Source organism: Saccostrea cucullata, unplaced genomic scaffold, assembly GCF_032062105.1.
Source record: "Saccostrea cucullata isolate Sc308-1 unplaced genomic scaffold, CSIRO_AGI_Scuc_v1 ctg3931, whole genome shotgun sequence".
NCBI lineage: Eukaryota > Metazoa > Mollusca > Bivalvia > Ostreida > Ostreidae > Saccostrea > Saccostrea cuccullata.
Genome location: NW_026938622.1, coordinates 99 through 72,187, shown reverse-complemented (window position 1 = coordinate 72,187; position 72,089 = coordinate 99). Strand labels below are relative to the sequence as shown.

Sequence of the window (72,089 nt, the reverse complement as noted above, 5' to 3'; positions counted from 1 at the left end):
CTCCAGGTATGGCCCAAGGCACTCTACAAGACTTGGAAATTTTGCAAGCAAGTAATTAAAGTGCCCGCCCAAGCACGAAAAACAAAAACAAAAAAACTAATTCGGGGGTTGGGGGTGGGGGGGGGGGGGTGTGGGGTGGGGGTCCAATGAAAATATAATATTAATTAGGGAACTCCGATCCTCATTCAGGAGGGATAACTGTTTAATTCATAATTTAATTCAAAAACTCTCAGAGTGAAGCTTGAAAATTAATCTTTTCATGTAACAATTTTCATTCTATACCTCTCAATGTGTTTCAAGGTTCTTTGAAGTTCTTAAAAACGTATTACAAAAATTGAAATTTGTTATCCTATAAAAGTATCTTAAAATTACATATTTCCAGAAATTGAGGTTCTTTCCATCTTACCATAGATACCAATGTTTATTAATATTAAATGAAATTAGAATTGATCTATGGTGTTTTGCAATGATAGGAAAAGCTACTGTGCATTGTAAAATGATCGAAATAAACAAAAGAAACTAGAGTACCTTATATGTATAATAAAAATTTCTTTAAAAGCCTGGATACCTATAAGTCTTATTTCTAAAATATGTTTGTTGATCAAAGTTGAATTGGAAAATGCATAGTAGGTGATTTCATTCGCATTTCCTGAAAATTTAATTCTTTGAGATTTACTTATTTTTCTTCTATAATATGATTAATTTTAAAGACAAAGTTTGAAGAATAACCGTGGGTAAAAAAAATGTCTTTGAGAATTCATAAATATTTTTTGTGAGCATTTTAATTAGTCAATGCCTGATTTTCAGACCCGAGGATCGAAGTACCTTAATACTTTCCCGTGGAAAGATTTTTCTGCATTGTTAAAAAAAAGTTTGGCGTGCCCTTTCAATGAACATTTGCAACAGTGAAAGATTACTGTTGGAAAAGTGGGAGCCTCCCATTCCCCCGACATTAAATGCCTGCATGGATTGGACGATGTAGCCAATTTCTTTAATTATTTGATTTTTGCAGTATACTTTTATACGACCAAGCTGTATGTATGAATGTACGTAGCATTTTCCTTGTCTTCGTTGTTAATTTGTGTAGAACATTTCTTAAAAAGGTCATCCGGCTTTGCTTTTCTTATTTATTTACAGTACACACGAAAACATTTATGGAGTAGACATCCCCTGTTGACTGGTCACCTCAGCCGTGATCCCTCTATATTTACATCCACTTAATATTTTCTCCTTTATTTCTTAAGAAAACCCATTGCGTTAATCAGTGCATGAACTAAACCAGGCATGCCACCTGTACAGATTTCTTGATCAGTGGCTGTTCCATCAATAAAACGTACAAAGACGTCGGCATCATTAATACAATAATTAATCTTTTTAATCCTACTTTAAATGATTATTCAATAACAGATATAAATATGAACAATAAGATGTCTTTCTTTGATTGTTAGTACGGGAATGAATGTCGCAGCAATTGCAGAAAAAATTTACATAATATTTTTACAAAAAAATTTATATGTATTTTTTCTGCAACAGCTGCATTCATTCCTACGGTGGCTGGTATAGGACATGGTATGAAATTTTTTTTTATTAATTCGTGGCCACGAAATAAAATTCGTGGGAACGAAATAAAAATTCGTGGCCACGAAATAAAATTCGTGGGAACGAAATAAAATTCGTGGCCATGAAATAAAAGATAAAGAATCTAGTATATTGACAGATCGGGTTCGTAATTTAGATGTGTCCATACACGCGCGCGCGGATCTGCAGACAAAAAGCTGAGAATACATGTTATTTACAATAGCTAAGATTATGTCCAGTGCATTTTTTAATGTATTTCACACATTTATTGCTAGATGTTTCAATAAATAGAATGTACTTGTAAGGCTTGTTTAGTCAAACACTCAATGTTTATTTATTTAACAATAGTAGTATAAACCGTCTAGATGGCCGGGTCAACTGAGTGCACTTTTGGGGTTGGGGGGGGATAGCCGGGTCAAGCGAGTGCAGCCCCTGGGGGGATAGCCGGGTCAAGGGAGTGCAGCCCCTGGTGGGGGATAGCCGGGTCAATTCAGTACATATAGTCCCCTAAATACGGGGGTCTGTTTACACTGTGTTTACATTACACTATACGCTGCTACTACGATTCACAACGCTGCTACTACGATTTTGGCAGCGAGTCAAAAGAATTTGATTATGACGTCACTCATTCACAGTCTAGACAGTCTAGCCTAACCAGTTCAAACTGGATTTTCTGAAAACAATAACAAAAGACAGATGATAACAAGGCAATTTTATTCAGAATTCAGAAATCTATTCTCCAAATGTTGTTTTTCGTGTCAGCAATAAAGGGAATGCGACAATATATATACACTGTATAAGTCTCTGGAAGAATTCCTTGTTTCTTTCTATGTTCGAATTCACGAAAACAGCTTTCAATCTGGTTTTTCCATCCACTTTCCTTACAATAACAACTGAGCACCCATTTGTATCTTTGATAAAATAAATAACCATTTTTTCTCTTCAGACAGTATTGGTCCTCTCTGGTGTCATAATCTTCAGGATCCAATTCCACTCTTTTTACCAACCACACTCTTTTTTGGTATCTGGGACTAAATATTCTATGGCGTTTATAAAAATCCTGGATCGCTTCTTCTTTAGTTTTCATCCATTTTCCAAAGCTTGATCCATTGACTGACCAACAATACTCCGTTTTCTTTGTCATATTTTTTATCTGCTCCATTTTTTTTTACCTGTGTCGAATTCAGAATGCTAACGAAGTGTGAACGTCAATGTCCAGCGCTGGTTTATATACCTGCTGTGTGCCGTGTGCAAAAATACGTTTTACCTGCGTTTTCTTATATACCTGTTGCATCACCTGTAAAGGGCCGTGTGCAAAAAATATGCTGACTACACAGGTAATACTTGGCAGCGATTCAAGTTTGTTTAGGGCCGTGTGCAAAAAAAAAATATATGCTTACCTATGCATTGTGACGTCATCCACTGTATAAATACTGCTTTTCTCCTACTTTCAGCCCATTCTACAGTCAGAGCCAGCTCCAATTGGGGTCATGGATTCTACTAGAGAAAAACAGTTACATGCTCAGCGATTATTAGAATGGAAAAAAAGGGAGAGCGAATTAGATCAAATTCTTGATGAAAATAAAGAGCGAGAATTAGAGCTTAGGAAAAGAAATGCGGTAAGATTACAGAGAAGAGCTCTACAAGAAAAACAACGACAACAACAACTACAACAACAACGACAACGACAACTACGGGAGAGAGAATCAAATCAAATTCTTGATGAAAATAAAGAGCGAGAATTAAAGCTTCGGAAAAGAAATGCCATACTATTACAGAGAAGAGCTCAACTAGAAAAACAAAGACAGCAACAGCAAAGGACTAGGGCGCATGAGGGGTCAAAGTTACCTATTCATTCACCACCCAAACCCAAGGCCATATCCCAGTATTATCGAGTCAAAGTGAATCAAAGGGTGCACTCTAAAAAATTTAAAGCTCAACAGGATTTTTACACTGTGATTTTTAAGGAGTTTCCAGAGGAAGAAAACAGAGGATTTGTTCGGCGATTATTCAGAGACATGTTACAAACTTTCAAATCGAAAATGCAGTGTAATCCTAACGATTACCTCCGCCTGAACATACGCCACAAATCTCTGGAATCAGAGATTTGGTACGAGTTTACTCAATGTAAACATTTTAACGAGGACGTCATTTTAGACAAGATTGAAGCCGTGCAACAATCCAGAAAGGAGTTCAAACTGGGCGACGGGGGCATGGAATTTGATATGTTTCGGGTCAAGTATCCCGAGGGAAGTGGTGGAGACAAACCAAACATTTACAAGTGAATAAGGAGACTTTTAAGAACAATAAAAGAGCCATCGTTCGGATCGTCAATCCCTGGGATAAATTTTGTTTAGCTAGAGCCATCGTCGTCACTCGATTACACAGTCAAAAACCCGAACATCCAGACCCCGAATGGGAAAAACAATGGAAACGCATGAGATTAGGAGATGTAAGAGCCAATGACCAGAAGAACCAAGCCATAGCCCTCATGGAACAGGCCGAGTGTGATATCACTCAAGCTTGTGGATATGCAGAGTGGACGAAATTACAACAGGTGTTAGCTCCCCAGTATCGACTGAAAATATTTCAGTTCAAGTCTACTTCGACTAAACTCACCTTAGAGCGCATCTTCAAAGGCTGGGGAGACGGAACTTGTTTGAACATATTGTTAGACGACCATCATTACGATGCCATCATATCCATGCCGGGAGTAACGGGGAACCAATATTACTGTGATCATTGCGACGTGGGGTACAGGAATGTCACAGAACATCGCTCCAAATGCCCTCATCGCTGTACCTTTTGTTTAGGACATCACCCTAATTGTCCCGATGAAGGGATCGAGATTAAATGCCAGGAATGCCATGGAATGTTTAAGAACAGGACCTGCTACGAAAATCATTTAAGACCCCATAGTAAGAAGACCACCACTACTGTCTGCAATTTAATGGAACAATGCGAGAAGTGTCAGTCCTGGATACCTAAGAAATTATTCCCTCATCACAAGTGCGGAGGACAGAAACAGTGTAAGATCTGTAAGAAAATCGTCGATACCGATCATCAGTGCTACGTACAACAGAAGCCCCAGAAGAAGAAGAAGGGGAAAGGGACCTTAGAGTTTTACATCTATTTCGATTTCGAATGCACTCAGGAAACCGGCATTCACATCCCTAATCTGTGTGTGGCACACCGCGTCTGTCAACATTGCAGTCACTTACCCATAGACCAACCCTGTCCTCATTGTCAACACATGGGACCCCGTCAGCACCTATTTCAAGGACCAGACACCTTAAAGAAGTTCATGGACTGGTTATTACAACCCACTACAGGTACTAAGAATTCCACTTTAGTACACGACGAGGCCATTATCATCGCCCATAACTTCAAAGGCTACGACGGACAGTTCATTTTGAATCACCTGGTGCATTCCTCTTGCCTGAAACCTAACGTCATCATGAACGGCAGTAAGATCTTATACATGGAAATATGCGGACTGAAATTCATCGACTCGTATAGTTTCTTACCGTTTGCATTAGCCAAGATGCCCTCCGCTTTCGGATTCGACGAATTGAAGAAAGGCTATTTCCCTCACTTTTTCAATACGGAACAGAACCAGAATTACGTAGGACCTTATCCACCGGCAGCTTTCTACAAACCGGACGAAATGTCTACCAGTGGACGACGGGCTTTTTATGAATGGTACGAACAACAGAGGGGGAAAGTGTTTGATTTCCAGAAAGAGTTTGTAGGGTATTGTGTCTCGGACGTCGACATTTTACGCCGATGCTGTGCAAAGTTTAGAGCCACCCTCAAGAGTTTGGTCAATGTGGACCCTTTCCAGGAATCCATCACTTTTGCCAGTGCTGCTAATTTAGCCTACCGTCGACAATTCATGCCTGAAGAGACCATAGCCATCATTCCGAACCTCGGGTATCAACCGGCACGACAATATTCGGCTAAAGCCTGTCGGTGGCTCACCTGGATGAGTCAACAGACTGGATGTCACATACAACATGCCAGAAACGGGGGCGAAATCCAGATCGGAAATTATACCGTCGACGGATACCAGGAAGCGACTCGCACCGTCTACGAATTTTACGGGTGCTATTGGCACGGATGCCCCACCTGCTATCCCAGTTTACAGACCGAAACTCATCCTCATAGGACCCAATTTACTTACCAGCAATTACACGAAGAAACCCTCAGAAGGACTGGCGATTTAGAAAACATGGGGTATACCGTCCGTGGTATCTGGGAGCACGATTTCGATCAGCAAGTGCAAAAAGATGAGAGTTTACAGCAATTTGTAGGAAACCTGGACATTCCCGATCCTTTGAAACCTCGAGAAGCCCTGTACGGAGGTCGGACCAATGCCACCCGATTATATTGTGAGGAAGGGGACATGAGATACGTGGACGTTTGTTCCCTATACCCTTACGTGTTGAAACACAGACCATTTCCCGTAGGGCATCCCGAGATCATCACAGACGAGTTCCAGGACGTGAGAAGTTATTTCGGTCTCATTCACTGTCGGGTCTTACCTCCCCGAGACCTCTATCACCCCGTATTACCTTATCGGACGGGAGGCAAGTTATTATTTCCCTTATGTCGCACGTGTGCCGAACGACAGGACTCTACGTCTCAAGATCGATGTCCACACACCGACCAGGAACGTAGTCTCACGGGTACTTGGGTGACGACCGAATTACATAAAGCCCTAGACATGGGATATACCTTAGATCGAATCTACGAAGTATGGCATTTTAAAGAAAGCAGTCAGGATTTATTCAGATCTTACATCGATACCTTCCTCAAGATCAAACAGGAAGCCTCCGGATTTCCCCCCGACTGTAAGACCTCAGAACAAGAACAAGATTACATATATCAAGTCTTCGACAAAACAGGCATCCGAATGGACATTCTCAGTATCGAGAAGAATCCAGTGAGAAGAACCATTGCTAAACTCTTTTTAAATTGTCTGTGGGGAAAATTTGCTCAACGCTTGTTATTACCCAAAACCAGATACTTGGACGAAGAAGAGGAATTACAGCAACTCTTACAAGATTCGACTCTCGACATCAAGGGCATGCAACTCTTAGTCAATAAAGAGAACCCCAATGAAGACAAGATGCTAGTGAATTATCAAGACAAACAGGAATTCGTCGAAGAATGTCCCTTTGGAAACGTGGTCCTGGCTTGTTTTACTACCGCGCATGCCCGCTTACACCTCTACGAGACTTTACAACCTTTAGGAGATCGGGTCCTTTATTTCGATACGGACAGTATCATTTACCAACATCGGGAAGGAGCCTTTAATCCTACTTTGGGTAATAGTTTAGGAGAATGGACCGACGAATTAGACGGGGATCACATCATCAAATTCTTGTCGGCAGGCCCTAAAAATTATGCTTACCGGACGGCCAAAGGAACCGAGGTTCATAAAGTCAAAGGAATCACTCTCAACCATCGTACCTCCCAGATCGTGTGCCCAGAGACTTTAGAAAAAATGCTCAAAGGAGAAATAGAGGAAGTCACAGTCCCTTATCCCGACAAAATCCAGAGGACTCGTGATCATGAGCTCGTGAACAAACCATTAGAGAAAAAGTATAGAATTGTATATGATAAGAGACAATTGTTACCCTCTTATAACACTTTACCTTATGGTTATTGATATGTTGATATGTTTGACTTTTTTTTTGAATTAAAAAAAAATTGAATTGAATTGTTTTTTTTTTTATGTGTTGTTTTTTTCTTCTTCTTCCTATAAAAAGGGGAGCGATACAAATCAAAAGTTCAGTCATGACTGAGAAGTTGCTAGATCAACCCATGCGTTATCCCCAGTATGCTCGGCTCTCAAAGAGAGAAGCTACTTTTGAGCAGGGATGGCCAGAACCTCTCTTAGGAAAAATACCAGACCTAGCTCGAGCCGGGTTTTACTACAGGGGAGTGAAAGATAAAGCTACCTGTTTTCATTGTGGAATGATTTTTAGTAATTGGGATCCCGAGGACGATCCTTGTGTAGAACATGCTTATTGGAACCCCAATTGTCCTTACATCAATCTGTATAAGGGACGAGGATGGGTGATGAATGTGTTTATTGCGGGTTTAGATCAGCAGGGATATAAACCTTTACCTGAGATCAAACCTCTACTGAACCCAGAACCAGACGTCCAGGCTCGAGGAAAATGTCACATTTGTTTAGACGAGGAATTACAAATCGTTTTTCTACCTTGCGGACACGTATGCTGCTGTGCTTTGTGTGCTCCTTCCTTTCAGTTTTGCCCCATCTGTCGAGGCGAGATTCAACAGTCCAAACGCCTATTTCTGTGTTAACTATAAATAAGACCCTGAACCCAACTTTTCCTTCATTGATCAACATGTATTCCGAGGAGACACCCCTCCCTTCTTTTCAATTGAAACACGAGTTTACCATGGTGGTTGCTGGACCCTCCAAATCGGGCAAAACAGAATTCGTCAAGACATTAGTGAACAATCTAGACTGGATCACCCCCAGGCCCGAAAAAATCGTCTGGTGTTATCGGGAATGGCAACCCGCTTACACTTCTTTAAAAGAGAAGGTATCTTTCATCCGAAATATTCCAGAAGACGACGAGAAATTAGTAGCCAATTTGAGTGTGCCCCATTTACTCATTTTTGACGACATGATGGGAGGAAAAGCCATCGAATCTATTGTGGATTGGTTTACCCGTAAAGCGCATCATCGGAATACCAGTGTGATTTACATCACTCAGAATTTATTTGATCGAGCTGCTTCTCATCGCACCATTAGTTTGAATGCTCATTATTTAGTCTTATTCAAAAATCCCAGAGACAAATCTCAGATCAGTGTATTGAGTCGTCAGCTAGCTTTACCTCATTTGATGTCTGCTTATCAAGAAGCCACCCAGATACCTCACGGATATCTTCTCGTGGACTTGAGTCCCCAGACCCCAGACCAATACCGATTGAGAAGTCGAATGTTTGAAATGTTGACTGTACACATGCCTCAAGAGTATAAATAAAAGTGTTTCACACTCTTCTGAGTCATTGTTCATTTCAATCTCATCATGGCTCCATCAGCCAAGAGTAAATTAGTGAGAACCTTACGACGTTTACAGCGGGAACGAGATCCCGCGAAGCGAGCCCATTTAATCGAATTAGGGCGTAAAGCCTTATTGAATTGGTTTGCCATGGGAGCTCGCAATTTAATGAAAGGGGTCTTACCTATCAATAAACAGACCCAAAAGTTTATTAATAATCATCGTCAAGATTTAAGAATCATTGCCGATCAATCGGCCAGTGATGAAGACAGAAAAACAGCTATTTTAAAACGCGGAGGAGCTGGATTTCTAGGTGGAGTCATCATTCGTCATTTATTCAAATGGAATAGTCCTAAAAAACGGCGGGTTCGTCGTTTAAAGAGTGTAGTGGTAAGAGTCGATAATAAGAAACAAAGAGTGTTTCCAGATTGGATGGTCCGTGTCGGAGGAGCAGCTCAAAAGAGCAGAAAAAAGAAGAAGAGAAAAGCCCCTCCCAAGAAGAAAAAAGCCCCTCCCAAGAAAACAGCGAAAAGGCGAAAATCTGCTCCTCAAACTCTAGCTCAACGTAAAGCCATGCCCGAAAGTTTAAAAAACGAAATCAATCAGTATTTTAAGGAACAAAGACAAAAGACCATAGGAGAATTGCTCAAGAAACAAGCAGAACTGAGAATGGATCGTGCTATGGGACCCATAGGTAGTCAAAGAGCCAGCGATTTAGAAGTGTTTCCTCGAGTGAATGTGGGCATTCCCTCCTCCTCCTCTTCCCCTGGAATTAAAGTTCCCATTCATGTCCCTAAAATCACACGTTTTCAACCCTTGACGGCCTCCACCCCTCAACTACCTAAAGGCCTGAGATATAAATGTCGATATTGTGGAAAAATTTATGTCAGGGAGAAAGCGAGAGATAAACACGAGAGCGACAAACACGGAGGATATGCCCCTCCTTAAGAGAGACACTATAAAAGGGAGTGACATGAGAGACTTCTCTTCATTGTTTTCAAAGATGGCCAAGAAGAAAAAGGGATGTTGTACGCGATTAAGAGCGCATGCCCCTCTTTTAAGAGTGTTATCGGACCCTCACTATTCCTCGTCTTTAAAAACGGGGATTTTAAAACATTGTTCTGGAGATTGTATTCTGAAAATTTGTGAGATCGTCTACAACCTATTAAAAGGGGTGTTACCTCTCAATTCGGCTCAGAAACGAAAACTAGCTCCTAAGAAACACATCTTAAGGAGACTGGTCCGACCCCAATCCATACAGAAACGACGAGCTTTATTAGTACAACAAAAAGGAGGAGGTATTTTACCCCTTTTAATCTCAGCAGCACCTTTACTGTTGGATGCCGGACATTCTGTCTATAAAGCCATTAAAAAGAAGAGGAACAACAAGATACAAAAATGAGTCGTAAAATGGTGTTAGTACCTGAAGTTCTGTTGAATGAACTCAAAGGAAAACTCCCCAAACCTCCGGAATTTCAATCTACTCTGAGTATAGGTCAAGAATTGGACCAGATTACCAGACGTGAAGATTTAACTCCAGAAGAAAAAGTGGCTTTATACGGTCAAGAACTTCATCGGTATAGGAATTATTTACAACAAGCGAGAGAGCCAACGACTACCAAAAAAACCCCTGCACCCTTAGCCCCAGCAGCACCAGCAGCCCCAGCCCCCGCAGCAGCAGCAGCAGCTCCAGCAGTAGCAGCAGCACCACTAGCAGCCTCAGACCCCGAGATCGATCAACAAATCATTCAAAGTGTGAATAAACCCATGCAAAGAAAAGCTGAATTATTATTAAATCATTTAAAGAAAACCAACGTCTTGACTTGGGATAAAGACGGAGAAATCAGTTATCGAGGTCAAAAAGTGCCCGATTCTAACATTGTGGATATAATGGCCGAAAACATGAGAACCAGATCCTTGAAAAATCGTCCGGTGCCTAAAGGATTAGATGAATTTGCTCAAGCTTTAAAAGAGACCCGTACTCCCATGACTTACTTGCAAAATCGAGACCTTATAAAAGCCATGCAGAAACCAGGAAAAATCAGTACTCCTAAAGGGGCTTTGAGTGACGACGACGACGAAGAGGAAGAGAGCGGATTTCAGGATGCTTCCTCTTCTTTTTTGACCCCTATTAGTCGACCTGTAGAGGCAAGATCAAGGGTGTTAAAAAAATTCACACCTAAATATAGTCCCTATCGAGCCCAAAAGCAATTAAAAGCCCAAGAAGAAGAAGCCAATAAGAAATTAGAACAAATCGAGGAAAATTGGCTATCATTGCCTAAGACATGAAGAAGAAGAAGAAAGTAGAAGACATTTTAACAGAGATTTATTACGATCCTAAGAGAGGGTATGGAGGCATACAGACTTTGTATCGTCAGGTCAAAAGTCTGGGACATAAGATTTCTTTAAACACCATACGAGAATGGTTAAAAGAGCAAGATACCTATACCTTACATAAACCCATTCATAGAAAATTCCGGAGACAACAGACCAGAGTGACGGATATAGACGAACAATGGCAATTAGATTTAGCGGATGTGTCCAGTTTAAAGAAACATAATGACGGTTATACCTTTTTATTGTGTGCCATTGACGTCTTATCTAAATATGCATGGGTGGTGCCTTTAAAACAGAAAACGGGGAAAGAAATGATTCGAGGATTACAAGAGATTTTCCGACAAGACGGTCGACGTCCCGTCCGCATTCAATCGGATCAAGGCAAAGAATTTACCAATCGAGAATTCTTACAGGCGTTTAAATCCATTCATTTCTTTACCACTCGCAATACGGACACCAAAGCCAGTATCGTGGAACGATTTCAGAGAACCCTCAAAGCACGCATGTGGCGATATTTCACTCGGAATAAAACCAGACGGTATTTAGAGATCTTACCGGATTTAGTGTATGCTTACAATCATACCTATCATCGCAGTATCCAAAGAACCCCAGCTCAAGTGAAGCCCTCCAATGTGTTAAAAGTCTGGAAAACTTTATATGGGGAAGAATCATCACCTAAACCAAAACCCCCCAAGTTTAAAACAGGAGATAAAGTGCGCATCAGTAAAGCTAAACGCACTTTTGAAAAAGGATATTTACCGAACTGGACCACGGAAATATTTACCATTGCTCGACGAGTCCCCGGTCGGTATCCTTACGTGTATCGAGTACAAGATTATAACCAAGAGGAATTAGAAGGGACTTTTTACGAGAAAGAATTACAACAGATCATTAAAAAAGACGACGTGTACGAAGTAGAGGAAATCTTGGGGTATAAAAAGCGACGAGTCGGGAAGAAAATCATTCAAGAAGTCAAAGTCCGGTGGAAAGGATATCCCCCTAGTTTCGATTCATGGATTCCCCAAACGGATCTCATCAAATAACACCTCATTGGAAATGTTGTGGAGAGAATATTCCTCGAGAAGAAATTGTGTATTTTGCACAATTATTCATTTGTATTTCCCTCATCATCACCAGTGTGGTCATGTTAGCTTTACACGATTCTAATCGAGAATATTGGATGGTCTGTGTGAGTTCTTCGGTCGGTTACATCATGCCTAGTCCTACCATGATACATCATACCCCTAGGGTCAAGAAGACCAATTCACCCAGTTAATCCCGGAATCTAAAAATAGATACACCCCTCTATATAAAAAGGAGACACCATAACCCTAAGAGGATCATTTCTGATCTGAGTGAGGGACAGAGCACACATCATGGATTTTTTAAGCTCAGAGTATCGTTGGAAAATAGTAGAACCTGAAGGGACTAGTCACAAAGGAGAATGGATGAAAAACAAAGAGACATGTATTCAAGATTTCTTTGATAAGAATCCAGGACAAACAGGTCTCAATGAAATCTACCTGTATAAGAGATTCAAGTTACCGCACCGCAAAAGAAGCAAACACATGGTCTTATTAGGACCCAGATCACCTAAATATGGAGAATTTAAATGGAAAGTCAATTACGTCTTGGCTCACCGAACACAGGGACCCGAGAAGACTTGGATTCATGGGAAATGGATGAAAAAAGCTGGAGATTGTATAAAAGACTATTTGGAAGAAGTGGTCGTAAAAGGATACGATATCATGGACTGTGCTTGTGAAACAGACTATTTGTACATGAGGAGACCTTTTCCCATACAAAAAGAACTGAAGAGAAGTTTTGAATGTTTGTTATTATGATGTTCTTGTTGTTGTTGTTGTTATGAATAAAAAAATAAAAAGAAAAAAACCAAAAAAATTCTAGTGTTGTTAGTTATTTTTTTCCCCTATATACACACATACAACTAAACGCTCTATATACACATAACAGAGCGCTCTATATACACTAGCTTTGTCATGATGACGTCACAATCACGGATTTGAATCGCTGCCAAGTATTTACCTGTGTAGTCAGCATAAAAAACGTAGGTCTATCGTATTGATGCACACGCCCCCTAATTTTTTGCACACGGTCCTTACAGGTATAAAAAGGTAGGTCAAAGGTGCACACGGCTCACAGCAGGTATATAAAGCAGAGCTGGGAGTACCCTGCACTCATTATTTAGCCATCATGATTTTTGTGTGGAGATTGATCTATTTGAACCAGGTAGAAAGATATATGTGTCATTACTGTGATCAGAGCACCAGGAATTTTAAAGAAATCACAGTGTATAACCCATGTCCCGGATGGCGTTGGAAAGTCTATCGGATTTGCCAGCATTGTGAAATGCCATTTCCACACTGGTTTAGCGATGATGCGCCTTCTTTAGAGTCTTGCGGTTGTAGCTGGTGCCTGAAATATTTCATATACAAGAAAGGAATTGAGAACATACCGCCTCCCCGATGGGTGAAAATGACCAGGAACAGACCGTTGAAAAAATGTATGATGTGCTACCAGGAAAAGACTCGAGGAAAATGGAAATGCGGACAATGCCGGCAATATCCGTGTTGTGAAAAGTGTGTGAAGAAACTCTTTGAGACTTCCTACAAGAAATGCCCCTTATGCCGATATGAAGGACAATAAAAATTCTTTTTTGTATTTTTACTTGAATAAAAATTTGTGTTTAAAAATTCTTTGTTGTTTTGTTGTTTGTTTTAAAAATAAAATATAATTTAAAAAATAAAAATTTAAAAAATAAAATAAAATAGATGAAAGGTTTTATCAAGAGGTATATAACAAACCCTCTCTCATTCTGAAAAAGGACACTGAACAAGTCAGACGTGTTTTTTGTTTCAAAGATGCAGTATCGTTGGTATTGTGAGAGTCCCATTAGTCAGTGTATGTACATGCAAGGAGGGTGGATGAAAACTAAAATAGGAGCCATCATGGATTTCTTTGAAAATCATCCAGGCTATTACCTGGAGAATGTGTGGTTGGAAAAAAGAATGAAAATTCCCTATCCTCTAACAGGATCTAGAGTGAGGGTGAAAATCAACCAACATTATCAGCAATTCAAATGGGTTACTTGTACTCAAAGGAATCGACTGACACCCATCAACACCATTCAGAATGAAAGTTCATGGTACTCGGACATTGGAGATTGTCTGAAATATTATTTCAAGATGGAGAAAAAAGGACTGATGTTTCCACCTCATTATTGTCCTACAGAGTACTTGTATTGTCGCATCCCCTTTTCCCAGATTAAAGACTCGGTGGAAAAGAAAGGACATTTGTTGACTCGAGTGATTGAGGACCGATCATCATCAGAAGAAGAAGAAATAGATGTGTAAATTTTTTTGAATAAATGTTTTGAATTTTTTAAAAAAAGTGTTGTTATAAATACAAAGGTCTTAAGGTCTAGAGTCTCAGTCTTAAATTGAACATGGCCGAGAGCAGTGGGTTTTACATGACTTTACCCAGTGATGGGTCTATGACCTCTTTTTCTAGCAATACGACTGCTCAATTTAAAACCTTATTACCACAATCCCTAGATTTAACCGACGGAGAATGGGAAGTGGCTTTAACAGAAATGATGTATCCCAATTCATTGAAAAACATTACAGAAAAGGAGGCTTATTTTGACATCCTGGTTCCTCAGTCTTTTGCTCACCATATCAAAAACCCCAATGTTTATGGCAGATTTAAAATGAAAACCTTAGACCCAATGCCATTACGTCAATGTCCTGTACTGCTCGATTGGGCTCATACTAAACGGCCTGCACTCGTTGAACTAGATAGCAAGATGGAAATTAGACGAATTCACTTCAGACCCGGGCCTTACACTCACCCAAAGGCCTTAACAGAGGAAATAAGTCTAGGACTAGAGAGATCATTGAAAAAAATATGGAAAACCCTTAGTGAGGGAAATGATCAAAAGTCTATGAAATTAGTATATTACGAGACCTATGATCGAGTGATGTATGAAATCAATGAAAAAATGCTTACTCCCTTATGCATTCGTTTCCCCACATCCCTAGCTTATAAGCTAGGCATGGACGGTCAGAAAGTATTTCTTCAGAACGATACAGAAAACATGACCAAATGGATCAACATTAGTTACTTGGGAAACAGTACTGTGGATTTATATGAAAATCTGAAATCCATGTATGTCTATTGTGACTTGATTCAACCCCAGACGGTAGGCTCCAATGCCTTGAAACTCTTAAGAGTGGTGCCTTGTACATTTCATTTGGAGGATTCAAAACAAGCCAAATGGGAACCCATTCGAGCGGAATATTTGAAACTAAGTAAAAAACATTTCGATACCATTGAGATTCACATCATGACTCCTTTAGGGACTCCCATGCCCTTTGTAAGTGGTAAATCAGTGGTGAAACTTCATTTCAGAAAAGTCTACTGAGATGAATGTACCGTTATTGTGTTCCATCTTATTGGGTGTGGTGGCTTGTCTGGTCTGCTGTCTGTATTGTATTCAGCCGTAAAGGGTATAAAAGGAAGTCCCCAGAGGATATAAAGGTCAGTTGAACAAGCGACATGAACCATGCAGTATCATCCCGGATTACTGAGACAAAGAGGACACAGTTGGACTTATCATAAAGGTTTATTACGTCAAAAAGGCGGAGCAGTAGGTTCTATCATCTCTGGATTGGTGGGAGCCCTTCCCTTGGATAATCTATCGGGAACTCCTCTTACAGGATTACTCAAATTGGGTAGGCTTTTAACTCACATGAAACCTCAAAAAGGAGGAAATTTTTTAAACTTCCTCTCGGCAGCAGTCCCTAACATACCCCTACCGGGCATAGGCTCAGGTTTGACTCTCAAAGAAGCGACCAAGTTAGCCATGGGGCCACAAAAAGGTCGAGGATTTGTCAAAGATCTACTCAAACATGGGAAAGAACAAGCCATCATGGCCGGAGTGAAGATAGGCAGGGATGTAGTGGGAAAAAGAAAAAACATCAGAAATGCTCTTTTAACCCACGGACTCAATGCGGCCAAAAATACAGGTCTATTTGCTTTCAATCGAGGAGTCTCTTTACCCTTTAGAAAGAAAAAGAAGAAAAAAGGACAAACAGGTCAAGGAAGAAGAAGAAGAAAAAGAAGAAAGCAGACAGGGAGAGGGAGAATCCTGTTAGCCCGAGGGGGTCCTAAGAGAAAAAGGAAAAAACAAGGAGGAATTCCTAAAAGAAAACGTCATTTAGATGTGTTTGACTGAGAGAGAGAGAGAGTATAAATAGGACAGTCCAGGGAACAGAAGGTTCATTTGTGAAAACTGAATCCTAGTAGACACATCATGTTACAGCCCGATTCCTGTGCGTGTGGGATGAACAATTTAGAATTGTTTCAAGTCCCTCCGACTAATATTGCTTTAGAAGACTCGAAATGGGAAGAATATTACCCCATTTCCAGTACTTTAGATTCCGACACCGCTCCCATCGAATTTGAAATTAAAGGACAAGGAGATCATTATCTGGATTTATCTCAAACTTATGTTCAAATGGTATGTAAATTTACCAAAGACGATGGAAGTAATCTGACTGGGGCGAACAGCACTTCCAGTCCCGTGAATAATATCTTACATTCCATGTTTACGGAAATCGATGTCAGTCTGAATGGCAAAATAATAACTCCGGGGACGGATACTTATCCTTACAAAGCTTATCTGGAGAAATTATTGTCTTACCGACCCAGAACTTTAAAGACACAGACGAGGGCCTGTAGTCTGTGGGAAAAAGATACGGCAGGACACATGGACGAAGTGGGGTTAGAGGCTCTTGGTGTAGCTCAAAATAAAACCTTTGATGTAACTCCGGGTCAAGATGGTGGGGCTGACACGGTGACCATTAACGCACCCATCCTCACAGCGTTACCGGCTAATTCTAAAAACGAAGGATTCCGAAAAAGACACCAAGCTATTGCTGACAGTAAGAAAATCAGTTTGCTGGATACTTTACATTTGGATTTGTTTCAACAAGATCGATTTCTACCTAATGGAGTGGACGTCCGTTTGCGATTTAATCGAGCTAGACCCTCTTTCTACATGATGATCAAAGGAGGAAGTACAGGAAAAGTGAAAATATTGAGTATGATCTTGTGGGTGAGAAAAGTCAAACCCACAGCAGTCATGATGAATACCATTAATCAGAGTTTGAATACCCACAGAGCCAAATATCCCTTGAGAAGAGTGGAAGTGAAAACCTTTACCATTGGCTCAGGAACCCAGTCTAAGATTACGGATCATCTGTTTCAAGGTCAGATGCCTAAACGTCTCATTTTAGGCTTTGTGGAGAATGCGGCCTTTAACGGAGATAAAACTAAAAATCCCTTTCATTTCCAAAACTTTGGGATCAAGAAATTAGATGTCAGTATCAACGGAGAGACCATGAGTACTCGTTGTTTTGAGCCTAATTTCAACGACGATTTATATCTGAGATCATATCTCAGTCTGTATCAAGCTCTGGGAAAATTAGGAGAAGATTGGGCTCCGGACATCACCCTAGAAGAGTATAAAAGCGGCTACACTCTATGGGGCTGGGATTTCACTAAAGATCAAGAAGCGCAATCGGATAAATTCCACATCATAGAAACAGGAAATCTGAGAGTAGAAGTGCAGTTTACCAACAATACGGTTAACACCATCAATTGTGTGGTGTATGCAGAATTCGATAACCTATTAGAAATTAACAAACAGAGAGAAGTGAGCATTGATTACTAAAAAAAAAAAAAAATGGATACGGGACAATTGAGAGAAGTCTTATCCAGAGAATTCAAGAGTTCTTTTGGAGGCGTGTATCCTGTAGATTTATTACCGGATCAATTAAGACCTGGAGAAAAAGCTGTGGTGGTCAATACGGATCCTCAAGATCGACCTGGAGAACATTGGGTGTGTCTATATGTGAGCAATCCCGTGGTGGAATATTTCGATTCTTATGGATTTCCTCCCTTACAAAAAGAAATTCAAGATTTTATCCAGCGTCATGCTCAACAATGGATTTATAATCCGTATCGCTATCAAGACTGGAATACCGATGTGTGTGGACAATATTGCGTGTATTATTTACATCAAAGAGACAAGAAAAGAAAGAAAACCGACGAGTGGCTATTCCCCTTTGACCAGAGTACGGCTTTACAAAAGGGACAGATACGTGGCGAATTGGTTTAAAAACACTTATCATAAATTACCTACGGGTCATGGACAAAAGTGTCAATGTTTTTATCAAAATGTATTGTAAATGAGTTGTTTGTTGTTTGTTGTTTGTTGTTACAAAATAAAGAATGAAAAAAAAATCTGTGTTCTTTGTTTTGTCTTTTGTTAGTGTTTTCAGAAAATCCAGTTTGAACTGGTTAGGCTAGACTGAGCTTTTGACTGTGAAGTGTGACGTCATAATCTTGAATCGCTGCCAAGTATTTACCTGTGTAGTCAGCATAAAAAAAACGTAGGTCAAACGTATGTTTTGCACACGGGCCGCTGACTTGAATCGCTGCCAAGTATTTACCTGTGTAGTCAGCATAAAATAAAAAAAACGTAGGTAAAACGTGCACACGCCCCGCCCCCCCCCCCCACAGCAGGTATATAAAGCGGAGCTGGGAGTACCCTGCACTCATTATTTAGCAAGCGAATTCCAAGAATATTAGAAGACATGGAGATGGATAAAGATAAATTTGCCTTATTAGAAAAGAGAATGACGGAACCTATGGAGGGGGATCACGAAGCTCCTCAAACAAAAAGAAGAATGGAGTTGAAAACCTTGGATCCGGAACCTAAGAATGAATATTTACCCCTGAATGAGCCTGTGAAGGATCCTAAATGTCCAATATGCCACCCGGAGACCTGGGAACCTATTTATCACAAAGCTCTTCAACAAAGAAGAATGGAGTTGAAAACCTTGGATCCAGAACCTAAGAAGGAATATTTACCCCTGCATGAGCCTGTGAAGGATCCTAATGATCCAGACAGAAGTTACCCGATAGCCATTAATTGGACTTTCATTATTAAAGAGCCTAAAGAAGAAGAAGATATAGACATGTTTCTGAGCAACCAAGATGATTTCTTCTTTGGTTTCCAGTATTTGATTATACAAAAGGAAAGACATCCCTGGACAGGAGAACTGCATCAAATCAGGGGATTCATTCAAATGAAGGAACCAGAAGGAGGACTGACTATGTGCAGACTTCATATCGCTGCCAGATTTTGCTATGTCTCACAGTACTCCAGAATTGGAAAGTATGTTTTACAAGCAAGGAGGTGACTATGAAGAATATGGTGTTCTGAAACCGGAGGAGAGAAATAAGGAATTGGAGCCCAGAGATTGGATAGAATGGGAAATAGGAGCTTGGAAGAAACCTGAAGCTATTGCAGCTAGAGAAGCTAGGAAGAAAAAGTTCTTAAAGAATGTGAGCTGGTCAAGATGTGAATAAAAAAAAAAAAGATTTGAACTGTTATTTATTGTTAGATCTCAATAAAAAAGAAAAGAAAAAAAAATTGTGGGTTTTTTGTCATTTTTTAAAAAATAGGTTATCTCCCTTTAACCATAGATTTTTTTTTTTCAAAACACCAAAACAAAAAAGTGTTGAGGGTTTTTTAAAGATTGATAAAAATAGATACAATTTAAAAAAAAAAGTATAAATAGTAAACATGGTACAAAACACACCTCAGTTGTGGACTGGTTTCATTATGGGTAACACCTCCAGTAAAGAAATGAGTCAGAACACTAGATTAAAGGAAACTGAATGGTTACTTATACAGGAGGGAGGAAAAGATATCATACCACCTCCCTTGATGGTAGAACATCCTGCAGAATTTATACCACCTCCCTTGATGGAAGAACATCCTGTAGAATATAAACCTCAGGAGGAGGAAAAAGAAAACATAAGACCAAACAAACTCTTGGAGGATATTAAGGCTCATTATCAAAACAAACAGAAAGAAAATACAGGCAATGGATATATTGCTTACTTAAAACAAGACAGAGGTAGAATAGCCAATAATTGGATATTTAATTTAACTGGGTGCCGACAGGAAGATGTAGATCAAATCATTGGAAGTGATTATCAATACTTGATCTTACAAAAAGAAAGGCATCCAGAAACTGGACAACTTCATCATGTGAGAGGATTCATTCAAATGAAAAACAGAGTTCAAGGGAGATACATGTACAGAAAGATTCATAAATTAACCTGTTTTGAGATGTCTTACAGCACCCCAGAATTGGAAAGAACTTTTTATAGACAAGGTGACTATGAAGAATATGGAGTTCTAAAACCTGATGTGAGAAACAAAGAATTAGTTCCAAGAGATTGTAGATTTACCTGAATAATAAAAAAAATCTTGTTTTATTGTGTTGTTGTTGTTGTTGTTCTATAAAAACAAGGGTGTTTTAAAAAATAGATTCATTTTACATCATGAGTCTCCAGGAGATACAAGGTGATTTACTCAACTGTGAGGTAGAAGCTATTGTTCATCAATGTAATTGTTTAACTGTAAAAGCTCATGGATTGAGTCAAAGTATTGCAGAGAAATTCCCACAAGCCAATCTCTATGCCACTCGCAGACCTTTAGGGACTAGAAATTTAGCCGTAGAAGAAGATAGAGGAATTCCAGGCACTATTAAGGTGTTTCCCTCACAAACCCCTGTGGTCATTTGTTTATTAGCTCAATGGGATTATGGAAAAGCAAGTCACCGACCTAAAAGAATTTCCACTTATCAGGATACCCCACAAAACAGAGAGCAATGGTTTCAATCTTGTTTACAAGAAATGGGGGAAAGTTTACCTTACCAGACTTATGCTTTTCCTTACAAGATTGGGTGTGGACTAGCCCAAGGAAATTGGATTCATTATAGACATTATATTGAACAATTTGTACACACTTATGAAAAACATGTGTACATTCTTCATCATCATCATTAATTGTGTATTTTCATGTGATGTAAAATAAAGAAGAAAAAAAAGTACCTTTTTATCTGTCATACTCTAATGTCTGTTTTAAACAGGAGATGAAGGTCCACCGCAATCCCCATGCACTCATAAGCAGATCTCTGGTGGGGGGTCAGTAGAAACACTCAAGTAGTTTTTTTTTCTTTTCCCCTGTGATATAATGTCAAATATTTTAATGGAAAATTCAGAAATTTATCAGTAATTGGAGTCAAAACTTGCTATCTTTATGGTATTGATTTCCATTATCAGATTTATTTATTTTTTATTCCATTTTAAAAATATAAACATTTTAAATAATTATCTTAGTAATAATAATGAAATAAATTAAAATGATATCTCATTGAAACTTTTTTTAGATTCAAGTTTTGTTTTTATGTTAGTTATTTCACTGTGTATTTCCCAAAGGAAGACCAACAGCCAGCACGCTTCACTTCACTTAGAGAATGGATTGGTTAGGAACAAAACATATCTTCCAGGTTTGAGGACTGTATAGAAAAATAAAACCCATTTTTTGTTATTAAATTACATGAGACAATGCCTCTTATAAATGTAATGCAAAAATAATATCTCTTATATATATATGGATTCCTATACTCTAATTATATTAAATGTCATTTGTAAAATGTATTATTTTTAAAGACAGATTTTATTTACTATAGACTTTTAAAATGATGACATGAATAGCAGGCCATACTTTCAGCACATGACAAAAACATTCTCTCAAATTACACAGAAATGGATTATTTAGCATAGCTGACATTAAACATATAGGTGAGGGATAACATAATCACAATTATAAACAATGTGAAACAACTTTAAAAGACCTACAAGGTAGATTACAAGCCTTTTTCACTGGGGTAAAATCTCGCCGAAATTCGCTATGGCCGCCGAACCCGAACCCGACTGTATAAAGATGAAGTCATAAAAATAACATAACACTGATGTAGTATTACATGATTTTTTTTTATTTTATTTCTTAAAAACTAACAATGCTTCTAACTGTCGAATTCTCCTCCGAAATCGTATTCGATCCGCTACTAATTGCATCCAGGGACTTCTCCGGTCTTCGGGGGGTAATTCGTAGATTTGATTGAGGCTGGTATTAAAAGTCACGGATTTCCTAGCCTGTGTGAAATTTCCAGGTATTTCATTCCGTATTGAATACATACTTTCTTCATCGCATCTATGTCCTGCCACAGTAAAATCACTTTGCCCGCTTGGGGATGGGTCAGGAAACTGTAAGGCTTTCCGAAATAACGGGTCAGGTTCAGTCCGTACCATTTCTGGGACAGAATTGTTTTCATATGTCGACATAGAAAATGTATGGTAGCTAGTCTCCCCATACGACCCCCCTGACTTGAATCGCTGCCAAGTATTTACCTGTGTAGTCAGCATAAAAAACGTAGGTCTATCGTATTTTTTTTTTTGCATACGGCCCCCCTCACAGGTGATGCAACGGGTATAAAAAGGTAGGTCAAAGGTGCACCCCAGATAGCATGACTACGTTGGCCCAACGTTGGCTAATGGTTGGACCGTTGGCCAATGGTTGGCGTTGGGTTTACTTGAATCGCTGCCAAGTATTTACCTGTGTAGTCAGCATATTTTTTGCACACGGCCCTAAACAAACATTGAATCACGCTGTTGTAGTTTGTTGGGCCAACGTTGGCCCAATGTTGGGTCAATGTCAACATAACACGATTTTACTCAGAAGCTGAGGTAGGAAACAATGGCCTAACGTAGGACCACTGTTTACAATGTTGGGTTTACAACGTTGGCCCAATGTCGGGTCAATGTCAACATTACAATATTTTACTCAGAGGCCGAGGTTGGTTGGGGACACAACGTTGGTAAACGTTGGGCCACTGTTGTTAGCTTGTCACCACTAAGCAGATTTTGTATATAACATTGCAAAAAACTGTAAAATTTGACAATCAGTCTTTTGTGAACTGTTTGTTATACATTTAATGTTACATATATACCAACCATGAATACCTAAAAACATGCACTTGTATCAAGTTATATAGCAGTTTACTGTGAAACTTTAAAATTTGTGTAAATGTTTAAACACTACTAGTTCTATAAAGTAAATGTTTTTGAGAATAATATAACATCAATTTAAATTAACTTGCATATTTTAAAAAAAAATACAAGACGAACAAGACACACACTTTCTAAAGTGTTGCATTTAGGGGGCATATTCTAAGATAAGAGAACATTTTCTGACAAACAATTAGGCCAGGGTTTTTCACAGCGTGAGACTGGCCAGTTTCTATGGTAATCGTGATATCTGATAGGACAGGATGGTCAAATCTGCATCCTTTTAGCACGCCTAACATTTTAATCTCGGATGTTTCTTACAGAGAACGTTGAAGATTTTATGTTAAAAAGAAAGCTTTGGACTTTAATGTGGATTAATTTTTAGAGCTATGTCCAGACATTTTACATACGGATCGAAATGTAAGTACTATATTTACCTCAAATAACATGTATTTCAGATTTTAGAACACAAAATGCAAAGTTTGTTTCATGCGATCTGATCATCATCTTTATCTTTTTCTAAGCTTGATTTAGTTTTAAATTAAATATGTAACTAGATCAGTCGCTAATCATTTTATCCTTTCTGTTTAAAACTTATAAAATAAAATGTATCATTGATCTATGTCAATTATTATTATCTTAATCAAAATCTAATTTGTAAATTTTATTTTTGAATATCTTTGAATTTTTGCCTGGGTCAGTTTCGTTTCATAAATTTCTACTATATTTCTACCATTAAGAAAACAAATTCTGGAATTGTTACTTTGTGTTTCACATGTTTCAGGGAAATCAAATCTCTTAAGATTAAAGTTCTCATTTTATTTAATTAGTGGAAATAACTTGGTGAATGAAGAGGAGAGTATTTGCTGCCATGTTTTAAAAAAATTCCATTGGAAGGCAACTAAAGCTTTTTCAAAGATGATGAGGATTTAAAAAGTAAGTAATAATATACGTGCTCTGTTCCCCTGACAAATGCTATAGTTATACATTATAATAAATGCAGAAAAAATATAAATAATATATCTAAATTAAAAGAAAAACACCCAAACTTAAACATGTTAAATCTACAAATAATCGAATATCCTATGTTATAAATAGTAATAGTTTCCAATACACAGAATCAATTAAAAATACTATAAACTTGCAATTGTGTTAATTAAGTACTGCTTAAATGTAATTTTCAGCATTTGTCTTTCTTTTTTTGAGATTTGCTTCATAAAATGGATCTAATTTTTTATTTAAAGGAGCTGTTCGGACTTATCGCTTGTATGACGAATCAATTTCTTTTGAATTTCACTGAGTACGACCATGAAGGAAAAATAAGAACAAGCAGGACAAGAAAGAAGAAAATGCGTTCAAAAATACAATGGAGGACAGTGATTGGTTATAAACCTGTTAATAAAAAGTATATATAAGTTAAATGAGTGGAAAACTTTTGAAATTTATTCTACTAGATACAAATTTCAATCTAAATCAGGGGCAAATTATTTATTGTTTTAACTGTATCAAAACACATTTGTTATTTTATACTTTCACTTACTTTTCTTGTATAGAAACAATAAATTTAATCACTGATAATGTATTCTGTTATGATGAATTGTAAAGAAGTTTAACAAGCCTTGTAAATTTATTTTAGCTAACTTGTATTTATTAAGTAGGATTGGTGGTAGATTTTTTTTCTGATTTTAGAGACGATCGGATTTGTTAATAAACAAGTTTGTAACAATTAAATGTTTATACACATTGGGCCAATGTTGGTCCAATATATCGGGCCAACATTGGGCCAGTGAGCAAAATGACAATGGGCCAACGTCATTTGCCAACATCGGCCCAATGTTCTTGATGACATTGGGCCAACATTGGCCCAATGTCGCATTCACTGGGCCAATGTTGGCGAAATGTTGGGCCAATATCTGCAGAAATAACACTCTACATTGGGCCAACGTTGGCCCAACATATCGGGCCAACATTGGGCCGATGATTGGGCCAATGTCATTTGCCAACATTGGCCCAATGTAACCGATGATTAATTTGGACACGGCCCCCCTACTTGAATCGCTGCCAAGTATTTAAGTCAGCATATTTTTTGCACACGGCCCTAAACAAACTTGACTCGCTGCCAAGTATTACCTGCGTAGTCAGCATAAAAACGTAGGTAAAACGTGCACTCGCCCCACAGCAGGTATATAAAGCAAAAAACTGTAAAATTTGACAATCAGTCTTGCTTGACACTTCGAACTTGACAGACTTAAAAAAAAAAAGTGGTCAAGTCAGAGGTATGGAACCAAGGTATAGGTGGCTTATTGAGAATACTGACAAGAATGGACCCTGGATGGAAACCCTAGAAGAAGCCAGGGAGGATTACCATAAAACCCATTCAGAGGAATCTAATCAAAAACCATGGACTTATTGGGAATACTGTAAACAAATGTGGGGCTTGGATATGATGATTCCGGAACAATCTAAAGAAAAATGTCAACAATCTAAACAAAAAGTATGGTTGGAAAAAAGAGTGAAATTTCCTGAAAATTATGTCGTGATAAGGAAGCACTACTCTTTTGAGGGAATGAAGGGTTATCATCTCTACAAATGGGAGATCACAGCTGAGGATGATTATGATGATTTTCTGATTGGAACTGAATACTTTACCTCCGAGTTAGAATCGTGTATTGAAGATCTACTCCAGACCAAGAAAGAAGGAAAACCCTTAAAAGGACCCAAATGTACTTATACAGAGTATCTCCATGGAATAATTCCTTATTTTCCAAATGAAAAAGGTATCCCTTGGAGGACACGAGACTATGATGATGATGATGATAATTTGGACTTTGATGATGATTCGGCCTGGATGATTAATTTGGATGGTATTTTAGATTAAAAGACCGATCAGGCACAGAAGAAGAAAAAGTAAATTGTTGTATTTTTTTTTACTTGAATAAAATTGCTGTGTTCTTGTTTCTATTGTGTGTTATTGTTTTTTTTTCCATTTTCGGAAAATCACTGTGAATGAGTGACGTCATAATCAAATTCTTTTGACTCGCTGCCAAAATCGTAGTAGCACCGTTGTGAATCGTAGTAGCAGCGTATAGTGTAATGTAAACACAGTGTAAACAGACCCCCGTATTTAGGGGACTATATGTACTGAATTGACCCGGCTATCCCCCACCAGGGGCTGCACTCCCTTGACCCGGCTATCCCCCCAGGGGCTGCACTGATTGTTTTCACATAAAACTCAGTTGTTTAATACAAATGAAAGTGTGTTTACTTCAATAAAGGTACATGTAATTGTTAAGGCATTGCTTGACATACAAGAGAAGAAGCTAAATATGACATTATATAGCAGAAAATTTATTTCGTGGCCACGAATTTTATTTCGTTCCCACGAATTTTTATTTTGTGGCCACGAATTTTATTTCGTTCCCACGATTTCGTGGCCACGAATTTTATTTCGTTCCCACAAATTTTTATTTCGTGGCCACGAATTTTATTTCGTTCCCACGAATTTTATTTCCTGGCCACGAATTTTATTTCGTTCCCACGAATTTTTATTTCGTGGCCACGAATTAATAAAAAAAATTCTCATACCATGTCCTATACCAGCCACCGTACATTCCCGTACTAAAACCAAAGATAGCATTTTATTGATTAAATATATTGATTATGTAGATGGAAAATTCCGTAGTCAAATTTAGTAAAAACAAAGGTAACGATTGGTATGAAACAAGTCAGGCAAAATACGACTCAATGAGAGGTTTACTAAGAATGCCATTATCATGACAAAAGAATGTACGAAAAGGAGACTTAAGATTTGTGAAATTCCTGCAATATAAGTTTATGTGTTAATTGTCTGTCTCGGTTAAAATATTGAGCGTTTTTATCGTATTTGACCTTGACTTTGGAGTTTGACTTTTTAAAATAACTTTAACCTTTCCCATTACTTTGAACACTTGACGCAAGGGCTTTTATATTTAGCAAGTGTATTTCTTAGAACAAAGTCTTCCCTTGCATACCGCTAATTTTAACCAATCTAAAACCCTTTGACATTGATCTTGGAGTTTGAATCACTTTTAGAAAATTTTAACTTTGACTTTATAAAAAAAAAAAACCAAACAATTAATATCCCCAGATCTTGCAAAACCATTAACCTTCGCCATAAGACAACTCATACGGAGGCATCAGTATTTCACAGACACACCTTGTTATGCCCCTGTATACAAAGTTTCGGGGGTATATAGTTTTTGCCTTGTCCGTCCGTCTGTCTGTCTGCTTGTCTGATTGTCCGTAAAAATTTAACCTTGCCCATATCTTTTGACTGGGTGGAACTACTAGTATGACTTTCATATTTCACAGGTGTATTCCTTAAGACAAGACCTTTCTTTAAGTATCACCAAATTTGACCTCTTGACCTTGTACATGTAGTTTAAAACACTTTTACATCAAAATTCCAAAATGTTTACTTTGGCCATAACTTTTGAATGGTTGATCCAAGGACTTTCATACAATACATATGTATTCTTTGTGACAAGGCCTTCCATTGAATACCAGAAACTTGACCTTTTGACCTTGACCTTGGAGATTGATCTACTTAAAAAAAACTTTAATCTTGGTAATAACTATTGAACGGTAATGGCTAGGGCTTTAATACTTCACATAAGTATTTCTTGTGACAATATCTTTCACTGGGTACCAAAAACTTTCATACTTCACATAAGTAATTCTTGTGCAAAGGTTAACAAAATCTTTTACCCTTTTACATTGACCTTGGAGATTGATGTACTTAAAAAAACTTTAACCTTGGTAATAACTTTAAACGGTTAGGGCTATAGGGCTTTCATATTTCCCAAATGTAATCTTTGTGACAATGTCTTTCCCTAGAAACCAACAACCTTGACCCTAAGACCTTGACCCAGGAGTTTGACCTACCTTTTGAAAAACGTTAACCTTGGCCATAGATTTTGAGCAGGTGGTGCCAGGACTTTCATATTTCACATTTGTATAATTTCTTGTGAGAAGGCCTTTCTTAGGGTATCAACATCTTTGGTTTGCATTTGAGAAAATTTAACTTTCGCTATGTTGCCACACGGGGGAATCGGTGTTTCATAAACACATCTTGTTATGCGCCCAAATCGAAAGATCCGAGGCGTATATAGTTTTTGTCCTGTCTGTCTGTCTGTTTGTCTGCAAACTTTAACCTTCGCCATGACTTTTGAACCATGAATGACAGAGACTTCATATTTGGCGTGCCTATTCCATTAATAAAGCTCTTTCAAATGACACCAAGGTCAATGACCTTGTGACCTTGACTGTGACCTATATGCTAAAAATAGAGGTTTTTTGCAATCTTTATCCTTTGCCATAACTTTTGAACCATAAAAGATAGAGACTTCATATTTGGTATACATACAACACTTATTAAGCTTTTCTAAAAGACACCATGGTCAATGACCTTGTGACCTTGACTGTGGCCTATACGCTAAATATAGCGTTTTTGACGGCAAACTTTAACCTTTGCCATAACTTTTTAACGAAGAAAGATAGAGACTTAATATTTGGCATGCATACTCCACAAATGAAGCCCTTTCACATGACACCAATGTCAATGACCTTGTGACCTTGACTGTGTCTTATATGCTAAAAATAGCTTTTTTGAACCTTCACCATAACTTTTGAACCATGAAAGATAGAGACTTCATATTTGGTATGCATACTTCACTAATCAAGATCTTTCAAATGACACCAAGATCAATGACCTTGTGACCTTCACTGTGACCTTTATGCTAAAAATATGTTTTTTAAATTTGTTGCCGCCGGACGCATAGTGTTCCACAAACACATCTTGTTTTAGAATCTATTTTGGTTTCTAATGTTGCAATTATATCGCATCTTAAGAATGTTTAGAAATTGAAAACTTTTTTCTGATGTTCAAAATCTTATTCTGCAATTTTCCATACGAATCTTTACCTTTTTCTCACTTTATAATACTTTTTTATGAAAATTTAAAATCCATTTATATGCGGGTAAAAAGGACGTTTAAATACAATACTCCACAATAAAGGCCAGAGTTGACCTGCACAGGTGACCTTTACAGTGTAGACAGATCCTGACTATACGACACTGCATGTTCCAAGTTATCTAGTGAATTTCCAATAAATCGACTGGAAGTCGTGCACAGACGTGCTTCCGTAAACCCCGAACAGCTGACGATGAGCGACTTAGTGCGGACGGATCTGGCGGAATATGCTCCGGCATCCAACCTCCTGTTTAATGAACACATCCGGGAGTTGATTCAGTCTGGACGGAACATTTACCACTTCGCGTTCGGACAGTCCCCATTCCCTGTAGTGGAATCGGCTGTCCGGGCCCTGAAGGATCACGCCGGGGAGAACGCCTACCTCCCTGTAGCAGGTAGGCCTGCCGAGAATATTGATCACGGGTCAACGAAATGAACTGTAGGGGAATTAGTTTAAGTTTTTATTTTATTTCTCTGAAAAATGGCAGTAATTTGCAAGTCTCCGGCGAAAACAGTTGCCATGCTATATTCACAGTTTCATTGTCGGCATTTTTCAATTTGTAATATTAAATGCATTTTTGCAAAATCTTTGCTATAACTGTATAGAATGATTATAACATAAACATATTATACTATTTAGAGGGAAGTCAACCTTCTTTTTATTATATTGTGAAATTCCTTCTTTTTCCCCCTGTTTTATGCTGATATAGACCTTGACTTTGGCAGTAAGTTTAAATAAATACGCCACTTCTACGATAAAAATAAATCGGTGTGGTCAACAGCTTATCGGTGTATGTCCTTATATATACTCCAAAAATAAATCTGTGTATCTCTTGAATTTATAGTATAGCTATGTAAAATAACCAAGGTTGCCGCGCATTTTTTTGCGAAGTGCAAGCTGCCAAAAATTGGGAAGGGGTGCTTAATTAGAACATAAATGTATATTTATTGTAAAGATGTTAATCCAGCTGGAATAGGCATCAGTCTTCATGGCACAGAGAGAGAGAGAGCGAGAGAGAGAGAGAGACGAGTGACATTTAAAGAATACGACAATCGTTCGGTGATCACCTGAGGAGTGCAAAATTTAAAAAAATGTGCAGTACATATCTCTGTTGCGTAGAACATGTCTTTTGTATTTACTTATGATAATGTTTCCTGCACATAGCGTACGTGTTACCTGGTCCAAGGTTGACAGCCATTTACCGGGTATATGCATTTCAGTAAAGCAACCCGTTTGAGCGTGAATGCCAAGAAGCTAGAAATCACTCCCCCTTTTCCATTTGGATTGGATAACTTTTTTTTTTAATTTACGTGTTACAGCATGAAAAAAATTAAATAACATTGATCATCTCTTTTCATTGTCATATGAAAGCAAAGCTTGTGAGTAGCTCATTAATCAGATCACAAAATTAGCCATTCATTTCATCTTGAGCACTGTTGAAAGTACATTTGAGATATAATTAAACGTGTTGAGAATTTACCATCATTTTATGTACATTTACATTTTTACCAATGTCAAGGGGCTACCTCTCCAAGACATCACATCCCCATGTCCAGTAAACCTGGAGGCTGCATGTCCTGTAAGGAATTACCAAGTACGCAGGCCCTTCTAACTCGATCCCGGGTCTACTTTACCTATTGGGTTATACTTAGGAGATTTGAATTCTTTGATTTTTAATGGGGCTACTGGGAAGGAGGGGGGGGGGAGAGGGGGAAGGGGGTTCAACAGGTCCCTGTTCCTAGCGTTGAAATTGTGTATTTACATACTAGTACCTTTGCTTTGTCGTTATTGTTGATTGATTAGTTATGTTTTACCGAAGGGAGTCTGATTTTTTTTTCTTTAGGACTTAAACAACTTCGTCAAGCAATATGTGACTTCCACCAGAAATATGACGGGTTCGATGAGGTTGACCCTGACGATATTATAGTGGGGCCCGGGAGTAAGGAACTCATCTACCTCGTTATGCATGTATTCAACGGAGGTAAAAAAAAAATCTTTATTTCCATAAATCTCGGATTCATATATAAGATGCTTCCTTTATAAATTGCAAACAGTTAGTTTGCAAAAAAAAAAAAAAAAAATTATTAATTGTAAAATCTTCCTTTCCAGATGTTATAGTGGTGTCTCCCTCGTGGACAACGTATAAACCACAGGCCCGCTTAGCTCACCACACACCATTCGTAATGGAAACAGATCTGGATAGCGCCTGGAAATTAACGCCAAAACTTATCAATGAGGTGTCTAATTTAAATTTACTAAATGCCTTCCTTTATTTTGTATTTAGGCCTATCGGAAAGTTTCTTTTAGCTCAAAAAAAGTCAATTTCTTTGCTTGTAAAATATTGAAATTTTCTCAGATTTACGCCCAATGAATACTGAGTAATCATTGCATCCAATATACTTACAGTTTGTGGAAAAGAACACGATGAAGAAAAACCGTCTTCTTATCCTAAATAACCCGGATAATCCAAGTAAGAGAATTTTGAAATATATCTTTAGAGGCAAATATAACACATTAAATTTTGTAAAATCATAGAGGGTACGTACATATTCAAAGAAGGCGGGGGGATAAAACTTGCAAATCGTTGTTTTGTGTTCGTTACCTTGAGTTGTACTGTTGTATGGAGAGATTAACACTGTAGTTATAGTAACTATAGACAGATATGTATTTTAAGTAAGAAATGCAAAACGAATGAATATCTCGGTGATGTGAATCAGTTCTCACATCTGCAGGTATTCACAATGTTTTCTCATATAAGTGAACATTTAACTCTAGTGACCTTGAGAGAAAGTTTAGAGGAAGTTTCAGAATTCATTATGTATCGTGCTCTCTATATAAGATATCTGATTACTTGATGGTATAGATCGCTGTGTCAAAAATGCACGCAGATTTATAGCAGTCCATAAAAAGACATGGTTGATTGTCCCGGCATATAGATGGAAACTGCCTTATGATTTTTTCCTAGGTTACCTAACCATGTTACATGTATTTGCATAATAGTTACAGTATTATCCTCTGTCATGCTCTACAAATCATGTCCATATTTTGTTTCTCTGACATATTTTATATTCATTGGAAGATTTAATTTTTTTATACTCAGTATAACATTGTAAACATGATTCCTGCGATAATTATCTATAGATATATACGAACTTTTAATTCAATGCTTGAATAAAAGCCCATAATATTGCCATATTTGTGGTTAACTTGTTTTATAAAATACAGTTAAAGTATATCATTGAGGGAGTTAGCAAGATTCCAGTTACCCAAGACCAGAACGATATTTTCCTAGGCGCAGCCGCAACTGCAGAGGAGAACTGAAATCTTGCTAACTCCCTCAAGTCAATGATACACCTTTTAACCATTTAATTAAACTGATACAAAAGTTTAAAAAAAAGAGGATCACGAAGGACGGGAATTAGCTTCCGGACTAACGCACGGGGATTAGTCCATTAGACCGATATAGGTGTAAAATCAAGAGGATTACGGATAACCGGGGAAATAGCTTCCGAAGCAGGGATTAACTCATTTGACTAACGCACGGGGGTTAGTCCATTCACAGAGATTTCTAGGGAATTGTTCACATTATACTGCCTAACTATTATACAACTGTGTATGAAAAAATCAGTAGAGGTATAATATTATAAGGAGTTTGAGGCACTGCCGCAGGTTACTAGTAAGCGAGATAACTACTTAAAAAATCCTAAGGAGATAAACACCCTCGATGTGAGGAAAAAATTTCCAGCAGTAAGGAGGACTCAGCGAGAAAAAATATGTTTTTTTCCCTAGAAGTCCTGTACAACAAAATGTATGGTGTTTTGCAATTATACTTGTACTATATCTAGTAAATAAAATTGTTAAGTACAAAATCATTTGTGAAATGAGTGATAAATAAATATCTTGAATATTCATTACATTTTATTTTGCCAACCACGAAATCTGTAGGTAGGGAAACAGTTTTACTCAGTACTACTAGTATACGATTTTCGTGATATTGTGAATTAAACTAAGTTCCCTTTCAGCCGGTACAAGTTATTCTGAAAAAGAGCTGCAAGACCTCAGGTAAAATGTTCCCCGTAATAAAAAATTGCACTTGTAAAAAAAAAATGGTTCTTTTCTACATTCAAAATGCAACCGTTTATCAAGTTTACTTATAAAAGACTGAGAAGATTTTTTCATACGCACAAATCGTGTATATATCCTACTATTAAACAAAGAAATAAATTGTTTTAACAGTCAACACAGGGTTTTGATATATGTTTTTGATTTTCAGTGGTGTATTTAGAAAACACAACATCATTGTTCTATCAGACGAAATTTACTCTCGGATACGATATGACCAGAAGCACGTCTCTCTTGCAAAAGTAAGAGAAAATCTTCATAATATACAGTGACCTATGATTTCAATCCTTTAGCAAGGGAAAATATGTACATGTAATTTGTTTCCTTTAGTTTAAAATCACCGCATTGTCAAATAGACATACCAATGTACATGTACTAAGTATTAAATCAGAATACATGTATATTTATTGTTGGTATCTAATTCGTTTTCCAAAATTATATAATTTTGTATTTTGGTCTTTTTAAACTTTGATTTTAAACTTTGGGGGGGGGGGGGGTATGGGTATTAAGAAAAATATGCAGGTTAGCCTTTTACTGTTTACAATAACCTCTTTATAAGTTGTAATTAAGCTAAATACAACTGTATGCACATAAAAAAACTGCCAAAAGTACTAGTTTTTTCGGTAGTTTCTTTATGTATACAAATATTAACTCAAGTCCTTCTCCTAAAACTTTAATCCTAATTAGAGCATTGCTTACAGAATTACAGAATACTGAGTTTATAAGTTCCTCATATTCAAAATACATATCTATCATTTAGTTTTACCCAGAGGGGACCATCATTAGTACTGGTTTATCCAAATGGGCGAGTGCTGGAGGATGGAGGGTAAGAAAACCAGTTAATACAAAAGTGTCTTAAAATTATTATCACATTAAAAGCAAGTAAGTTATACATAATGATGCCTCTCATTTATTGTAGTTGGGCTACCACATGTACCCTAAACAACTGTCAGATCTGAGGAAAGCTGTAAGGAGTGCTGCTAGCCACACCTATACTTCAGCCCCCTCCCCAGTACAATATGCAGCCACAGAGGTATGTCACACTTACACTTCAGCCCCCTCCTCAGTAAAATACGCAGCCACAGAGGTATGTTACACCTACACTTCAGCCCCCTCCCCAGTACAATACGCAGCCTTAGAGGTATGTCACACCTACACTTCAGCCCCCTCCTCAGTACAATACGCAGCCTTAGAGGTATGTCACACCTACACTTCAACCCCCTCCCCAGTACAACATGCAGCCACAGAGGTATGTCACACCTACACTTCAGCCCCCTCCCCAGTGCAATACGCAGCCTTAGAGGTATGTCAAACTTACAAATAATCCCCTCCCCAATACAGTTCAAAATCACAAAGGTGAGGCACACTTATACATCACCCCCTTTCATTTGGCAGCTACAGAAAAGAGGTAAGCCCCCCCCCCCCCGTCACTACGGTAAGTCGCACCTGTACATTAGTCACTTTGGCCAAAAAGGTCAGTCACAACCATAGACCAGCCTGCTCTTGAGTTCAGTATATATTCTTTGAGGTAAACACTAAATGGGGATAATTTAGGACAGAAGCTGAACCAGTGATATGTAACATATGTCTGTACTTTAGATGTTCCAGAATCTGGATCTCTGTGATGACTACATCAAACACTGCTCTCGGATACTGGATGCTGTGGGCTCTTATTGCTACTGGTATGGTACTTTACTACTTAATTTCTTCATCAGTCTTAATAATGGAAGGAGGTTGTTTTTAATTTTTTTTTATGTACTTAGTTATTCAATTAAAAATCTTTAGAGATGATTTGAAATATTCATTTCCACCTTCATCTATATCATAACAGGGAACTGACGTCAGTGGGAGTAAAGGCCGTAAAACCTACTGCGGGGTACTACATATTCCCTGACTTTGAGGTCATCAAGGAAAATCTCAGAAGAAGGGGGTATAAAACCTGTGAGGAGATGTGTGCTGTCATGCTGGATGAATGTGGTGTAGCCGTAAGTAAAATTTACATCAGTAAATGTGGTGTAGCTGTAAGTAAAATTTACATCAGTAAATGTGGTGTAGCAGTAAGTATTGTTTACAGCAGTAAATGTGGTGTAGCAGTAAATATTGTTTACAGCAGTAAATGTGGTGTAGCTGTAAGTATTGTTTACATCAGTAAATATGGTGTAGCAGTAAGTAAAATTTACATCAGTAAATGTGGTGTAGCAGTAAGTATTGTTTACAGCAGTAAATGTGGTGTAGCAGTAAATATTGTTTACAGCAGTAAAATAATGTGGTGTAGCTGTAAGTATTGTTTACAGCAGTAAATGTGGTGTAGCAGTTGTTTACAGCAGTAAATGTGGTGTATTGTTTCACAATCCTTTAGTGAGACCATCTTAACACAAATTATCTATGATTACTCCTGTTTGTAGGTAATGGCTGGCGGTCCAGCCTTCCTGAGACCAGTGGATGAGCTGACCACTCGTCTGTGTTACGTTCCGTTTGACGGAGGTAAAGCGCTGACCTACAGTCGTGACTTAGGACTCGAGACAGACTTACCAGAAAACTTTGTCAAAGACTACTGCACTCCAGTATACAATGGTATCCAGGTAAACTAATCTTAAAATGTACAGGCAGTTTAACTTCAGGTGTGTAATATTAAATATATGACCGCAAAGAGTCAGAGATGTAGTATTTTCTACACTTTAATTAAGGGTATTCACATATATTTCAGGCTCTGAAAAAATGGGTATTGGACCAGAAGAAATACTAAAGGCTACTGATGATGGAGAGACTACTTATAATTACAATCCTACAAGTGTTGTGTTGTATTGTGAATATTGAAGACATCCAGAAGTTGGGAGATGAAGATTCAGAGATATATCTTCATATATCTTTTATCTAGAATGTACATAAACTTAGTTCTTTTTAATGAAGCATTTAATTTATTCTATTTTTCCATGAAACTCTTGTAAATGAAGATTGTACACCTTCATAAAACATTAAACATAGGTAATCAAAGATTACGAAGCTCACCTCGACGAATGTTATCAGTTTAAGTAATGCAAATCCTACATCATATTTTAATAATATTAAGTATTCATCCCAACAACAATATTTTTGCAAGTTGTGCTTAACCCTCTACATGGCATATATACATTTCTATGCGTGTAGTGTGAAAAACATGTATTGTGCAAACAAATATTCATAACTGTTAAAACTGCAGATATCAAAAAAATTCATTCGGATTGATCTGTTCCCAAAACTTTAACCTGGTCTCTTGTATGGAAAATATAGGTCAGATCCAGCATCCCAAGCAAGCCTGGTAGTGTCCATCCTAAGATACATCATCCATGCAAGTTTGGTTTAGCTAGGGCTTACAGTTACTTGGGAATGAAAAATGTAGGTCAGATCCAGCATCCGAAGCAAGTCTGGTAGTGTCCATCCTTAGATACATCATCCATGCAAGTTTACTTCAGGTAGGGCTTATAGTTACTTGTGAATGAAAATGTAGGTCAGATCCAGCATCCGAAGCAAGTCTGATAGTGTCCATCCCTAGATACATCATCTATGCAAGTTTGCTTCAGGTAGGGCTTATAGTTACTTGTGAATGAAAATGTAGGTCAGATCCAGCATCCGAAGCAAGTCTGGTAGTGTCCATCCCTAGATACATCATCTATGCAAGTTTGGTCCAAATAGGGCTCATAGTTAGTTGGGAATGAAAATGTAGGTCAGATCCAGCATCCGAAGCAAGTCTGGTAGTGTCCATCCCTAGATACATCATCTATGCAAGTTTGGTCCAAATAGGGCTCATAGTTACTTGGAAATGAAAATGTAGGTCAGATCCAGCATCCGAAGCAAGTCTGGTAGTGTCCATCCCTAGAGGCATCATCCAAGCAAGTTTGGTTCAGGTAGGGCTTATAGTTACTTGGGAATGAAAATGTAGGTCAGATCCAGCATCCGAAGCAAGTCTGGTAGTGTCCATCCCTAGATACATCATCTATGCAAGTTTTGGTCCAAATAGGGCTTATAGTTACTTGGGAATGAAAATGTAGGTCAGATCCAGCATCCGAAGCAAGTCTGGTAGTGTCCATCCCTAGATGCATCATCCAAGCAAGTTTGGTTCAGGTAGGGCTTATAGTTACTTGGGAATGAAAATGTAGGTCAGATCCAGTATCCGAAGCAAGTCTGGTAGTGTCCATCCCTAGATACATCATCCATGCAAGTTTGGTCCAAATAGAGCTCATAGTTACTTGGGAATGAAAATGTAGGTCAGATCCAGCATCTGAAACTAGTCGGGTAGTGTACATCCCTAGATACATCATCCATGCAAGTTTGCTTCAGGTAGGGCTTATAGTTACTTGGGAATGAAAATGTAGGTCAGATCCAGCATCGGAAGCAAGTCTGGTAGTGTCCATCCCTAGATGCATCATCCATGCAAGTTTGGTCCAAATAGGGCTTATAGTTCCTGTGGAATGGACCTGCTCCAAAAACTTTAACCTGGTCACTCATCTAGACAATGTAGGTCAGATCCAGCATCCGAAGCAAGTCTGGTAGTGTGCATCCCTAGATGCATCATCCATGCAAGTTTGGTTCAGGTAGGGCTTATAGTTCCTTGGGAATAGACCTGCTCCAAAAACTTTAACCTGGTCACTCATCTGGAAAATGTAGGTCAGATCCAGCATCCGAAGCAAGTCTGGTAGTGTACATTCCTAGATGCATCATCCATGCAAGTTTGGTCTGGGTAGGGCTTATAATTCCTTGGGAATGGACCTGCTCCAAAAACTTTAACCTGCTCCAAAAACTTTAACCTGGTCACTCATCTAGAAAATGTAGGTCAGATCCAGCATCCCAAGCAAGTCTGGTAGTGTACATCCCTAGATGCATCATCCATGCAAGTTTGGTTCAGATAGGGCTTATAGTTACTTGGGAATGGACATGCTCCTAAAACTTTAACCTGGGACGCCGACGCCAACGCCGGGGGTATAGCATAAGCTCATCTCGACTTCGTCGAGGTGAGCTAAAAATCATATAGTTGAACTTTGGTGTCTCAAACATCGATATCTCGAATACTATGGATATATCGAAGTGATTTAGAAGTCCCAACCACTTATTCTTTCAGTATTTTACCATCAAGATCTCAAATAATCAGATATCTCAAAGTTTTTCCTCAATCCCATCAAGTTCGAGATAACAAAATTTGACTGTAAAAAGAGAAAAAAAAAAACCTGAATGCTTTTAAGTTTATTTTCATCTTACATCCACTCTTCCTCTGCCACATACAAGGAAAATAATATTAAATGAATTAAATAAATAGGATACTGGTGTGAGCATGAACATCACTGACATTAAAGCACTAACCCTTTTCCAAAAGGTAAGTCAAACATAATAATAGTAATAGAACATCGATAGTCATTTATTTCACCAAAAATATCACAAAAACACATAACCAATAGATAAAAAATTTCAAATGTAATGATATCAGACATTACTATTGGAAACTACAATATGTAAGAAATTTGATTTTGCTGGAAATTACTACATGTACAATTTAAATCAATTTATGTCCTTTTGTTTCTTTTTTCACTTCATTTATGGTTCAATCATAGTTTTGGAGACAAGAATGAAAATGTAAACATACTACCGGGTATACTTGTATGTTAACGTCTCCTATATGTAACCCAAATGTAATAGGTTATAAATAGATTCATGACATAAGACTAGTAAGTGTAATATCAAAAATATTCTGAGACACGTGTACTTATGTACCCAGAACTTAGCTGCTACACTTTTTTTCAATTTCTAAATTTATGTTACTTGTACATATACATGTATATATTGCAACATTCATTAAATGTCAAACAAGAAGGAAAAATTAGATGAAAAATATAAATGTATTCAACTCTTAAATGCTGTGAGAGGGAGAGAGAGAGAGAAAACAGACATCCATACATTTTTGGAACAAATGAATGTACATGTAGTAAATATTTTTTTTTACTTATCTGTTTATCAATAAAACAAAATGAAAACTGGAATCATATAAAGAGAGTAAGAAATGAAATGTATAATTCACATCAGCAGAACAGGTTGACCTGCCAAAGAACACTTTTACACATTGAGGTGAAGTATTCATTGTCACATATGACTTATGTCTAGCATGAAAATACAGTATAACCACACATTTTTCATCTTAAAGTACTGTTTACATGAATGGGGAGATGAGATATTCTGATGGCTGAGCAGGGATAAACAAAATGGAACTTAACTCATATTTTGCAGCAGAAATGAAAAACTTATTTGTAGAATCTGCATTCGCAGCAAAGTCAGCTTTTAAATAAAATAAGATTCATAGCCTTGATGTAAACATTTCACTAAATGGAAAATTATTCTTCACCATGCAAGTCAAATGAACTGGAAAAAAATAATCCCTTATAAACTGATGAGAAATGTAAGGAAAGTTTTTAATGAAAGAATGTCCAGTCATTTGTAAGTCCAGACGAGCACCATCCATTGCCAAGACACAGTTAACAGACAATACTGGGCAGGTTAAGAGGTGGCTAGTCGGTCTATAACTTTCCTATACATTTCCACATTTTCCTGAAATGTTGTCTCTAAATACTGGTGTCTCTGCTCTTCGGTGATGGAGCTTAATGTGGCTGTAAACTCATCTGGACGTAAGACGTTCTTCAGCTTATCAAAATCACGACCATTTTTCTGGAGTAAAAAAGTATAAATCTACAATAATAACTTGTCTCACTTTCAAAATTAATACAAAATATGATCAGAAAAAAATATTTCTAATATTAAGTTTTATGTAGTGGATATGATCTTAAATGGTAAGGGCACCTTTCTGTAAATGACCACACCCCCTCCCCAGGATTTGCCTTTTATTTGACAAGAGGACATACAGTAAAATTTGTCTAATCCGTACTCTGAGTACTCCGGATTTTTGTCCATTCCGTCTATAAATTTTAGTCCCATGCACTTCTTTAACAAATTCATTAGATAAAATTCTGTGTAGTCCGGATACTGTCTATTCTGTATTCCGAACGGCCATACTGGTCCCAACTGCTCATAATTAACGGTAACTATTTCCCCTAATCCGGCCACACCTGAGTTACTTCAAAGCAATTAACACCTTTCGCGGTGGATGTGCTAATCTGTGTTTACATAAGCATTAGTGCCATGAGAAGAACTCAGTGAAATGCGGCGGTGACACAGCCCGCTTGAAAAAAAAATTATATTATTAAATTACAATTTTAAAAAAAACTAACCTTGTTTTAACTCATTTTACCACATTATAACATATATGCAGAAATATATGTACGCGATTTACGAATCAAAATATAAATCGGGATCGAAAATCGAACGCATTTCAAAATGGCGCCATAACAGTGTGGGAAGACGTATTTTTTTTAATTTTTTTTTTTTACATAAAAATTAAAAGTTGAATCCAATAATTATCACATCGTTAATAATTGCATTACTGGTTATACATTGAATGAGCTCTTTGACAAGCGAAACCCGGTCCGCTTGATATATAGTAGGCCTGCAATACACGTGCCTGTAGATTTTGATTTAGGTAACATTTCACTCCGACTTTCAAACTTCGTGAACAAACAAAAAAAAAAAAAGAAAAATACAGTAAGTCATGTGAGTCTGTTTTATCATTTCTACACTCCAAGTTATTGATTGATTTTATCATTTAATTATATTTTATATTTTGTATATGATGTACTTGTAAATAAACAACGAAATTTCAAAATTAATATTTTCCTGCATTTTTCCTGCACTCCGGATTCTGTCTAAACCGGCCAAATTTTATGGAACCGGCGGTAGCCGGTTTAGACAAATTATACTGTACCTGGAATGGTGCATTTAGCCTCCTTTTCATGTCGAGTCTGTATGCTTTGTACTGTTCTTTGTTACTTGTATCTGTAGCCTTCAACCTCAGAATCTCATACACTCTCCTCGTTTGTCTCTACAAATCACACGACATACTTAATACATTCTGAACGAGAGGAGGCTGATTTTTCCATATACACTCACCAAAACTCTACCTTTTCATGCAAGAATAGAATGACTTCCTGACAAAGCTAAATTTTTTAAATGTATTTTTTTCATTACCAAATGATTTAGATTTTAAGTTTAAATTTAAATGTTAAAGTACACATATGATTATAATTTAAATTCTCATTTAATAATCAGAAAAAAAGTGATGCACTGAAAAATGGGATAAAATCTGAACAAAACAAAAACCTTGTTGAGCTTGAATTTTTCTCTGGCTTCCCTCTGCATTTCCTCAGAGAAGCCTTTCAAGAGTTTCTCAGGTTGGAAAGACGCAAGGCTTTGGCAGTTCTTAACATCCACAAAGTCTCTGACTCTCTGGAAATTTTCTGAGGGATCTTCAACTGTGTTATGAAAACGAATTAATGGGTAAAAATATTACAGTTAAATTACATTGAAGATTTAAAACCTGCTTACTGTCATTCAAAAACAAACATAGTCTAAACACATGACTTTAAAAGGAGTTTTTCTATTGTTTATCTATCTATTCTTTTCTAATGAATATGAAAAGTAACTTCACAACATTTTGTAAAAATTTTGTACACTGTATGACTTTATTCCTACTGTATCGTTACCTGTGATATCTAACACCTCCTTCTTCCTGTACACATCATTATAGAAGGTCTGTAACAGCTCGGCACACAAACCCATCCTCTGGAAGGGCGGCAGGATTAGCACTTGGCTGAAATTATGTTATAAATACATTATACAGATGTATCATTTCTATCAAAGCCATTGTTATGATTGATAATGACAAATTTCATAGGCATCTTGAGTTTCAAATCACAACCTATCTATTTAACAGCATATAAAAAGCCTTTTACAATTTTTTTTTTCAAAAGGAAACAAAATTAATTAGCTTCATGTTATTTATTGAATTATAATAGTGCAATGTTTTACCTGACTCTTGGACGTAACTTCTCTGGGTAAGCATAGTAATTATATACAGTCATGTAACCTGCTATAGCATACATTGGATTTCCATTACACATGTACTTTTCAAACCTAAAAGTAGAACATTCTGCAAATGAAAAATGCTTTAAGAAAACCAGAATATTTAAAAATATAATGTTCATTTGTGTGAAGAGGGCATTATTTTGAAACTAAGCTTCATCATAATAAATATAGTAACTAATGAGGTCAAGGTCACAGGGTCTGACAGTCAAGGGCAAAGATTACACTAAAGTTGAATAATTCACCAGTGTGTATCAGTGTGTGAATTTTGGTTCATATGTCTAGAACAGACTCTTTGAAACTGAGCCACATGTAAATGACAAGTGTGATGGCTGCAGGGCAAAAAGAAGGATGAAGGATAGAAAAACACTGCATGGAGGGGGCATAAAAATGGGAACAATTTTAATAGCCATACATGGGAGGGCTGAAAAGGGTTGACAATATGTCTACCAAGAGATTCTGGAGACCAAAAACATTAATTAAACTTAAGGATAACATACAGTAAGAAGAAGCGCCATCTCTCGTCATCCGCATCAATGAAGGAAGCAGCATCAATGAAGAACAAAATAAAGGTCTGGAGTCTCTCGTGGTACTCTCTGAAGCCTGACGTCTCTATCCCCGTCCTGTAGATCTCAAACTGTCTGTCCTTCCCATCTGTAAAATCAAAACAAAGGTAATCAGAGATTACAGAGCTCAACTCAACGAATGTTGTCTTTAAGTATTAAGGCAAAGTCACACAATTACCTAATAAAGAGTGTCCATCCAAAAATGCAAAATTTATGCAATTTTGATCTGATACTTTGGAATAGACCTATATAAAGACTTCAAACTAGTTTTCATCACGAAAATGTGATTAAAATCCAGCATCTGAAGCAAGCTTGAGAGTTTTCATCGCTTGATGTATCATTTGGGCAAGTTTGGTTTATATAAAACCTTATAGTTTCTTGGTAATAGACCTGCACCCATTACTTTTACTTGGTCCATTATCTGGAAAATGTATGTCGAATTCAGCATCTAGAGCAAGTCCATTAGTTTGCATCCTAAGATGTATCATCCATGCGAGTTTGCACAACATTGGGCTAATAGTTACTTAGAATGAAACCTGCATAAAAATTTAACCTCTTCACTCATCCAGGAAAAATGTAGGTCAAATTCAGCATCCGAAGCAAGCCTGGTAGTGTACATCCTTAGATGTATCATCCATGCAAGTTTGTTCAACATAGGGCATATAGTTACTTGGAAATGAGACCTGCACCAAAAACATTGACCTGTTCATTCAACAGGAAAATGTAGGTCAGATTCAGCATCCGAAGCAAGCCTGGTAATATGCATCCTTAGATGTACCATCCATGCAAGTTTGGTCAACATAGGGCTTATAGTTCCTTGAAAATGAGACCTACACCAAAAACTGCACCAAAAATGTTAACCTGCTCCAAAAACATTAACCTGGTCATTCCTTTGCTGAAATTGCTGCATCTGAAACTTTGACTGGTACAATGAAACACACTAGAAGCATCTCTCATGCATGTCTAATCAATATAGGGCATATAGCAGTACTTAAAAAGAAAACTGCTCCAAAAAACTTAACCTGAGATGCCGATGCCGAGGGTATTACATAAACTCCCCAAACTTCGTTGAGGTGAGCTAAAAACTGATAAGACTGCAGTTCTACAGTCTGTAGTCTCTGATGAGTTGATAGCTCTACTGGTCTTACTTCAAAGAATGAAAATGGGAAAAATGTACCTGGACTTTCAGCACTTTTTACACAACTTTTACTTTACAGAAATGCTTGTATATATCCTGCTGTTTTCTACATTTTTACTTAGTATGACTGAAATTATACCAAAACTTTAGGAGTATCATTTTTACAAATTTTCACATGTATTCTTTTTTTTGGTAGCCATTGTATCCTCATTTCTCAAAATCTTCAAGGACACAAGCTTTTTCATGTCATCTACTTGTGGTCCAAGTTCTATTACAATCAGACCAAAAATGTAGGAGTAGTAACATTTTGAAATAATTTCAGTTTAGGTAACCATGGCAACCTTTATTAAATTACTTACTGCAACTTGATTTTTATTGCCAGTCATTTAATCAGTCTTTATATATAAATTTTTTTAGAAAGAGTAGAATAACTTCATTACCTCTGTGTACAGTGAAAGAGTGCACAAGTTTTCCAAATGGTTTGAAGTCAGCATCCTTCGGTATTGAGTTGAGGAATGCATCTCTACTGGTTAGGAAACCAGGGGGCACCACCTCTCGTAACTGACCAATGACATCATCAGCCTAAATATAAGCCAAAATGGATACTGCATTATAATTTCTGCCAAACTCACAAATATAAACATAGTAAAGATACCAATACATTTTTAAATACTTTAAATTTTCATATATGTATCTGTTTAATTTCTAGAAAAAAAAAGGCGAAACGAAAAGTTTCATTTAAATCTATTCCACATTTTTAATAAAGTGCCGCGCCACGACATGATACGCCCGTCAAAAAATTACCAATTTTCTTGAACAGTTTAGGTGCAAAAAAATCACATCAACCTTGATTTTAAGATTTCAATGATTTTTCCATTCCTTAAAATATTTATCCATCCCCTGTGATGTAGGCATCAAATATAATAAATATTACATCACTGATAGATTTCTGTGCTGGTTGTGTTAGACCAAATGCCCATCATCAAATTAGTCTTAACAACTTAATCTATACCAAATTAATTTTGAAAAAAAAGGCTGGCCATCAAATGACATATGTTATAAACTGACCAGCTGTTCTTTCCGTCTAATCCCCAAAGGGCTGCTTAATCAGAGCGACTGAGACAGCTAGCCTTCCTACATTGAACTCATTAATTAATCTTTAACTGGATGCTTTTCTACTCATTACTACCAAGAGATGAATGGGTCTGCACTATCTACTATAATTTTTTTTTAAAAACATATAAAATACTCTCAGATTTTTTTTTTGGTTGAGATTTAATGTCCGACAGGTTCTAGTATGTAATTCATATGGACATGCTGATTCAACCCCACCCCATAAAATTAGTTTTTAAATTAATAATATTACATAATATCAGATTAGTCTATTAGGCAATATCAAATTAGTTTTAATTACTTTTCATCAAATTCATTTCAAAACTTAAGCTAGTCAACAAGAGCTATTTTTAATCACACAGGCTTACCCATTTGCCCAATTCTCAAGGGATATAGATAACGCCAATTAGCTCCTCGCACTCAAAACCCATTAATTTCTCTCTAATTTGACGCAATTTTCTGTTATCAAAATTCTTCTTGACCAGTGCTTGATAATTACACTCATGGGAGACATGGGATTTCTCTAACATACATTATATTTGTTTTAGATTGCTGTCAAGTATATGCTTAAAAAAAATAAGTATTTTCTTGATTTAACACTTTTTTAATAAGAACAGTGCAATACTCTTACATTATTTGGGATGTGTAAATGAATAGTAAAAATACACATTTTTTTTTTAAAATTCACTTAAATTAAAGATCACAGTGACCTTGAAATAGGTCGCGACACACCTTCTACCTAAGATGCATAAACTGGCCAAGTTTGATGATTGTAGGTCTTATGGTTTTCTAGTTATGGGCCAGAAAGGATTTTTCCATATTTGGCTATAACTTCTTAATTAAAGGTCAGAGCGACCTACTTTTTGTGCGCGACACACCTTCTACCCAAGATGCATCAGATGACAAAGTTTGATAATCCTAGGCCTAGTGGTATTAAAGTTATGAGCCGGAAACGAAAAAGCTAAAACAGACGGACGGACAGGAAGCCTATAACATGATACGTCCCGTCTTAAGACGGGCGTATAAAAACAGAGTTATGCATCTGTATGCATCAAGTTGTTTTAAACAAATCTTCGCTGCAGAAATGGGTTGGTGAAATTTACAAATTCTGATCCAATCAGTTCATTGTACTCTTGTCAATGATGACTTAATAATCTTTGTCCTAATTATTTTGTTCTTTTGGATATTCTCTTCACTGAATTCCACAAGGATTGAGGAATATATAATTCCCTTCTACTCAAAATGTGCAAAGTTGAACTTAAAATCTTTAATATATTTAGAAGAAACAAAAGTAGACAAATTGAGATCAGGTTAGACGACTCTAATTCTGAATTAAATTGGAAATGAATACCTTTAGTCCTTCGTGTAATTCTGGTGAAACTTTGGTGATGTATTGTAGATTTATGAATGTTGTCAGTTTAGCAGCAGTATAGTACATCTCTACCACCAAATCCTTGTATCCAAAAATACTCTCACTGTTAAAAATATGTAAAGAAAAGGTAAAAAAAAATTACATACAGTACATTTACATGTACATGGTTAGTCCATGCTAAGCCATGTACTAGAAATGCAATGCAGTGTATAATCTATCCAAAATGGTGACTTTCTATGAAGAATCCATTATTAATGCGAATCACCACAAATTATGATTCAAGACATAGGAAGAAGCAAACATACAGTGATCACTAAAATATCCATTGGAAACTCATCCTAAAAATTCTGCTTCATACATGTAACCTTCAAAATACATTAATTCATAATGGTCCTAGCAAGTTAAAGGTAAATAATTGCTTACTTTTCTCCAAAGACCTGATGTGTCATTTCCGGTAGGAATGTTGATGTATCGTCATCCAGGTCTTCTTCCTTTCTAACTACAAACATAACGACGAAAATTCAATTAATTTTCTCAACAATTACTTCTCACTTCAAATTTACCTGCCATGCTTACATTCGGAACACTCTGAATTATTCGTACGTAAGTAAATGCACAGAGTTTGAATTATCACCCATGTTCATTTTGCTACATAGTCAATACATGGAACAAATTCTATCGATATAAAACAGGGTCCATAGGACAATATCATTTTAACGATAGAACGTTTCTATCTTCGTTTATACTTTTATACTTACCAAGTTTGAAATGTATGGCTTCATTTGCGGAACATTTGTAGACATCAAATTTATTTTTTGATAAACCTGAAGTAAAAAGATGGAGATATCATAATCTGTTTTGAACATCTCTAAGTTTTATTTCTTTCACTTTTAATTAATTAAGAAATTAAATATCATTTTTAGAGTTTCATTGGGGTGCGACATGAAGTCAGTCACGTTATCAAATTCTAATAGATTTGATCATGTACCGACTTCATGTCATTCCCAATGAAACTCTAAAAATTATGTTTTATTTCTTATACATGTATTTATATTTTACGTTTTTTGTCCTGTTACATAGAAATACATGTATAGGCATTATTTAGACTTTGCTTTGGAAATGCAATATAACGTATCTACGACGTTATTTGACGTCATAATTGGAACTTTCCAAATGGCTCATGCAGTTTGCTTTCCATACTCAAGAAAATCTGATCATGTGACCAACTGCATGTCACTGAAAATTGAATTTCCATTTTATTAGCATTGTTATGAACAGGTTGGGCACAACCTACCAAATGGTCCTTTATCCCCCATTTGGTAGACAATCTACCATATCAGTGATGAAATTTACTAACTAAATGGGGGACTTTTTTATTCTATTACAATTTTTATCAAAATAAAACAAAAGCTCATTTATTTAGGTATTGGGGGATTTTAGTGAACATATTCCTAGCACAATTAACATAAATTGATCGAATTTCTATGTGCAATTTCTCCGCAACTTCGTAAAAACAATACCCATAGTTGTCTGTAACAGCTGAACTTCTTGATCAATTGATCATGTTGATCAAAAAAAATCTTTGTTGTGTCTTGTTGGATAAAAATTCAATTTGATCTAGTGATTTAACTCTTGATGAGTTAATTTTCAATCTCTTTTTGGATCTTTGTCAATGTTTATATAAAATCCTGTTAAACACGAGCTCCTCATGCCTTACTGGTATGGTGAGCACTTCCCGCTATTAAGTTAAAGTTTTACATAGTTGAATGTAACATTTGTGGTCATTTTTCTTTTAGGATGAAGTTGCAGATTCCATGCAATCTTTTGGGGTTTAATAAACATATTACTGGTGAATTTAATAAATTTGAAAAATAATATTCAATAAAAGATGTACAAAATGACTTTTGCCATTATTCTTGCTTTTGTCCCATGTACATCGTTTTAAAACAATAATTATATCATACTCCAACTGCATTTACTATTTTTATGAAGAACAAAGCCATTGTTTTCAAAATAAAACAAAATAAAGGCAAAAACTTATCATTCTTCTGAATTCCTAGTTGAAAATTAACACAAATGTGCCACTGTAGTTAAATCCGACTTTACATCAGATTTTAAAAAGATCACCGTTTTGATTGGTTTGCACTAATTGATTGGTTGCCCGGATAATCAAAATAGAAAGTAAAGGACATGATTGACAGGTGCAGCATCGTTGGAGAAGGAGAGAATTTTCTCTTAAAGTAAAACATAGGTAATCAGAGATTACAGAGCTCACCTCAACGAATGTTGTCTTTAAGTAAGGCAAAGTCACACAATTAACCAACAAAAAGTATACATTCCAAAAATGAAAATATTTTTAAAAGCAATTTTGATCTGATACTTTGAAATAGACCTACATAAAAAATTTAAACTACTTCTTCTTCATGAAAATGTAATGAAAATCCAGCATCTGAAGCAAATTTGAGAGTTTTCATCTCTTGATGCAGCATTTGTGAAAGTTTGGTTTATACAATGTTATATAAGCCTTATAGTTTTTGGTAACAGACCTGCAACCATAACTTTTACCTTGTCTATTATCTGAAAAATGTATGTCAAATTCAGCATCCGAAGCAAGTCCATTAGTGTGCATCCTTAGATGTATCATCCATGCAAGTTTGCTCATTATAGGGCTCATAGTTTATTGGAAATGAAACATGCATTAAAACTAACATTTTCACTCATCCACAAAAAGTAGGTCAGATTCAGCTTCCGAAGCAAGCCTGGAAGTATGCATCCTTAGATGTATCATCTATGCAAGACTGGTCATTAAAGAACTCATAGTTCCTTGGAAATGAAACCTGCACCAAAAACTTTTAACTATTCACTCAACCGGAAAATGTAGGTCAGATTCAGCATCCGAAGCAAGCCTGGTAGTGTGCATCCTTAGACGTATCATCCATGCAAGTTTGGTCAACATAGGGCTTAAAGTTACTTGCAAATGAAACCTGCACCAAAAACATTAACCTGTTCGCTCAACTGGAAAATGTAGGTCAGATTCAGCATCCGAAGCAAGCCCGGTAGTATGCATCCTTAGATGTATCATCCATGCAAGTTTGGTCAACATAGGGCTTATAGTTACTTGGAAATGAAACCTGCACCAAAAACTTTAACCTGTTCACTCAACTGGAAAATGTAGGTCAGATTCAGCATCGGAAGCAAGCCCGGTAGTATGCATCCTTAGATATATCATCCATGCAAGTTTGGTCAACATAGGGCTTATAGTTACTTGGAAATGAAACCTGCACCAAAAACTTTAACCTGTTCACTCAACCGGAAAGTGTAGGTCAGATTCAGCATCCGAAGCAAGCCCGGTAGTATGCATCCTTAGATGTATCATCCATGCAAGTTTGGTCAACATAGGGCTTATAGTTACTTGGAAATGAAACCTACACCAAAAACTTTAACCTGTTCACTCAACTGGAAAATGTAGGTCAGATTCAGCATCCGAAGCAAGCCCGGTAGTATGCATCCTTAGATGTATCATCCATGCAAGTTTGGTCAACATAGGGCTTATAGTTACTTGGAAATGAAACCTGCACCAAAAACTTTAACCTGTTCACTCAACCGGAAATTGTAGGTCAGATTCAGCATCCGAAGCAATCCCGGTAGTATGCATCCTTAGATGTATCATCCATGCAAGTTTGGTCAACATAGGGCTTATAGTTACTTGGAAATGAAACCTGCACCAAAAACTTTAACCTGTTCACTCAACCGGAAAATGTAGGTCAGATTCAGCATCCGAAGCAAGCCCTTTAGTATGCATCCTTAGATGTATCATCCATGCAAGTTTGGTCAACATAGGGCTTATAGTTACTTGGAAATGAAACCTGCACCAAAAACTTTAACCTGTTCACTCAACCGGAAAATGTAGGTCAGATTCAGCATCCGAAGCAAGCCCAGTAGTATGCATCCTTAGATGTATCATCCATGCAAGTTTGGTCAACATAGGGCTTATAGTTACTTGGAAATGAAACCTACACCAAAAACTTTAACCTGTTCACTCAACCGGAAAATGTAGGTCAGATTCAGCATCCGAAGCAAGCCCGGTAGTATGCATCCTTAGATGTATCATCCATGCAAGTTTGGTCAACATAGGGCTTATAGTTACTTGGAAATGAAACCTGCACCAAAAACTTTAACCTGTTCACTCAACCGGAAAATGTAGGTCAGATTCAGCATCCGAAGCAATCCCGGTAGTATGCATCCTTAGATGTATCATCCATGCAAGTTTGGTCAACATAGGCCTGATAGTTACTTGGAAATGAAACCCACACCAAAAACTGCACCAAAAATGTTAACCTGCTCCAAAAACATTAACCTGGTAATTCCTTTGCTGAAATTGCAGCATCTGAAACTTTGTCTGGTACAATAAAACACACTAAAACCATTTTCCATGCATGTCTAATCAGTATAGGACACAGAAGTAATTAAAAAGAAAACTGCTCCAAAAAACTTAACCTTAACCTGGGACGCCGACACCGACGCTGACGCCGAGGGTATCACATAAGCTCCCCCCAACTTCGTTGAGGTGAGCTAAAAACGGAGAAACATTGCATTTGTTTACATAAGCTACATTTTTGTCAAATTTTTTAACGACTCTGCTCAAAAAATTGCACAAAGATTTCCTGATTTTTTTCACCTAGAAAACCGATAAATATCTATATTTCATTCTACATGGTTTAAAATTATGCGCAATTCCATTCCTAGTTAGAATGATCTACAGACCCTAAACCGTGCTACTACACCTCAGAAACGAACCGTACCGTTCCGTGCAGAAAGCGTACCGTACGGTTTATTTCTCGCTACGGCGCCTGTGAAAGGAGGACGGAGGTTGTGTGACAGAGTGTGAGACGATTCCTTATTTGCTATAAATTAAATCAACCGATTGTGTTTATGGTCAAAGGTACAGTACAGGCCACGAGTTTTTCCCACAAAAGACGTACGGGGCACAGTGGACCTCGAACAATGTCGGCGTCTTTGAAGTCTTTCATTTTCATACTATAAGTTTTAGCAAATTAAATCAATTTCCTTTTGAAATATCAGCTGTATTTAAATATTCGTAATTTAACAATACAGATATTAAACTAATATTATAAGATGTCCCAAAATTCAATTTAATTGTGCTCGTGCCTGGGAAAAAAACCGCCTTAAATGTGCACATGTACATTAATTCATGTTTCATAATCCTATAATTGTATTTGACATGAAAAAAGTTCAATAGACTATAATACCACTAAGATAGAACACGCTTTCATGAATTAATTCCCTGGTTGTCTCTACTTTTGATTTTAATTCTGCTCATTTAAATTATTAATTTAAATCTTATCGGATACAAGATCGTTTTTGTTGTAAGTATGCATTCATATGTAGTACATATCAGATGCGTGATTTTACTAATGAATTATTTTGTAAGAATTTTAAAACATATATAAACTGTCAAATTTAAAAAAGATACGTATTACTATTAGACTCTCACATTAATTCTGTTAAGATTCTTACTATAGGCGAATCATTGGTGCAGTTATACTTTCACTGAAAATCTTTAATCGTGTAAAATATGGATTAAAATATTACATGCGGTCATGAAGAATTCTACTGAACAGACAGAGATAATAATCTTAATAATAAAACTGTGACCAACTTTCACGCTGCATACAAAAAATCGCCAGCTGAATTTCTTGCAAATAAAATGTGCAAACTGCAGTATAAATATTACTTCATTCTGAAAAACATCTTATGAAAAATGAAAAAAAAAAACAGCTTGCGAAAAAAAGAAGATATTATAAGGTTTGTTACACTGTACCCCCATCCCCTTTCTATAAAGCAATACGAATTAGCTGGTTAAAAGTTCTTTAAAAGTCTGCAAAATGGTACGTTGTTGTAAATAAAACCAGAAGTCTCTGTCGAGACTGAAGCTCTACTGGTTTGTACTTATAGCAAAGGAAGAGAAAAGTACTTAAGCAGTTGGAAATTGAAACTTTTCAACAGCAATAATTAGAATAATGATCCTTGATTAAGTCTCTTTATGTTCTTAGTGTAGTCTACTTGCATGCCACATTATATTATAATCAGACTAATACTGTATTTGGAGTAGCATTTTGAGAGTATTTAACAGAAATTTCTATTTTTAGTAACCATGGCAACATCATTCATTGAAGTGAAAAACTGATACACAGAATTATGTACCTTAGTGTAGTCTACTTGTGTGCCAAGTTATAAATTTGAAATCAGACCAGAACTGTAGGAGGAGTAGCATTTTGAAAAAAAATCACAGAAATTTCTATTTTTAGTAACCATGGCAACACCATTCATTGAAGTGAAAAACTGATAAACAGAATTATGTACCTTAGTGTAGTCTACTTGTGTGCCAAGTAATATTTAAATCAGACCAAAACTGTAGGAGGAGTAGCATTTTGAAAGAATTTCACAGAAATTTCTATTTTTAGTAACCACAGCAACACCGTTCATCAAAATCAATAAAGTGCCACGCCACAGCATGATACGCCCGTCAAATATTGTTCAATAATCATAAATTGGTTAGGATGCAAGAAAATCAGGTAGCCATGATTAACAGATTGACACAGATTTCAATTATCTATTTTCCATTTCTTATTATACATCTCTAAAGCCCTATTTACACGATCTGATTTGTAAGATGTGACTTGCCACATCTTACAAATCATACCGTGTAAATAGGAAAATCATAAGACAGATATGAAGTCAGATGGAGTCAGATGGAATAGAAACATGCTCTATTCCGTCTGGCAAGTCAGATGGTTTTAACCAATCATTGACAAGGTCAGAGAGGTTGATCTATATAAAGAAGAACTAACATGTGAATTTTTCCCGCACTTCTTCTCCAAAGATAATTCAATATCAATTAATCTTATTTATTGCAATTAAAATGTGAGGGAAATCCTGAGAGGACATTTTCTATTGGCTGGGCAGAAGAGAGAACTGAAATTAACTACAGAACAAACTGTAAGATTAGTAGAACTATATCAAGAAGAAGTAGATTTATTAAAACACAAATGACTATAAAACTATCATCATCTTCCATTGTGAAATGTAAACAAAAAAATTTAGAGGGAAATATTAATGAACTTCATGTCTGACAAATCATACTGTGTAAATGAAACACTGGAGTCAGATGTGAAATCACATCTGAAATCACATCTTACAAGTCAGACTGTGTAAATAGGGCTTAAGAGGCTTACAGTGTAGGGATTGATTATAACAAATAATACTAGTGAGACATGACTGCAATTTGTAGCAAGTATATAAAAATTGAAATTTAATTATTTTTTTTAATTAACACATGTATAATTAGTTTTAATCATATTGTACAATACTAATTTAGTTTTAATCATACACTAAAACATCAATTTGTTTTAATTAATTACACCAATTGAAAGATCTTTATCTGGACTAGCCATCAAGAACTCTTAATTAACACAACAACTATGAGGCCATTTCTTTTTGCCCAACTCCCAAGAGATGAATTAAGATAACTACTGCACCAGATCTAGAGGTGCTCTTGCTCCTGACAATAAACTCATTAATTTCTCTCTAATTTGACATGCAAATTACTGCTATCAAAATTCTTCTTGACCAGTGCTTGATAATTAAGCCCATGGGACAAACTGAATTCCTCTCAAAGCATAAACATTTGTTACAGATTGCTGTAAAGTATATAATAAAAAAATAAGTTTTTACTTAATTTAATGTTTTTTAATAAGGATACAACTTAATTTTTACATTTTTTAGGATTATGAAATTTAAAATTTAAAAGACATAGTTTTTTTTAAAAAATTCATTTTAATTAAAGGTCACAGTGACCTTGAAATAGGCCGCAACACACCTTCTACTTTAGATGTATACTTTTGCTAAGTATGAAAGCTCTAGGTCTAATAGTTTTCTAGTTATGAGCCGGACAGGATTTTTCCATATATTGCTATAGCATCTTTGTTGCAAATATATAAAAATTGAAATTTAATTTTTTTTTTTAAATGAACACATATATAATTAGTTTTAATCATATTATACAATACTAATTTAGTTTTAATCATACACTAAAACATCAATTTGTTTTAATTTCATTACACCTATATTGAAAGATCTTTATCTTGACTAGCCATCAAGAACTCTTAATTAGCACAAGCAACTATGAGGCCATTTCGTTTTGCACAACTCCCAAGAGATGAATTAAGATAACTACTGCACCAGATCTAGAGGTGCTCTTAGCTCCTGACAATAAACTCATTAATTTCTCTCTAATTTGACATGCAAATTTCTGCTATCAAAATTCTTCTTGACCAGTGCTTGATAATTAAGCCCATGGGGCAAACTGAATTCCTCTCAAAGCACAAACATTTGTTACAGATTGCTGTAAAGTATATAAAGAAAAAACAAGTTTTTACTTAATTTAACATTTTTTAATAAGCATACAACTATATTTTTACATTTTTTAGGACTATGAAATTTAGAATTTAAAAGACTTAGTATTTAAAAAAAAATCACTATAATTAAAGGTCACAGTGACCTTGAAATAGGCCGCGACACACCTTCTACTTTAGATGTATACTTTTGCCAAGTTTGAAAGCTCTACGTCTAATAGTTTTCTAGTTATGAGCCGGACAGGATTTTTCCATATTTGGCTATAGCATCTTTATTAAAGGTCAGAGCGACCTACTTTTTGTGCCGTCTACCCAAGAAGTATGAGTTAACAAAGTTTGATAATCCTAGGCCTAATAGTATTCAAGTTATGAGCCGGACAGGAATGGACAGGAATGGACAGACGGACAGACGGACGGGCGGACACGAAGCCTATAACATAATTTATCTTGCAACTACCCCTGCATTGACCTAATAAAGGTAACCTAATAAACCAAAGCTTTATCCCGTCACTGCCCTAATAAAGCCTCGTGCATGTATTCCGACGTTCCAAAAGCATTGTGACGTCATGTATATTGCAATGTTTACGCCATGGCGTCATAGTTTCAACTGCAGAGATGTGCTTAAATCTGTCGGAATTAGCTTGTTTTGGACATTCAAATGTAAAAAATTTGCTGCAGGATATAAAACAAAATACATGATAACTGTCTTGAAATGTAAGCTATATTTGGTCGGGTAAAAAAAGTGAGAGGGCTCAGCAAGCCTCGCCCTCTATCATGTTTTCTTACCCTCGCCAAATATTGCTTATATTTCAAGAATGTAACCATGTATTTTATATACGTCCCGTCTTAAGACGGGCGTATAAAAACCGATACACAGAATTATGTATCTTAGTGTAGTCTACTTGTGTGTCAAGTTATATTAAAATCAGACCAAAACTGTAGGAGGAGTAACATTTTGAAAGAATTTCTAAGAAATTTCTATTTTTAGTAACCACGGCAACACCATTCATCGAAATCAAAAACCGATAAACAGAATTATGTATCTTAGTGTAGTCTACTTGTGTGCCAGGTTATATTGAAATCAGACCAGAACTGTAGGAGGAGTAGCATTTTGAAAGAATTTCTAAGAAATTTCTATTTTTAGTAACCACGGCAATATCGTTCATTGAAATCAAAAACCGATATACAGAATTATGTATCTTAGTGTAGTCTACTTGTGTGCCAAGTTATATTGAAATCTGACCAAAACTGTAGGAGGAGTAGCATTTTGAAAGATTGTTTACAGACAGACAGACGGACGGACGACGGACGCATTACTATCGCATAAGCTCTTCTGGTCTCTGACCAGTAGAGCTAAAAAATCATAATCTACAGGAAACATTTTTATTAGTGTCTGAAAAAAAATAATTTACTAAATAAAATGAAATCAAAAAAAAAATATATCAATCCTCTTTCAAGCCATATTATGTTTGATACCCCCCCCCCCTCCCTATAGAAGGCGATACTTATGCGAATTTATGTGGCTTTAAATTGTGCTTTCGTAAAAAAAAAAAAAATTATAATTCAGGGATACATACTTATTTATTTTTGTCTGAAAAGGGATAATTTACGAAGTAAAGTTCTTTGTAATCAGTGTTGTGGTGAAACCTGGAAGATGAGTTTGCTGGATGTCTGTTGAGTGATTTAATACACTTGATGTGGTCAGAATTAAATAATTCGAAAGGTGTGTTAAACCCCCCCCCCCCCTGTTTCTCCGGTTGTGACCCAATATTTTTTTAGACAGGTGTGAACTATGAACTGACCAAAAGAATGTTTCAAATCACAGGAGAAATTCTTCCTGCGTAAACAGACTTTCAGGGTCACCTAGCGTCATGCCATTTTGATTGACAGGTGATGCACAAGGATTTCATGCAGCAGCATGCATGTACAGAGAACGGATTATTCATTGCACAATAGTTATAAATGGGTTGATTAAATAGCATCATAGACTGATTAATTGTGACTTTGGCGATGTAAATAAAACGAAAGAATGAGATTAAATACAAATTTGTTTTTTTGTTTTTTTTTTTTTACAGATAATGCACATGTATTAAGGGTTTGCATCTCTCTCTCTCTATCCTCTCTCTCTCTCTAACGACATTGTTTTTACAGACTTTACAAGAATAGAATAACTTAATAAAATAAAGAAAAATGTCTAAAAATAATTACTTAATACACTGAAAGGATTATTGAAAACATAAATACTTGTAAGTGAAAAGAATGTTTTTGTTACGAGAAAGCGCTCGGAAGTTATTGTTTTAATTTCGTGTGCCTGCTGCTGATTTTTGTATTTATTTTGTTTTAATACTGATATTTCTCTTCTGAAGCAAACGTTTAAGTGATAGATCTACAATTTCAAAAAAAAAAACAATTTACATATCTAATTACTTGGAATAAAATGAAGCAGGAATAGTCATATTTATTTTTATAGATCAATCAATTAAAAATAATTTTTATATGAGCAAAGCGTTATATGTATAGAACAAGTATATACCCGGTATATATTAAATCCTTTTAATTATGTTATAACTTTATTTTAAAGTGAAAAAATATTTCATTTAATTTTTTTTCCTTTTTCAAATGAAGGGTCGGCATACGTAAAAATTAAATACGGAAATATTTACGAATTCTATGTATATTAATACATATCTGTACATAATGCCAAAGACATCGGTGGGATGATGTTTTTTCTTCCTTTTCTTATTTTTTTTTTCATTTTTCCTCCATCACCGCTGTAGTGTAAAATGTTTAAATCGAAACCGAGAAATTAATTTGTTAATAGCTGAAATATAACTATACATGCATTACGTACTTCAAAAGTAATTTAAAATGAATAAATTTTTAGCAGCCAATCAAGAATTAAAGCTAACAGGCTCCGCCCACTTTATTTGCATACCGTTTCTCAAAGCGTACCGTTCACAAAACGAACTGTTCCGTGCAAGAAACGAAACGTACCGTCCACAAAGCGTACTGTTCCGTGCACAAAGCGAACCGTTCCGTGCACAAAGCGTACCGTTCCATGCACAAAGCGTACCGTACCGTGCACAAAGCATACCGTACCGTTCTCGAAACGAACTGTTCCTTTCACAAAGCGTACCGGTCCGTGCACAAAGCGTACCGAACCTTACCGTTCAAGTGGTGTAGTAGCACGGTTTAGGGTCTGTAACTGTGTCTCGATACAAGCCCTCACCACAGTTAGAATACGTCCCATATACTTGCAATGTAGCAAATCGGAGCGGATCCGCTCCAAAACGATTTTGAAGAATATAAAAGGATTTGCACTGGAAAAAACTACCAAATTAATCAAAACAAACCTTTCTGAGATTGTTTATGCCTTTTATCCCAGAAAATAATTCATCTAAAGACGAAAATCAAATTAATTTTCCCAACATTTTTCTCTCGCTTCAAATTTACCTGCCATGTTTACATTCGGAACTCTCTAGATTGTTCGTAGTAAATGCACTGAGTTATAGTGAGTACGAGTTATTGCCCACATTTCTTTTGCTACATTACGAATACATGGAACTAATTCTTTCGTTAAACCGGGTCCGTAGGACAGTATCATTTTAATGATAGATTGTTCTATCTATTCCACTCCACTCCATGGAATTAAACACAACCAATTTTGTCCCCCGTTTGGTCAGTAAAATTTGTTACCGATATGGTAAATTGTCTACCAAACGGGGGATAATGTACCATTTGGTAGGTTGTGCCCAACCTGATGAAAGGAAAGACATCAGCAAATGCTGATAATAAATATTTCACTATTTCTTACATCAGTGACTATGATTGGTACGGCGTTTTTGTACTGGCAGGTACAGCTTTGAAATAGTTACTTTATTATTTAGAATGACAATAGTGAATTTATCCCTCTGGTTTAGGTCCAATATTGATAAAATAGAGGAATTTCGAATTAAATGAAATTAACAAGTATCTTTTTCAACAAAGTTATGAATATAATAACATCATTCATATGCCACAGAATAAGTGAAATGATTATATCTCGATTTTAATAATAGAGTTTTAAATTATTTTCATCGCAGGCACAGTTTCTGTCAAAAAATGAATGAGATTCCAATATTGACTTACCCGCCATTTTTATGAGTTCCGAAAGTATTGCTTTTCGAAACTCCTCTAAGATTTAGGATCGTTGTCATTAAATTGACCTTGACACGTCTGCTGCGATCACGGAATTCGAAAAGAGGATAACCAATCATAAGAATCTGAGGGCATGATCTTTTCTGTAAGCGAGACATGGCGGCTAATGGCAAAGACGTGAGTGGTCGCGAGTTTCATGTTTTGCAGGAATATATGTGCAGATTATTAAATCTACCCGTGAGAGTGAAACGGCAAAGATATCAAATGTAGTTTGATCTGAAATATAAATATTAAATTATCAAACAGCACTACGTTCACTGTAATCTTAATTTATTTTCAGCATCCCTTTGAAATTGTTTCCAAAGTTTGGCCCATCAAAACTGCAAAATGTGAACACAGAAAGGTGAGATGGAAATAATTCTTTTACATTCAAATTGTATATTTTTCGTGTCGATTTATTTTTTTCTTCTAGTTTGCATGTTATTCATATGATGTGTTGAACTTGAAGGGCATGACTTGTTACCTTGAAAGAGTTGTTTCCCGTTGGTAAACAAAACTTGTCTCAGTTCAGTTCAACAAATTTTAAAACTCAATATGAAGAAAAGAATTTAATTTTTAAATTAAATTTTAGGTGGAAGTTTTTAATCGAGCAGATCCAGAGCAACTGAAGGAAATATTTTTGAAAGTAAGGAAGAACTTAAAAAGTTTTACAGTCTATTGTTAAATTATTGTCTTATGCATTCGAATATCAGTTTAATGATAGAATTTGTTCTTCATATATAGTGTAACATTCGCAAATAAGTTTCAAATGCCTAGGTGGTGTGTAAATTTGAAGTGAAAAAAAATCCCATCCTGGTACTGTCATACCTACACAAAATTTACATTTTCTTGATGGCAATTCTTTTACTTTGGCAGTATGCCAGTGTTGTGGAGGATGGAGAACATTATATGACCTATAGAGATCTTATTCAGAAGTACTTAAACTTTCTGGGCGAGAATTGCGATGAGTTCACCCTCAAATTATTTGCTTCCAGCGTAGACACTTCTAGAGATGGGTAGGTATTGACAATTGTACATCTATTGATAATAATAAAAAAGTTTGGTGTATAAAATTCATTCCTTTCATCACTTGCTGTATAAAGAAGTGGTTCTTGTTACTGATAAATATTTGATTAAACTTTATGATCAGTTGTAAAGGATTGAATTTTTAACCACATATTCAAAATGAAAAAAAATCAGATCCTTTTTGCTCCCTTTGGTTAAAAAAGGTGCAAAGAGGATCTGATTTTAATTAGATTGAACACATTAAATGGCTGCATTTGATAGCTAGACACTCAACGACAATATACAGTTTGTGTTATATATCTATAAATTTCTTGATAGGATATTTTGGACTATTTTGCAGGAAGATTTCGTTTACAGAGTTCCAGGCTTTTGAGGCTGTACTGTGCCTGCCTGATGCCATGTATGCTCTGGCCTTCCAGGTGTTTGACAGAAATGGAAATGGGTATCTCTCCTGCGGTGAGTGTTCTGCTAGGTTATGATGTAACAGTGATTCTGAGGTCAAGGTGGCATTAGCTTAAAATATTTGCATCACAACTGCAAGTAAATTATAGTATTGCTACATGTTTTATTGAAATTGTGATTAAAGTAGTGTGGCATATATTTTTTTCAAAAATGAAATAAAATTAAATATTTTGGGGTCATATATTGTGTTTTAGCAATTATTGGTTTGTTTAGCCTTTTTTATACATGTTATATAACAATGTATTTTGTTTTGTAGATGAATTTGAAGATATCATAAAACACACAACACTGAACAGGGAAATACCATTTAACTTCAGTAGCGAGTTTATAAAACTTCACTTTGGGAAAGACAAGCAAAGAAAAATTACATATCCAGAGTTTACACAGTTAATTCATGTAAGTATATTATCTGCTTTTAATTCCTATTATAGAGATAATTGTAATTTATCGTCTAGACAGGGATTTATCTAGCTATTTTGTTTTACTACCGTTTTATATGTAAAGGGGAAAAATGAGAGCCGCAGGCTCGATCTGAGCGCCGGAGGCGCGAGTATTCTAGGGGGGTCCGGGGGCATGCCCCCCCCGGAAAATTTTTAAATAAATGGAGCAAAATCCTGCATTCTTAGAGCTTCTGAGGGTCATTTGTAGACCTTTACAAAGGCCACAAAAACTTCACTTTTTAGGCAAAATACTAAATAACACACACAAAAAAAAATTAACCAGGTCAGGACTTTATTTAATTTTTTCTCTAAATATCTATCACAAATCAATTCTGTTTTTCATGTTTCACTACTAACATTGTTTTTGTTGTTACTCCATTCTTCCAATTCATAGTGATATAAGCTCCATCTTACTCATCTACACTTTTCTTTTTAACTCTGCAATCGCACGCGTATCTTTCGACATCATGGACTTGGCACATGTTTACCGATCAATATCAAATAAAAGCTTGAATAATATATTCTTTCTTCAATCGGAGTTCCTCGGATGACTCGTACCTCGCACATAACCTCGGACGTCAACGGTGATCTTCCATCTTGCTGATTCAGTCATGTGATCTTATTTGAATTTCATTCAAATATTATACTTTTGAAATCCGAGTTACTTTGATGCACGCCCAACACTGTGTTCTTGCTTTAAAAGAATACTAACACTTGATTGTAATTAATACGAGGAATTACACTAATAAAGAAACCTTTTCTAAGAACTCTAGGCAGAGCGAAATATGAAATGAGTGACAAGGCAGTTTCCGGCGGATAAATGTAGCGATCTTTTGCGTATTCCTCCACCTATCACATCCGAGGTTTGAATGGAGCGTAGTGGAGTCAGCCGAGGATTACCGATTGTTCTTTCTTTTAAAAGCGTTTGAATGACTAGGATGGTAAATTAGGTTATGCTGTTAAACTTCAATCGGACAAAAATGGAGATTTTCAGAATGATGTTTTAAATATTCTCCGTTTAATTGGGGGCATTTTCTATCTGAAAAAGGGGAATTTTTGCACCTTTTTCAAGAGGGGAAAGGTACCGTTTACCGGTAGTAAAAACAGCTTGATAAATCCCTGCTAGATGACAAGATTCTATGAAATATCTCTTTATTTATAAGGATTTTCATGAGGAACACGCTTTACAAGCTTTTCGGAGGCGAGATAAAGGAGACACAGGCTACATCAATGCTAAGGACTTTGAGGAAATCATGTGCAAATTAAAAAGTTACCTCTTGACCCCATTTGTCAAAGAAAACCTGGTCACAGTAAGTAATCTGCCCCCAGTAGTATACTGTATTTCATCAGCATCCTGATGACTATGCATCAGTTCAACAATTATTTTTGCAATGCATAGCTTTAGGGAACACACAAAGTTTTCAATTTTGTGAGGATTTTAAATTTTTTGTAGAGCAAGGTCTTTTTAGTGACATCATAAAAAGAATTTTATGTGCACATTCAGAAGCTTGATTTATTATTATCACAAGAAAAAAAAGCTTACATCATGTTAAGTCCACATTTATAAGATAGGTTATTGTTTTGTAGGTGGCGATGGGAGGGGGACACAGACAGATCAGTTACTCCTACTTTACTGCTTTCGTGTCCTTATTAAACAACCTAGAGCTGGTCCAGAAGGTTTACCTGGCCTGTACACGACGTGACAAAACTATGGAGGTTACCAAAGGTATGATAGGGCTGTGTGTGGGAGGGTTATGCACGAACATTCAAGATAAAACTCTGCATAGTAAATGGTATCAAGTCTGTGTTTGTATGCATAATTTAAAAAGGCTGTGAATAAAGCATAGGGAGTGAACATGAAGTTATTTCGGATTTTCCATATGCATGTACATGTACTGTAATATGTAAAGTTTTTTTTTTCTCAATTGAGATACGTACATGTAAGATGTACAGATTGATGCACAGTCTGTGTAAACAGAAAGTGATAAGCAGTAGATTGAGTCATGTCTATTTTTAATTAGAGGAGATGTTGTACCAAGCCCAGGAATTTGCTCAAATTACACCGCTCGAGATTGACATCTTGTTCCAGCTCGTTGGACTGAAGCATCAGACGGGGTAAACATGGGACAGTCTTTTGTTATAATGCATAGTCAAATCAAGACACAACATGCACTTATTTTTCACATTCAGCTGAAATGCTGCATTTTAATTCTATAAAACAAAACAAAAAAAAATAACAAATGCAAGACCAGAAGCATTTATCAAGAAGTGCCCAAAAAATATAAATAATAATTTGAAAATATCTAATTATAAAAAAAAAAGTAAATTTTAAGATCATTGATAAATTTTGCTATTCATAATAAAGAAGACTTATTGAATACTTGTGCCTACAGGAGGGTAACTTTTGAAGACATCACAGACTTGTCCCCAGCGGAAGGGAGGGAGACACCATATTCTATTCAAATGAGGATAGCACAGGTAAATACTGATGATTCCGTAATGTGTCTTATTGTTAAGAAATATATGTAAGGAAAAGAAACATACTTGACATGTTAACTGTGTTGAGCAAATAATGTATTTTGTTGCAATTTATAAAATCTGTCAGAGATGCTATGGTTAGGGTTCACGTAATGTGTTAAATGTCTTAGGATGTCAAATTCTCCTTCTGTTTCTTCATTGTTCTTCAGTGGAGTAGTATTACTTCACAGCTATGAAAGAAAAAAGAGAAAAAATCAGAAAAGTCACTTTCTAAAGAAAGTTTGGGTATATTGGTATTCTTTTTCATTTTTCAAATAAATATTCACAGATCTAGAAGTGAATAGGATAGGACAGCAGGCTCAGCTGTTTTAGCCCTCTCCCTATGTATTGATATCCTTGTGTTTCTATATAACTGTCACATATTGTCACTGCTCTGTTCGCCATTCCTTTTAGAATAGGATTGGCCTAGTGATATAGCCAGGAATAAGGTTTTGGTTTATGTTCTCCAAAGGGTGCGAGTCTTAGGCACGATTTTTCTTCAATATATGAGGAAGTGTTTTCTTCAGTTTGGGGAGAAATGATTTAATAATTTTATGGAATAATTTTCCTTAGATAGTATAATGTATATTTTAATGATGGTTTTGGATATGCATGTTCTTTTCAAAGTGAGTAAATAGGTTAAGTGCTTTTCTTGTAGTAGTCCTTTTAATATCATTAATATTGTAAAAGAACATGTTTTAATTTTAAACTGTATGTAATTATTTTTGTGGGGCATAAATAGGAAAACTTGAAGGTATGGTATTCACACTTTTATAATCAAAGCTTTTCTCAGCTTGCTTTTTTTATGTCCTTTAAACTGGAAAGAATTTATCTTAAAAAAATCTTGTCCAATTTTTGAAGCCTCCACTGTCAACTACATTTTCAACCAATTCTGATTGGCATCATTGATAAAAATACATAACTTGTGTCTACTGCTAACAGAAACAAAACAGTTTCCCAACATCTGACTTGTGTACAAAATCCTTTCTCTATAAACAATTGACTGAAGTATGCACCGGATAACTTTAAATGTGGGAAGTGCATGGTTGTTGTTCCTTTGAGTTTAATATTTAATCTACCCCTGGTTATTTCTAAGACGAAATTTAGACAGTCCACACACTAAAATGTGTTTACAAAGCACAGAGGTAAAAAGGTCAGATTAGAAAAACTTTTAGTTGCACTATCTTGTATGGTTCTGAAAATCTATATATAAGAGTTGTTTATGTAAATCTGTATTGTTAACAGGTCAAACTACCACATCTACATGTATACTGTAGAGGAACTAATTTAGTCCATACTCTAAAAAATATTTGAAAAAAAAATATAGAAGCACACTGGAAAAATACATGTAGGTACACTTTAAGGTCATATTAGAAAGACTTGATCAGTTGCAGGATCGATGTATGGGCAATCTATATATCTATATATCTGATGTTGTTAAATGTGCATTTCTATACTGTAGACAAACTCGGTACAAACTTACCAGCTGGTCAAAACATACATTCTTGTATATATACAGTGTATAGGCATAGTTTATGTACCAGTATTAAATCTATCGCATGATATCATCACACATGTAAATTGTAATAGATAAAAGTTTGATTTAGTTTATAATATTTTTATTTACAATTTTGATTTACTTTGGCATGTGATTCTCACTAAAGCTCTTACGTACTGCAAGCTCCTAATTGTTTTTACTGCTGTGTTGTTTAAAGTCAAACAGGTGTAGTTTTGAAGTAATTCAACTTAAATGAGAAAATGATTCAAATCTAACACATTCTTGTATTTAATTAAACTAAAAATGGGTCAGTTTCCTCCTGTATCTTACTGTATTGACTTTCTGTTGAAGATCTTGGAAATAAACTGTACTTAGTACATGTATATGTACTTAGTGATGGATGCAACAGCTTTAGCTTTCCAAATCTCTTTTTATTCATTAAACATGTTCACATGGTCAGGCCTAGGTATGCCTTTGCCAGTAGGTGTTAAATTAAATGTAGAAGAAAGAAATTGCTTTTGTTACATACAGTAGTAATGTATTACTCAAAAGAATGTGCATATTAAGTATTAAAGAGTATTTAAATTAGATGTTCATGTACATGTGCACATTACGTTTTTAATTGTATCTGTATATCCAAAATATGTATTGCAGCAATATTACTTACTGTAAATGTATACTATTTAGCATGTATATCATTATGCAGGGATTGATTTTTGAATAGGATAGAGTAGATTTGATTTAACATATTTCTTCATATTCCTATGTCTATATGCACAAGACAATTTAGCATTGTACTTGATTTAGTGGTTGCTGTGTTCCGCCAAAGCTGCTAAAAAGAAAACCCGGTACACAGCCAAATATAATCTGGTTACATTATTCCCCAGCTACTGGAGATTTAGGGATTTAAAAGTTTTTAGCTCACCTGAGCCGAAGGCTCAAGTGAGCTTTTCTGATCACATTTTGTCCGTCGTCCGTCCGTCTGTCTGTCCGTCTGTCTGTAAACTTTTCACATTTTCGACTTCTTCTCAAGAACCACTGGGCCAATTTTGACCAAACTTGGTACAAAGCATCCTTGGGTGAAGGGGAATTTAAATTGTTAAAATGAAGGGACATATCCCCTCGCAAGGGGAGATAATCAAGAAAAGACAAAAATAGGTTGGGTTGGGTCATTAAAAAATCTTCTTCTCAAGAACCACTGGGCCAGTAAAGCTGAAACTTATGTGGAAGCATCCTGGGGTAGTGTAGATTCTAAATTGTTCAAATCATGACCCCCGGGGGAAGGGCGGGGCCACAATGGGGAATCAAAGTTTTATATAGAAATATATAGGAAAAATCTTTGAAAATCTTCTTCTCAAGAACCACTGGGCCAGAAAAGCTGAAACTGATGTGGAAGCATCCTGGTATAGTGTAGATTCTAAATTGTTCACACCATGACCCCTGGGGGAAGGGCGGGGCCACAATGGGAAATCAAAGTTTTACATAGAAATATATAGGAAAAATCTTTGAAAATCTTCTTCTCAAGAACCACTGGGCCAGAAAAGCTGAAACTTATGTGGAAGCATTCTGGTATAGTGTAGATTCTAAATTGTTCACATCATGACCCCTGGGGGAAGGGCGGGGCCACAATGGGGAATCAAAGTTTTACATAGAAATATATAGGAAAAATCTTTGAAAATCTTCTTCTCAAGAACCACTGGACCAGAAAAGCTGAAACTTATGTGGAAGCATTCTGGTATTATGTAGATTCTAAATTGTTCAAATAATGACCCCCGGGGGAAGGGCGGGGCCACAATGGGGAATCAAAGTTTTATATAGAAATATATAGGAAAAATCTTTGAAAATCTTCTTCTCAAGAACCACTGGGCCAGAAAAGCTGAAACTTATGTGGAAGCATCCTGGTATAGTGTAGATTCTAAATTGTTCACATCATGACCCCTGGGGGAAGGGCGGGGCCACAATGGGAAATCAAAGTTTTACATAGAAATATATAGGAAAAATCTTTGAAAATCTTCTTCTCAAGAACCACTGGGCCAGAAAAGCTGAAACTTATGTGGAAGCATTCTGGTATAGTGTATATTCTAAATTGTTCACATCATGACCCCTGGGGGAAGGGCGGGGCCACAATGGGGAATCAAAGTTTTACATAGAAATATATAGGAAAAATCTTTGAAAATCTTCTTCTCAAGAACCACTGGACCAGAAAAGCTGAAACTGATGTGGAAGCATTCTGGTATTATGTAGATTCTAAATTGTTCAAATAATGCCCCCGGGGGGAAGGGCGGGGCCACAATGGGGAATCAAAGTTTTATATAGAAATATATAGGAAAAATCTTTGAAAATCTTCTTTTCAAGAACCACTGGGCCAGAAAAGCTGAAACTTATGTGGAAGCATCCTGGTATAGTGTAGATTCTAAATTGTTCACATCATGACCCCTGGGGGAAGGGCGGGGCCACAATGGGGAATCAAAGTTTTGCATAGAAATATATAGGAAAAATCTTTGAAAATCTTCTTCTCAAGAACCACTGGGCCAGAAAAGCTGAAACTTATGTGGAAGCATTCTGGTATAATGTAGATTCTAAATTGTTAACATCATGACCCCTGGGGGAAGGGCGCGGCCACAATGGGAAATCAAAGTTTTTCATAGAAATATATAGGAAAAATCTTTGAAAATCTTCTTCTCAAGAACCACTGGGCCAGAAAAGCTGAAACTTATGTGGAAGCATTCTGGTATTATGTAGATTCTAAATTGTTCAAAAAATGACCCCCGGGGGAAGGGCGGGGCCACAATGGGGAATCAAAGTTTTATATAGAAATATATAGGAAAAATCTTTGAAAATCTTCTTCTCAAGAACCACTGGGCCAGAAAAAGTGAAGCTTATGTGGAAGCATTCTGGGGTAGTGTAAATTCTGAATTGTAGGAATCATGACCCCTGGGGGAAGGGCGGGGCCATTATAGGGAATCAAAGTTTTACATAGAAATATATAAGAAAAATCTTTGAAAATCTTCTTCTCAGGAACCACTGGGCCAAAAAAGCTGAAACATATGTGCCCATGGAAGGATCATGGGGCAGTGTAGATTTCAGAATTGTCTTAATTATGATCAGTTGGGTAGGGTGGGGATGCATTATGTATAACAAGGTAGAAATCTGGTAAAGAACAGAATGGTCAAAGCTTCTCAGGTGAGCGATGTGGCCCATGGGCCTCTTGTTGGTCTGTCTCCCCCCCCCCCCCCCCCCCCCCCCAAATCTTCAAACATTGGCCATCACCATAAGGGTAGTGTTCTAGGGATTTTTTTTCCACCTGTGTATTTTTTGTGACAAGACATATCTGGGTTTTAACATTTTTTGACCTCATTACCTTTGATTTTTACCAGATTTGAAAGACTTAGACCATGGTCATGGGCTATCCTACTGCCAACAGGGACATCAGTGATTCACAAATTTTACATTTTGTTTATAGACATGTGTTTCATGTACTAGTGATTTATTATGTAGAAAAAGGGACACTTATCTGAGAGGGGACTTTGAAAAAATAATTAAATGAATACTTGTAAACATATATATATTTCCTTGGCTTTTGAACATTTTATCTAGACAGTCAGCATTCCCAGCTGTTAAACATGCTGATAGTAGAACCATAATTATTTGCCTATAAGCTGGTTTGCTTATGACAGTGTTTCTAGTACTAAATAACATGCTGATAAATTTATTTTTGATAATAGAACAATATATACATGATATACTTGCCTATACGTGTAGATTGATTTGCTTATAAGTTGGTTTTATATGTATTTTTTCTAGATTATTTTGGAGGAATTTGCCAAAGATCTGCTTATCAGTTTGTAGAGTTTTTTGCTAAAATCTGTTACCAATGTTAGATTAATAATTTATCGTATTTATCCATGTTTCAAAGAATGCTTTGGATATTACATCTATATACATGTATAATCATTTATGTTAACACCACACTGTATTTTTAGCTCTACTGGTCAGAGACCAGAAGAGCTTATGCGATAGTAATGCGTCCGGCGTCCGTCCGTCTGTCTGTCCGTCTGTCTGTCTGTCTGTAAACAATTTTTCAAAATGCTACTCCTCCTACAGTTTTGATCTGATTTCAATATAACTTGGCATATAAGTAGATTACACTAAGATACATAATTCTGTGTATCGGTTTTTGATTTCGACGAACGGTGTTGGCGTTGTTACTAAAAATAGAAATTTCTGTGAAATTCTTTCAAAATGCTACTCCTCCTACAGTTTTGGTCTGACTTCAATATAACTTGGCACACAAGTAGACTACACTAAGATACATAATTCTGTGTATCGGTTTTTGATTTCAACGAACGATGTTGGCGTTGTTACTAAAAATAGAAATTTCTGTGAAATTCTTTCAAAATGCTATTCCTCCTACAGTTTTGGTATGATTTCAGTATAACTTGGCAAACAAATAGACTACACTAAGTTACATAATTCTGTATATCGGTTTTTGATTTCGACGAACGATGTTGGTGTTGTTACTAAAAATAGAAATTTCTGTGAAATTCTTTCCAAATGCTACTCCTCCTACAGTTTTGGTCTGATTTCAATACAACTTGGCACACAAGTAGACTACACTAAGATACATAATTCTGTGTATCAGTTTTTGATTTCAACGAACGGTGTTGGCATTGTTACTAAAAATAGAAATTTCTGTGAAATTCTTTCAAAATGCTACTCCTCCTACAAATTTAGTCTGATTTCAATATAACTTGGCACACAAGTAGACTACACTAAGATACATAATTCTTTGTATCCGTTTTTGACTTCAATGAACATTATTACCTTGGTTAATAAAGATAGCAATTTCTGTTACTCTCAAATTTGCTACTTCAAATACAGTTTTAGTCTGATTATAATATAATGTGGCTTGCAAGTAGACTACACTAAGAACATAAAGAGACTTATTCAAGGATCATTATTCTCTTTTTTGCCTGTGCAAATTTTCAATTCCCAACTGCTTAAGTACTTTCCTCTTCCTTTGCTATAAGTACAAACCAGTAGAGCTTCAGTCTCGACAGAGACTTCTGGTTCCATTACTTTTAAGTCTTGAATTGAATGAATTTATTCAATTGGTATACACTGCTAAGCATATCACCTGTGCAGATCTCTTTAGCAGTTGGCTTTTCCATCAATGAAACATACAATATCTTACACAATATTACAATATTTCATCTTCTTTATCATACTTTAGATAATAAGTGGCACAGATAAAATACTTGTATAAAAAATGTCTTTATTAGTTTGTTAGTATGGGAAGCAACATTCCAGCTATTGAAGAAAAAGTGACATAAACATGCGAAATGCAGGATATTTATTTTTTCTGCAACAGCTGCTAAATTAATTTCCATACTAACAACCAAAGAAAGCATTTTATTGTTTAAATTACATTAATTTAAACAAATATTTAATCATTAATTGCAGTAAATCACTTGAATTTCATGCATATGGAAACCTTATGATAATCCTTTTCCTGCATTCAATGAAATTCTGATCGTTATAACATGATTATCAGAAAATTGTTTAAAATTCTGCTAATAGAAATTAACGATTTTTGTAGAACTCGCTTATAAGTCAACCATAGAGTTAAGATCGTAAAAATTAAATCCGAAAAACACTGACTTATTGGCAGGTTTAAACCGAAACTGAGTTCACCCGAGTTGACCAACCTGATTGTTTAAGAAGTGAATATACCAATGTATGTTTTCCACCAATAAAAAAATTGTTGATATACTGGTACCAATACAGTGCATCATACTTTACTTAATGGTTTCTCAACTTACTTTAGATACTAGGATATGACACTGTTATGTTCAACATAAAATTTTACATGCTTTCAGAAATACTGGATGTTTTAATGAAAGTTGGAGAACAGATTAAACACCATTTGAAACTATAAGCTTGGATGAATATTTTTAATTTGAAATTTAACTTCTATTAACTATATGTTTTCTCCTTTATGATGCAGTAAACTTGGACAATGTTTGGGTATACAGGGTTTTATAGCAGTTCAGTGATTTGCTTTGTACAGTGTATGTCAGTCTCCTATCATTAACTTTTGTCCACTGCAGGAGAAGTTAGCGTTGGAACAAGGAACAGAGAGGACCATTTTTCTGGAAGTCCTAGAGAGTGTCTACAGATTTACCCTGGGTTCTATCGCTGGAGGTGAACTATCTACCTTTTGTTTTAAATTATAGAGCTTTATGTTGCATAGTATATTTCCCTTATGTGTGAATTGACCAGCCAGTACCGGTACCTGGTACTTGTATTGATTCAATAAATTTGACCAGCATCTCTTATTCAGAGAAAGTACATGTACATGTGTAATTACTCTGAGAATATTTCATATGATCTCAATGTGAAATTTTTTCTTCAAAAGGTAAATCTTACAATTTATATACATTTGACTTTTGTGATTAATGTACTGGTTTATATCCACTGCATTCTGTAACATTAAAATTTCAGCTACCGGAGCGACAGCAGTGTACCCAATAGATCTGGTGAAGACTAGGATGCAGAACCAGAGAACAGGTCCGATGGTAGGGGAGTTAATGTACAAAAACAGCTGGGATTGCTTCAAAAAGGTGATCCGTCACGCAGGGAGTGCTGGGGTTATACCGAGGTCTGGGACCCCAGCTCGTAGGGGTGTGTCCAGAGAAGGCCATCAAACTTACGGTAAATGTCTAATATACAATAATATGGGTGAAGGTGGAATGTTGTAGAGTTTATTAACCATAATAGATGAATTGAATTTCATTTAGAAAGGTAGAAATACATGTAGAATGCCAAATTTCCAAATAAAAACTCACCAAATCTGAAAAATGTTTGTGAAAACATTTTATGGTTAGAATGAAGAAATATCTTTTCCCTCAGAAAAAGCAAAGACTTGCCAATAGACTATAAATTTAGTTGAGATTGACTGTATTTGCTATAAGATTGAAAATCTTAGATAAACACAATGTTGATGCTCCAGAGATCAATGTTTTTCACTTTCATTACAGATGAATGACTTGATGAAGAGAGAAAGCTGAACACGTAAAGATGGTTCTATTCCTCTTTGGGGCAGAAATGATTGCAGGAGGCACAGTAAGTTCATCAGAGACAAGTTATATGTATAAAATTCAAATATTTCTGATTTTGTAAAATGTTGTCTGATCATTTACTGGTAAATCCCATAACAAATATGTTTGGTTCATGTACATTAAGA

The 72,089-nt window shown here is 36.2% G+C and overlaps 5 protein-coding genes across 5 annotated transcripts; 4 read left to right on the top strand and 1 right to left on the bottom strand.

The window, feature by feature from the left end:
- The first annotated feature begins 4,015 nt into the window (after positions 1 to 4,015).
- On the top strand, positions 4,016 to 7,252 carry LOC134250780 (uncharacterized). Its single transcript, XM_062733129.1, has 2 exons — positions 4,016 to 4,758; positions 5,098 to 7,252. Exons 1-2 carry the CDS (start codon positions 4,016 to 4,018, stop codon positions 7,250 to 7,252), a joined length of 2,898 nt encoding a protein of 965 aa, XP_062589113.1.
- Positions 7,253 to 15,543: 8,291 nt separating this feature from the next.
- Positions 15,544 to 17,715, top strand: LOC134250779 (uncharacterized protein F54H12.2-like). The gene is made up of 2 exons (XM_062733128.1): positions 15,544 to 15,939; positions 16,303 to 17,715. Exons 1-2 carry the CDS (start codon positions 15,544 to 15,546, stop codon positions 17,713 to 17,715), a joined length of 1,809 nt encoding a protein of 602 aa, XP_062589112.1.
- An 11,339-nt stretch (positions 17,716 to 29,054) lies between these two features.
- LOC134250782 (aspartate aminotransferase-like) lies at positions 29,055 to 36,083 on the top strand. Its single transcript, XM_062733131.1, has 12 exons — positions 29,055 to 29,378; positions 30,828 to 30,965; positions 31,094 to 31,221; positions 31,391 to 31,454; positions 33,007 to 33,046; positions 33,258 to 33,348; positions 33,867 to 33,932; positions 34,026 to 34,139; positions 34,706 to 34,788; positions 34,938 to 35,091; positions 35,512 to 35,688; positions 35,814 to 36,083. The coding sequence occupies exons 1-12, from the start codon at positions 29,177 to 29,179 to the stop codon at positions 35,850 to 35,852; spliced, it is 1,296 nt and encodes a 431-aa protein (XP_062589115.1). The 5' UTR covers positions 29,055 to 29,176; the 3' UTR covers positions 35,853 to 36,083.
- A 3,485-nt stretch (positions 36,084 to 39,568) lies between these two features.
- Positions 39,569 to 58,962, bottom strand: LOC134250786 (histone acetyltransferase type B catalytic subunit-like). Its single transcript, XM_062733134.1, has 11 exons — positions 58,853 to 58,962; positions 47,048 to 47,113; positions 46,713 to 46,788; positions 46,269 to 46,392; positions 44,245 to 44,386; positions 42,601 to 42,754; positions 42,047 to 42,151; positions 41,722 to 41,828; positions 41,339 to 41,490; positions 40,944 to 41,060; positions 39,569 to 39,793 (listed from the first exon to the last, which is right to left on the bottom strand). The coding sequence occupies exons 1-11, from the start codon at positions 58,857 to 58,859 to the stop codon at positions 39,626 to 39,628; spliced, it is 1,218 nt and encodes a 405-aa protein (XP_062589118.1). The 5' UTR covers positions 58,860 to 58,962; the 3' UTR covers positions 39,569 to 39,625.
- Positions 58,942 to 71,557, top strand: LOC134250784 (calcium-binding mitochondrial carrier protein Aralar1-like; the record flags this gene model as incomplete). Its single annotated transcript, XM_062733133.1, has 12 exons — positions 58,942 to 59,038; positions 59,202 to 59,264; positions 59,493 to 59,546; positions 59,777 to 59,916; positions 60,267 to 60,382; positions 60,645 to 60,784; positions 61,992 to 62,138; positions 62,416 to 62,554; positions 62,850 to 62,943; positions 63,222 to 63,306; positions 70,954 to 71,047; positions 71,348 to 71,557. Coding segments are annotated over exons 1-12 (1,303 nt in total), but the record flags the coding sequence as incomplete, so codon positions are not given.
- Between the last annotated feature and the right edge of the window lie 532 nt (positions 71,558 to 72,089).

Bases quoted from the DNA above. Each gene is read 5' to 3' on its own strand.
- LOC134250782 (XM_062733131.1), top strand. From the start codon at position 29,177: ATGAGCGACTTAGTGCGGACGGATCTGGCGGAATATGCTCCGGCATCC. The intron at 31,455-33,006 runs GTAAGAGAATTT...GTTCCCTTTCAG, and splicing joins AAATAACCCGGATAATCCAA to CCGGTACAAGTTATTCTGAA. The intron at 33,933-34,025 runs GTAAGAAAACCA...CATTTATTGTAG, and splicing joins CGAGTGCTGGAGGATGGAGG to TTGGGCTACCACATGTACCC.
- LOC134250780 (XM_062733129.1), top strand. From the start codon at position 4,016: ATGAGATTAGGAGATGTAAGAGCCAATGACCAGAAGAACCAAGCCATA. The intron at 4,759-5,097 runs GTGTGTGGCACA...CGACTCGTATAG, and splicing joins GGCATTCACATCCCTAATCT to TTTCTTACCGTTTGCATTAG.
- LOC134250786 (XM_062733134.1), bottom strand. The intron at 41,829-42,046 runs GTAAAACATTGC...ACATAATTTCAG, and splicing joins AAGTTACGTCCAAGAGTCAG to CCAAGTGCTAATCCTGCCGC. The intron at 41,491-41,721 runs GTAACGATACAG...TTCATAACACAG, and splicing joins GGAGGTGTTAGATATCACAG to TTGAAGATCCCTCAGAAAAT.
- LOC134250779 (XM_062733128.1), top strand. From the start codon at position 15,544: ATGCAGTATCATCCCGGATTACTGAGACAAAGAGGACACAGTTGGACT. The intron at 15,940-16,302 runs GTGGGAAAAAGA...ATCATGTTACAG, and splicing joins TGAAGATAGGCAGGGATGTA to CCCGATTCCTGTGCGTGTGG.